The sequence below is a fragment of the Nycticebus coucang genome, chromosome 7 (genome assembly GCF_027406575.1).
Source record: "Nycticebus coucang isolate mNycCou1 chromosome 7, mNycCou1.pri, whole genome shotgun sequence".
NCBI classification, from domain to species: Eukaryota; Metazoa; Chordata; class Mammalia; order Primates; family Lorisidae; genus Nycticebus; species Nycticebus coucang.
Genome location: NC_069786.1, coordinates 127,296,549 through 127,363,538, shown reverse-complemented (window position 1 = coordinate 127,363,538; position 66,990 = coordinate 127,296,549). Strand labels below are relative to the sequence as shown.

Sequence of the window (66,990 nt, the reverse complement as noted above, 5' to 3'; positions counted from 1 at the left end):
AGGGGACCTTAACACTCCTCTTACAGAGCTGGACAGATCCTCTAAACAGAAATTAAACAAGGATATAAGAGATTTAAATGAGACCCTAGAACAACTGTGCTTGATAGACGCATATAGAACACTCCATCCCAAAGATAAAGAATATACATTCTTCTCATCACCCCATGAAACATTCTCCAAAATTGATCATATCCTGGGACACAAAACAAATATCAACAGAATTAAAAGAATTGAAATTTTACCTTGTATCTTCTCAGACCATAAGGCACTAAAGGTGGAACTCAACTCTAACAAAAATGCTCGACCCCACCCAAAGGCATGGAAATTAAACAATCTTCTGTTGAATAACAGATGGGTGCAGGAAGAAATAAAACAGGAAATCATTAACTTCCTTGAGCATAACAACAATTAAGACACAAGCTACCAAAACCTGTGGGATACTGCAAAAGCAGTTTTGAGAGGAAAATTCATCGCTTTAGATGCCTACATTCGAAAAACAGAAAGAGAGCACATCAACAATCTCACAAGAGATCTTATGGAATTGGAAAAAGAAGAACAATCTAAGCCTAAACTCAGTAGAAGAAAAGAAATATCCAAAATCAAATCAGAGATCAATGAAATTGAAAACAAAAGAATCATTCAGAAAATGAATGAAACAAGGAGTTGGTTTTTTGAAAAAATAAATAACATAGATAAACCATTGGCCAGACTAATGAGGAATAGAAAAGTAAAATCTCTAGTAACCTCAATCAGAAATGATAAAGGGGAAATAACAACTGATCCCACAGAGATACAAAAGATCATCTATGAATACTACCAGAAACTCTATGCCCAGAAATTTGATAATGTGAAAGAAATGGATCAATATTTGGAATCACACCCTCTCCCTAGACTCAGCCAGGAAGAAATAGACCTCCTGAACAGACCAATTTCAAGCGCTGAGATCAAAGAAACAATAAAAAAGCTTCCAACCAAAAAATGCCCTGGTCCAGATGGCTTCACTCCAGAATTCTATCAAACCTTCAAGGAAGAGCTTATTCCTGTACTGCAGAAATTATTCCAAAAAATTGAGGAAGAAGGAATCTTCCCTAACACATTCTATGAAGCAAACATCACCCTGATACCAAAACCAGGAAAAGACCCAAACAAAAAGGAGAATTTCAGATCAATCTCACTCATGAATATAGACGCAAAAATTCTCAACAAAATCCTAACCAATAGATTACAGCTTATCATCAAAAAAGTCATTCATCAGGATCAAGTAGGCTTCATCCCAGGGATGGAAGGCTGGTTTAACATACGCAAGTCTATAAACGTTATCCACCATATTAACAGAGGCAAAAATAAAGATCACATGATCCTCTCAATAGATGCAGAAAAAGCATTTGATAAAATCCAGCATCCTTTTCTAATTAGAACACTGAAGAGTATAGGCATAGGTGGCACATTTCTAAAACTGCTTGAAGCTATCTATGACAAACCCACAGCCAATACTTTACTGAATGGAGTAAAACTAAAAGCTTTTCCTCTCAGAACTGGAACCAGACAAGGTTGTCCTCTGTCACCTTTACTATTCAATGTAGTGCTGGAAGTTCTAGCCAATACAATTAGGCAAGACAAGGAAATAAAGGGAATCCAAATGGGAGCAGAGGAGGTCAAACTCTCCCTCTTTGCTGACAACATGATCTTATACTTAGAGAACCCCAAAGACTCAACCACAAGACTCCTAGAAGTTATCAAAAAATACAGTAATGTTTCAGGATATAAAATCAATGTCCACAAGTCAGTAGCCTTTGTGTACACCAATAACAGTCAAGATGAGAAGCTAATTAAGGACACAACTCCCTTCACCATAGTTTCAAAGAAAATGAAATACCTAGGAGTATACCTAACGAAGGAGGTGAAGGACCTCTATAAAGAAAACTATGAAATCCTCAGAAAGGAAATAGCAGAGGATATTAACAAATGGAAGAACATACCATGCTCATGGATGGGAAGAATCAACATTGTTAAAATGTCTATACTTCCCAAAGCAATCTACCTATTCAATGCCATTCCTATCAAAATACCAACATCGTACTTTCAAGATTTGGAAAAAATGATTCTGCATTTTGTATGGAACCGGAAAAAAACCCTGTATAGCTAAGGCAGTTCTCTGTAACAAAAATAAAGCTGGGGGCATCAGCATACCAGATTTTAGTCTGTACTACAAAGCCATAGTGCTCAAGACAGCATGGTACTGGCACAAAAACAGAGACATAGACACTTGGAATCGAATTGAAAACCAAGATATGAAACTAACATTTTACAACCACCTAATCTTTGATAAACCAAACAAGAACATACCTTGGGGGAAAGACCCCCTATTCAATAAATGGTGTTGGGAGAACTGGATGTCTACATGTAAAAGACTGAAACTCAACCCACACCTTTCCCCTCTCACAAAAATTGATTCAAGATGGATAAAGGACTTAAATTTAAGGCATGAAACAATAAAAATCCTCCAAGAAAGCATAGGAAAAACACTGGAAGATATTGGCCTGGGGAAAGACTTCATGAAGAAGACTGCCATGGCAATTGCAACAACAACAAAAATAAACAAATGGGACTTCATTAAACTGAAAAGCTTCTGTACAGCTAAGGAGACAATAACCAAAGCAAAGAGACAACCTACACAATGGGAAAGGATATTTGCATATTTTCAATCAGACAAAAGCTTGATAACTAGGATCTATAGAGAACTCAAATTAATCCACATGAAAAAAGCCAACAATCCCTTATATCAATGGGCAAGAGACATGAATAGAACTTTCTCTAAAGATGACAGACGAATGGCTAACAAACACATGAAAAAATGTTCATCATCTCTATATATTAGAGAAATGCAAATCAAAACAACCCTGAGATATCAGCTAACCCCAGTGAGAATGGCCCACATCACAAAATCTCAAAACTGCAGATACTGGCGTGGATGTGGAGAGAAGGGAACACTTTTACACTGCTGGTGGGACTGCAAACTAGTACAACCTTTCTGGAAGGAAGTATGGAGAAACCTCAAAGCACTCAAGCTAGACCTCCCATTTGATCCTGCAATCCCATTACTGGGCATCTACCCAGAAGGAAAGAAATCCTTTTATCATAAGGACGCTTGTAGTAGACTGTTTATTGCAGCTCAATTCACAATCGCCAAAAGGTGGAAACAGCCTAAATGCCCACCAACCCAGGAATGGATTAACAAGCTGTGGTATATGTATACCATGGAATACTATTCAGCCATTAAAAAAAATGGAGACTTTACATCCTTCGTATTAACCTGGATGGACGTGGAAGACATTATTCTTAGTAAAGCATCACAAGAATGGAGAAGCATGAATCCTATGTACTCAATTTTGATATGAGGACAATTAATGACAATTATGATTATGGGGGGGGAACAGAAAGAGGGAAAGAGGGAGGTGGGTGAGGGCTTGGTGTGTGTCACACTTTATGGGGTCAAGACATGATTGCAGAAGGGACTTTGCCTGACAATTGCAATCAGTGTAACCTGGCTTATTGTACCCTCAATGAATGCCCAACAATAAAAACAAACAAACAAACAAAAAAAAAAACAAACCTGTATTTCATCCCAAGAACAGTCATCAAAGGAGTGGGAAAATGTTTTCTGCTGTTTGTTCTTTATTATTGAATACAGGATTTTCCAGACAAGGACAAGGAACAAAAGATCAAGTGACTGAGGATAAGGTCACCATGGCCCAAGACCCAAGAATGAAAACACCAAAGATAGTAAAGCAACAGTAGCCTAAGCCAGGACATATGACATTGGTCAAGACCCACTGCTGAAAACCTCCTTGTAACAAGCCCTGCATTTCTGCTTAAAGGGAGGGTGGTGGCTCTGGAATGCTAGTCCCCTACCCTCCTCATTTGTCAACAAGTTAATAAACTTCTTTCCTTTTTCTTCAAGCCACTTGTCCTCACTCTTCATTCTCATTGATTGGACCTAAGGGAAAAGTAACAATCTTTCAGTTGCATTTGGAAAGCTACATTTTTTTTTTCAATTTCAGATGAATATATAGCTATGGTTTTGAGAAGAGAAGCATTTTCAGTTTCTATTTCCCCAAACAGCCCAGCTCTATGCATACTGTAGACTTTCAGTTGCATTTGGAAAGCTACAATTTTTTTTTCATTTCATATGAATATATAGCTATGGTCTTTTTTTATTATTAAATCATAGCTGTGTACATTAATGTGATCAAGGGGCACCATACACTAGTTTCATAGACCGTTTGACAGATTTCCATCACACCGGTTAACTTGAGAAAAGAAGCATTTTCGGTTTCTATTTCCCCAAACAGCCCAGCTCTACACAGACTGTAATAATGCTTAAGGTTACTAGAGGGGAGTGTGGACCTGGCCAGAGCAAGTTTGAGAGGAAAGTGGGTGGTGGACCTGGGTGATGGAGACACTGGGCAGCTAAAATGAGAGATGACATCACAGGTCCCTTTCTTGCCCTGTGTGCACGCAGTGTGTCTGTGGATGGCCTCACTGGCTCGTCTGGTCATGGCGAAGGTGAATGAGCTGGTTATCAGTGGGCCAAGGGAGTCCGTGCCGGGTGCAAGGCATATCTGCCCTTGTCCAGATGTGCATACAATAGGGGCTTAAGCTGCAGGACTCCGGTGAAGATGCAGATGGGAGGTGGGGACTGGATTCTAGCCCAGGCAGCCTCCTTCCTCCTCATGATGCGCAAGGATCATGGGTTTCCTCAGGGGTGTTTCTCATGGATGGTCCCTGGACTTTCAGGAGGTGCCCAGATGGACATCCTGTGCTCCCCTTCCCTTCGCCACTCCCCACAAACCCTCACCCTTTAACCTCATCCTCCACTGCCATGATACCTCTTCCTATTCATCTCCTTTTCGAAGAATTCACTCCCTTCCAACAGAAATAATCACATCTCCACCCCCAATAATCCCTCTGACATCCTCCAAACTTGCAGTCTCGAGTGTCCAAATACTCTATCAACTTGGCTCTGCAGGCAGGGAGTTCAGGCTTCAGTTCAGTCTCGCCGAAGGCCCTAAAGGCTGAACTATTGCCGCCAAGGCCACTGAACCCAGGGGACAACTGCATCACAATTATGCAATTGCAAGGGGCTGTATGACCCCAGCCTCTATCTACCTGTGCTACACGAGTGAGAGAATCTGAAGTACATGTATGGCCATCTGCTTGAACCCTTTAGGGTTTGAGAGGCCCCCCAGATTTCATCCCTTTTTCCTACTGAGTTGCAAACCACCTGAGAGGCAGGCAAAAAGGAGAGAGAGGAGATCAAAATATTAGCTTTATTCTGTTAAAAGCTGGAGTCGGAGTGTGGCTTAGATGTGTGAACAGTAAAGGGATCTCTAAAACTGAACCCTAGAATTGGGCTTACGCACATGGCCTCGGACTGCTCTAACCACTAGCCCCTCACCCCAACCCTTGCAGACCCCTCTCCCTGTGCACCTCGGCTTGGAGGAGCCGGTAGGTGTCTCTGCAGATGGGACGACTCCAGGCAGACCCAGCAAGGAGCAGAAACTTCCATCCCCCAATCCCCTCAGTGAGAGAAGTCTCCCCCTTGAGAGGAGGGGGCAGGAGGGACCTGGCCTGTGGCCCCGATTGGTGGGCAGCTCCTCGGAGGAGATGCTGCAGCAGGACTGAGGGCTCCCCTGCAGGCCTCGGGCTCCTGCTCTCCACTCCCCACTTCTACCCCCTAGGAGGGCAGCCAGGAGGTCCATCCTCACACCTCAGTGGGCACCATTCTAGTACCTGAAGCTGCCTCCTGCCCTTGACCTCTCTAGTGCCAGATGCCAGAGACCTTAGTCATCTCAGGGCCTCAGCTCTGGTCCCCACAGTTCCCTCCCAGCTTGGAGAATCACCCCACTTGTCAAGTCTGACTGAAGCTGCTCCTGGTGAAGCTCATGAAGCCTGTCACCTTGCTGTGTCCCCTTCCTGTGGTCCTTCCTTCCTCAGTGACTGCCTCTCCTGTTCCTGAGTTCTCCAGGCTCCAGGAACTTGAGATATTTCCTTGACAGCAGAAATGTTCCCTGTTGCTACTGCTCCTTATGGCCGTGGAAAATACTCCAGGCCTTGCATTATTTCCTTTCAATTAGTCTAGCATTATTTTTAGAAGTTCACCAGGCTGCTTAATTTGATCCTGTCCTTTTTCCAATCTCAGTGGGCCTTTGTTGTCTAGATCAAAGAAACTTTTCTTTCCCCACAAAGACCTATAGATTCTTCATAAACTGCCATTGCTTTTGCAGAGCATGGTGCATGCTCGGCTTTCTCAAACCCCATCTGAGATGAGTGTCCCCTTCCAGCTGCCAGGAGCAGCACCAGCATGGGAGTGTCCACCTGGGAAGGCCAACTTGTGTAGACTTCCCCACCTAGGCTGCAGCCCATTGGCCCGGAATTCCAGGTGCTGATCTTAGCAGACCCTAAGCCCACCAAGGATAAAACCGGCACATTTACGTCAGTGCTGGTTCAGCTGTGCTCTGGGTCTGCCAGGTGCCTAGGGGCAGAGAGAAGAGAGAGGGCGGATGCCGCAGCAGGCTGGTCTAGTTGATGCCAGGCCTTGCTGGGGCTGCCACGCCAGGTGGAGGCTGGGAGCAGAGGACAGCTGTGCCCAGCAGAGGTTCAGCTTACCAGCTCCTCTGCTCCACAAAGATAGGAGATGGGGAGCAGGGAGAGAGAGACACATACACACCCCTAAGGGTGTTTAGCATCTGATAGGACAAATGCCCCTGCTCATTAGAAAAGATGTCCCCATCAATGTCTTAGAGTCTGTTCCAACCAGACTGGCTGCCACTTTCTCCTTTGGGAAAAGAATCAGAATCTATGAAAAGGATCTGGGCACAGACATAACTCCAAGGCCAAAGTCACCCCCAGCCAGTCACCCTGTCCTTTCATCTGGATCATCTGGATTCTAGTCTCCAGCTTCTTCCAGTCAGCTTTCGTCCTCTCAAGCTTCCAGTGACTTCTTTGAAGCTCAGGTGTCCCTTCTTCACCCCTGGCTGTTCAAAAGAAGTCCCATATCAAGATACTTTAAATCCTTTTATGGATGTTAACCATAATGTTAACCATTGTCATTAACTGGACTCTAGCCTCCTGCTCCAGAGCGTTTTTCTCCCCAGTGTATAACAGTGAGCATTCTGGACCTCTCCAGTCCTATGTCCCATGGTTCCAAGAGAAGATTTGAAGTTTCTGGCTTTCCCCCCAACCTCTACCCCACCCTCTCTACACCCCCACCCCCTGGCTACCTCAGCAAGGGGAAGAGGCAAACATGGAGTTTACCTCTCACTCCCAGTAAACTGTGCTGCTGTTTCAGTGGCAGAAGCAGCTAAGGATGGTTTCAAGTGGATTTTTTTCACTGTCCCTTGCACAAACTCTTGAGCTCCTGGGAGCTGGCCCTGCTCATCCTGGACTCATCCTTTCTGGTCGTTTAGGTCTTGCTCAGGGCCTTTTCCCATCCCTCAGCCACATTTCAGGAAAGCTGAGAACCCCCTGGAGTGAAGGAGGAGGGACACAGTGTCCACAGCATGTCATGAATTCAGATAAGCACTTTCACTTCCCTTTTCCCTATTGGGGCGGAGCCCTCTCTGGATAAGCTGGTCTGCTTCGAACCCAGCAGTGACAGTGGACTCAGCCCAGGCCGACTGGAGGGGTCAGGACCCAGGTTTTGAGGATGGCAGGTGGGGACCATGACCTGAGCACCAGGTGAGTCTTTATCTCCCTCCTCGTGTCTGGCAATATTGCTGCCTTCATGCCTCTAGTCCAGTTCATGTCTGAAGCTGTACTTGAGTTTAGTCCTGCTTTGCAAGGACACAGGTATGTGCTACAAAGAAAACAAAGAGTAGGTAAGGAGGCAGTTGGGTTTTTTTAAACTGCGGCAGGATGGCTGTCAGTGTGAGTCCAGCTTCCCATAATGTATGTGACTTCCTGATTACGCAGCTGCCAATCTGCTGGCCAGGGCTCTCTGAACACAGGAGTCCTTTGAGGAAGGCAGGGATTTATTGCTTCCCCATCGCCTCTGATGTCTCTCTCTGCTTTCTTCTCCCTTCACCTAGGCCATGTCATAGGAGGTAGTTTAGAACATTGACGTGCCGGGTAAACACCTGGCTTACTTTAAACACTGGATGCTGTCCTGGCATGTGGTCCTTGGGTTGTTCTCCTGACTGGCTTGGGGTCTGAGTTCATCCTCCATTGACTTTGATCAAAAGAGGAAAAAGGTTGAGAAAGGCCTACCATTGCAAAAGACTAGTGCAGGCTGAATAGCTTTATTTTTACTTTAATTTCCTGTTTCAGGACGAGGGATATCTCTTAAAAGTAAAGGGATGGAAATCCTATCTTTTTGTAGAAATGGATTAAGAAATAACACTACTTAATTTTTTTTTGAGACAAAGTCTCACTATGTCACCCCTGGTAGAGTGCTGTGGTGTCACAGCTCACAGCAACCTGAAACTCTTGGGCTTAAGTGATTCTCTTGCATTAGCTTCTCAAGTAGCTGGGACTACAGGCACCTGCCACAAAGTCCAGCTATTTTTTTTTTGTTGTAGTTGTCACTGTTGTTTGGCAGCCCTGAGGTTCAAACCCGCCAGTCCTGGTGTATGTGGCTGGCGCCCTAGCTGCTGAGCTATTTAACACAAATGAAATACATTATAGGTGCTGTTCATGAAGCTTCAAACAATGTAGCAGTATAAAGAGGAAAAGATTCTCTTCAGCACTCACCCCTGCCCAGTAGCTTCCTTTCCTGGCTGGTGGAGAATCAGAGTTTAGCCTGCCACATCTTTTTCTATGCATTGCTTATATGTGAATTTGCATAAATATAAACTTTTCTGCTCTCATCTTGTAGTAAATGGGATTGTATCGCACATGCTGTTCTGTGTATTCACTTATCTTAGTAGTGGAAATCTTAGAGATCTTTTCCTCTTAAGCTTACAGACCTACCTCATTCTTTTAAATAGCCACAAGCTATCGTATACAATTGATATACCATAATTTTGTAACCCTTTCCCAGTTGAGGGATATTTAGGTTTTTTTCAGTTATTCACTTTTACCAACAAGCTGTAATAACAATGATTATATATTTCTTTTTGTTTTTTTTTTTCACATATACAAGTATTAGACTTGTGTCATAACCTAAAAATGTGAAATTATTGAGAAAGAGAGTGCTAATGTTTACTTGTTCATATGTCCTGCCAAGCTGCCTTTCTAACTGGCTGAGTCAATGCATTTTTCTACCAATCTCAAAACAAGACAGATGAAACATTTCCTCACATCCAGCCAAACTTTGAAAGCTGATGAATAAAGAATTGCATCTTGTTCTGACTTGTATTTTCCTGATTATGTAGGAAGTTGAAGAGTTTTTCGTGTTTGTTGGCCATTTAAATTACCTTTTTAATAAATCACTTGTTCATTTTCGCCAATGTTATTTAGTTGAAGTGTTTATCCTTTCTTTTATGAGTGAGTTTGCTAAATATTCCAGTAAGTATAAACATACTTTTCTTTTACCTTTGTGTGTGATGACTTTTATCTTGTTAAGGCTTAATATTTTATGTATAGACCTATCATGATGTTGATTTTATAAGATAGATGCACCCTCATTGTTATAAATAAAGTGATGGGGAAAGCTGACAAATTCCATGAGCACTGCCAGTTTTTAAGGTAGCTCTTGTGTCTCTCAAGGTGACAAATTTGTTCTACTTTTATTTCAGGAGATGTTTCTGTTCTAATATCTCTGAAAACTTTTTCTTTTTCAATTTTTAGGCCGAATTGTTTTTGTATTGGTGTAGCTTTAGCCTTCACAGCCCTTCTCTGCTGCCTGGCACTTTCTTTTTCTTCGTTTTACACTTTGTGTTTGTAATGGTTGTCTTGAACTTTTACCTCATGACAATTATTTAAGTTTTAGTAGCTTTTGGGTCTTGTAATTTCTGGTTCATGAAAAATTTGATGGTGTTTCTTTTTAAGGAGGACCTTAATTTGCTTTACATCTTTGCAATCTCCAGTGTAACCCATATTTTGCTAATTTATCATCCCATTTTCACACTCTTTCACTTTTATTTAGGTTTTTGTTTGGTGTTGAGCACAGTGGGGACATTCTCCTTGTCTTCTTCAGATTATACCCTTTGTTCCTTTGTTTTTTCCGGTGCCCGCCCTTCACAGCGCCTCTCACTCTGCTTCACCCCCAACTTCCCACTTGCTTAGGCAGAATCTGAGTGAAATTTGATTTTTCACATTTCCTGCTTTATCTCAGATCAGGCCATTTCCCATCGGAGCTACAGCTTAAAGGGTCTGTTTTGATTCCTTGCAGTTTTTCTGAGGACACAACTAATTGGTTAAACCAGTGGTTCTCAACCTTCCTAATGCCACAACCTTTAATACAGCTCCTCATGTTGTGGTTACCCCCAACCATAAAACTATTTTCATTGCGTAGCAATGCAGCATTAGGAAGGTTGAGAACCACTGGATTAAACCATCCTTTTCCCCGTTGATTTTCCGTGCTACCTTTTTTATTAACCAAGTGATCACATTCTTTCTGTGTTTTCTCTTGTCTGCCATTGGCCTGTGGTCAGTTTTGCTTAGGCCAGCACAGCACTGTCATAGGTGGGCAGTTTCCCAATGACTTCTGATATATGGGAGAGTAAATCTTCTCCTCTTCCTCCAAAGTGTCTTGGGCCTTTGCATTCCCAAATCAGCTTGTCAAAATCTTATTGGGATTTTGCATGTGAGTGCACTGAGTCTATGGGTCAATTTGAAGATAATGGACATCTTTATAACATTATGTCTTCCATCTCGTGTTTATGGTATATGGATATTACTAATTTAAAAAATTTTTAAATAAACTTTCTATTTTTCTCTTTGAAGGTTTTGTTCTCCTGATTTCTTCATAGACAGTATTGGTATCTTTATGTTGTTATAAACTACAGTGGTTCTCCCTGATTCATGATTTTTTTTATGGTTTCAATTACCAGTGGTAAAGCAAGATCCAAAAATATTCAATGGAGGATTCCATAAATAAAGAATTTATAAGTTATAAATTGCATGCCATTCTGAGTAGTATGATGAAATCTCACTCAGTTCCACTTAGTCCTTCCTAGAATGTGATCTCTACCTTTGTCCAGCACCTGTATGCTCTAGATGCCAACTGCCCACCTGTTAGGCTCTTAGAACCTGTCTCAGTTATCAGATCAACTACTGTGGTATTGCAGTACTTGTGTTTAGAGAACCCTTATTTTCATTTTACTTAACAATGGCCTCAATTAGGAGTATGGTGATGTTGAAAGCTCGAACACGCCATAGAGAAGCTATAAATTGTTTCCTTTAAGTGAAAATGATGATTAGGAAAGGAAAGAAAATTGTATGCTGAGGTTACCTAACTTCTACAGATCAGTAAGGGAGAGAGAGAGACAGACAGAGAGAAACTGACATAGGAATGCTGGTAGCCATCTGAAGTCCAAATGGGTCCTTGCTTAGCACAAGAAAGAATTCAGGAGCTATGGATAGTATAAAGTGAAAGCGAAATTTATTCAGAAACTATACAAAGTCTACTTCACAGAGTAAAGGCTAGTTCTACCTTTAGAATAGAAGTGTCCCCCTGGTTCCTGTTGCCTTTCTGTTTAAGCAAGGTCTTAATTATGAGCAAACAAGGGGAAGACTAATCTTGGAAGGGACAGTGTTTCACCATCTTGGTTCTAACTGGTTGAAACTTTCCACGCCTTCACCCTATTTTGCTCAGGATAATTTGTAACTGTTTTGAGACTTCCTGACTCAGTTGGGCAATGTTGCAGCAGTGCAAAAAACAATGCCTACCAGTTCCTTCTCTCAAGACCACATTCATGTGGTAGGGACTATTACATTACATCCTCTCATGTGTGAATTTGTGTGACTCCTGTTCTGACCCATGGTTCTATTTTTTATTTGTTTCAATACTGAAAAGTTTTAGCTACTAGAATTTTACAGGTAATGTTCTATAGCCTATCTTGCTGGGATTCAATTGAGAGACACTTAATGAAAAGATAAATTTAGGGACAATTTATATTTTAAACGATTCTGAATGATCACAGCTACAAACATGTATATCTCTTCATTTATTCAAGTATTCAAGTATTTGAAGTTCTATAGTAATGTTTAATGGATCTTGTGGTATTCTCATTGGATCGACTTAGTGCTAGGCATTTTAAAATTTAAGTGGGAACTTACTTTTACATTTTCTAATCATTTATTGCTGCCATAAGGGAGATCTATTAGTTTTTGTTTATTGACCTTGTATGTAGGAATTTTCCTAAGTGATCTTCTTCCTCCTGCTACTACCTTGCATTTTTCTGGAGAAATAACTAGATATTCAAATACAGTAGGAGTTTCTCTTCTTTTTCAGAATTTATACTTTTGTAGTTTTCTTTTTCTTACATACATTTTCTCAGCCCCCCCCCTGCCGTATTAGTCCATTAGCTGTGAATAGCAACAGTATAAACAACAGTTTTGATTTCATTCTTGATTTTAGAGGAATGTTTACAATGTTCAGCTTGAAGCTTTCTGATAGATGGTTTTTATCAAATTAAGGACATTTTCTGCTGCTTTTGCTTTACTATAAGTTATTTTATAGAATAGGGACCGGGTGTAGGATATTTATTAAAGTACCTTTTAAAGAATCTTTGAGATGGTTGTATAATTTTTCTTTTTTTGATATGTTTAACTCAGAGTAAATAACACCAAAATATATTTTTATTAACATAGCTATTATTTTTACCAGAGAAAAACATCTATAGTTTAAAATATCAAATAGTCAATAAGGCATCAAAGAAACCCAGTAGTTATTATGGGAAAGGAATTCTCATAAACCGGACAGGAAGTGCAGCCTTTTTAGAAAATCAGGTCAGAAACCAAAAATCTCCTCCCCAGATTCCTGCAGTGTCTCAAGGCCAGAGTTCCTATAGGTAAGGCAGAAGGGCGGCCAACAAGGATCTCACTTCATATGTGTCATCAAAAGAGATTAGAAATAGATGAGCAGAAGGCTACCGCTACCTCAGTGAAAAGCCTAGATCTCTTCCCCAGTTTCCAAACCTGAGCCAGGTATCAGTGTGACCCAGAACCCCCTGATGGAAATGACGACAGTTCCTCACAAGGAAGGACCTTGCAAATGTGCGCAGCAATGACTCCCTTGTTTTTTCATCAAAGGGAGCTATGGACATTTATTTAAATAACCACATGTCAGGTATACAGGCACATGCAACCATAGCCAGCTAATTTTTGAATTTTTAGTAGGGACAATGGTCTTGTTATGTTGTCCAGGCTGGTCTGGAACTCCTGGGCTCAAGTAATCTCAGCGTGCTGAGATGATGGGCATGAACCACCATGCATGGCCTTACTGTTACTTCTTTTGTGGATTAATGCATATTCATTTTTGAGGCTTCTCCATGTTTGAAAGACAATCTACCATAATGATTAAGAGTGTGGTAACTAATGTCAGATGGGAGGGAGGGTAGCCAGCAGGAGGCATGGGGCTAGGAGGGCTGAGAGGAGTGGTCTGAATTCCAGCACTACCACTGCACAGACATGGAGATGGAATAAGCCTTGTTTGCTGCCTGGAGGTGACAATAATGCTCCCCATTTCACAGGGGGGTAGGAGGATCAGAGTTAGATCACATATCAAGCACTTAGATGGGTGAGTGCCTCATACAGAATGAGTGCTCAGAAATGTCACACATTTTTAGATGTGATACAACAAATTTATAAGCTCTGCTTTACATAATATTTAATCTAGTGTGTTTATTATTTTATTCAAAACTTTTATTTAAATTTGGTTTACTACATTTGCCAGCTTCTGAGAGAGGTGAACTAACAGTTTATACTATAGTTGTGAGTTTTTCAGTTTTCCTGTACTTTTGTCAGACTTTCCCTTTAATATTTTAAAGCAATTTTCATACAGTTCTTCACTTCTGCTATGAAGTCTGCTGCCTTTTCTCAGTATGAAATAACCTCGGTACTGCTTGTAATACTTTTCAACCCAAATTTTATTTGTTTCTGATGTTAGTTTTGCTACAGTGCTTTCTTTTTCACTTTGCAGTTGTCTGGTATGTCTTTTCTAATCCTTTCATTTTAATCTTCTTGAGTTGTTTTATTTTTGATATGTTCCTTATAAATCAGGTGTACCTATATTTTCTGAATCAATTTATTTTACTAGTGTTCATTTTGATCACTACTCTTTATTTTTGCTGTCTTATGATTTACTTTAAAGACAAGATTTTCCATTATTTTCCCTCTCTTTTTTTCTTACCTGTTTTGGATTGGTTGTATTTCCTTTGATCCATAGCTTTTCCTCTAATACATCTTTGTTTAGTTAAGATTTAAGTTTTAATAATCTATTAAAAGATTATTATTCTCTAAATATCTGAAATTATGTGGTATTATTTTCCTAAGCTAAATACTGTAATTTGATGTTATTTCTCCTCATAGTCTAAAAATATATTTATTTTACTTTCATAATTGAATGAGTATTTGAGCATGTTTAAAATGATTTTTCACTTAATAATTTAGATGTCCATTTTCATCATCTTGCTGCATTCAGTGTCCCCTGTGAAAATTTCATCTTTAATCAGGTTTTCATTTCTTTGTGCATAAGTTGCTTTTGCTTTCTAAAATCTTTATGACTTGGTTTTTGTCCTTCATATTATAGATTTTCATGGTGATATATCAAGTTGTGAGCTTTTTTTTATTGTTAGGGATTCATTGAGGATACAAAGAACAGGTTACATTGAGTGCAATTGTTAGGTAAAGTCCCTCTTATAGTTGTGTCCCACCCCCAAAAGGTGTATCCACACACTGTGACTCCCCCCACTGCCCTCCCTTCTTCCCTCTCTCTGCTCTCCCCTTCCTTCACCCCCCACCATATACTAGGCCATCAACTGACTTCATGTGAGAACTGAGTATATAAAATTCATGCTTTTCCATTCTTGTGATGCTTTACTGCGAAGAATGTCTTCCACTTCCATCCAGGTTAATACAAAGGATGTAAAGTCTCCCTCTTTTTTTTTTTTTTTTTTTATTGTTGGGGATTCATTGAGGGTACAATAAGCCAGGTTACTCTGATTGCAATTGTTAGGTAAAGTCCCATCTTTTTTAATAGCTGAATAGTATTTCATGGTATACATATACCACAGCTTGTTAATCCATTTCTGGGGTGGTGGGCATTTAGGCTGTTTCCACATTTTGGTGATTGTAAATTGAGCTGCAATAAACGGTCTAGTGCAAGTGTCTTTATGGTAGAAGAATTCTTTTTCCCTTCTGGGTAGATACCCAGTAATGGGATTGCAGGATCAAATGAGAGGTCTAGTTTGAGTTCTTGAGGGTTCTCCATACTTCCTCCCAAAAAGTTGTATTAATTTGCAGTCCCACCAGCAGTGTAAAAGTATTCCCTTCTCTCCACGTCCACACCAGCATCTGCAGTTTTGAGATTTTGTGATGTGGGCCATTCTTGCTGGGGTTAGATGATATCTCAGGTTGGTTTTGATTTGCATTTCTCTCATAATTATGGATGATGAGCATTTTGTCGTATGTTTGTTAGCCATTTTTCGGTCTTCTTTAGAGAAGGTTCTATTCATCTCTCTTGTCCATCAATATATGAGATCATTGGCTTTTTCATGTGGATTAATTTGAGTTTTCTATAGATGCTAGTTATAAAGCTTTGGTCTGATTCAAAATATGCAAATATCCTTTCTCATTGGGAAGGTTGTCTATTTGCTTTGGTTGCTGTCTCCTTGGCTGTACAGAAGCTTTTCCGTTTAATTAAGTCCCATTTGTTTGTTTTTGTTGTCATTGCAATTGCCATGGAAGTCTTCTTCATAAAGTCTTTCCCCAGGTCAATATCTTCAAGTGTTTTTCCTACCCTTTCTTTGAGGATTTTTATCATTTCACGGCTTGTATTTAGGTCTTTTATCCATTTTGAATCAATTTTTGTGAGTGGACAAAGGTGCAGGTCCAGTTTCAGTCTTTTACAGATGGATATCCAGTTCTCCCAGCACCATTTACTGAATATACTCTTCAGTGTTCTAAGCAGAAAAGGATGCTGGATTTTATCAAATGCTTTTTTCTTCATCTACCAAGAGGATCATATGGTCTTTGTTTTTACTTCTGTTGATATGGTGAATAATGTTTATGGACTTGCATATGTTAAACCAGCCTTGCATCCCTGGGATGAAACCTACTTGATCATGATGTATGACTTTTTTGATGATAAGCTGTAGTCTATTGGCTAGGATTTTGTTGAGAATTTTTGCATCTATAGTAAGTATTGAAATTGGTCTGAAGTTCTCCTTTTTAGTTGGGTCTTTTCCTGGTTTTGGTATCAAGGTGATGTTTGCTTTGTAGAATGTGTTGGGGGAAGATTCCTTCCTCCATTTTGTTACAATAATTTCTGCAGTACGGGAATAAGCTCTTCTTTGAAGGTTTGAAAGAATTCTGGTGTGAAGCCTTCCAGACCAGGACATTTTTTTGTTGGGAGATTTTATACTGTTTCTTTGATCTCAGTGCTTTGAAATTGATCTGTTCAGGAGATCTATTTCTTCCTGGCTTAGTCTAGGGAGACAGTGTGTTTCCATATATTGATCCATTTTCTTCACATTGTCAATTATATGGGCATAGAGTTTCTTGTAGTATTCAGAGATAATCTCTTGTATCTCTGTGGCATCTGTTGTTATTTCCCCTTTGTCTGTTCTCATTGAGGTTACTAGAGATTTTACTTTTCTATTTCTAGTTAGTCTGGCCAAAGGTTTATCTATTTTATTTATTTTTTTCAAAAAAATCAACTTTTTGTTTCCTTAATTTTCTGAATGAATTTTTTTGTTTTCAATTTTATTAATCTCTGATTCAATTTTGGGTATTTCTTTTCTTCTGCTGGGTTTAGGATTGGATTGTTCTTCTTTTTCCAATTCCATAAGATGGCTTGTGAGTTTGTTGATGTGTTCTTTTTCTGTTTTTTTTTTTTTTTTGATGTAGGCATATAAAGCAATAAATTTTCCTCTTAGGACTGCTTTTGCTGTATCCCACAGGTTTTGGTAGCATGTGTCTTCATTGTTATTATGCTCAAGTAAGTTAATGATTTCTTATTTTATTTCTTCCTGCACCCAACTGTCATTCAGCATAAGGTTGTTGAATTTTCATGCCTTTATGTGGGGTTGAACATTTTTATTGGAGTTGAGTCACACCTTTAATGCTTTGTGGTCTGAGAAGATACAAGGTAAAATTCCAATTCTTTGACTCTGGTGAGGTTTTTTTTGTGTCCTAGGATATGATCAATTTTGGAGAAATTTCCATGGGGTGATGAGAAGAATGTATATGGTTTAGATTTGGGATGGAGTCTTCTATATACATCTATCAAGCACAGTTATTCTAGGGTCTCATTTAAGACCCTTATACCTTTGTTTAATTTCTCTTTAGAGGATCTGTCCAGCTCTGTGAAAGGAGTGTTAAAGTCCCCTGTTATTGTGGTGTTATAGGATATCATATTGCTCAGACTAATTAAGGTCTGTTTCAAGAATCTGGGAGCATTTAAGTTGGGTGCATAAATATTTAGAATTGAAACGTCTTCTTGTTGTATTTTTCCCTTGACCAATATAAAGTTACTCATCTTTGTCTTTTTTGACTTTAGTTGCTTTAAATCTACACGTATCTGAAAATAAGATTGCAACTCCTCTTTTCTTTTGAATTCCATTTGCCTGAAAAATTGTCTTCCAACCCTTAACTCTGAGTTTTAATTTGTCTTCTGAGGTGTGACAGAAAATGGATGGCTTGTGGTTTTTAATGCAATTAGCCAGTCTATGACTCTTTAGTGGGGAACGCAAGCCATTAACTTTAGTTAGATGATTGATAAGTGTGGTAGTGCTCTATTCATCTTATTTTGTGAAAGTCCATTGCTTAGTTTTATGTTTTACATCATTGTGGAAGCTAGGGTCTGTCCTTTAATTTCTGGGTGCTTACTTTGCTGGCAGTTCATTGTGACGGTCAGTGTGTAGAACAGGTTGATGTATCTCTTGTAGAGCTGGTTTTGTTGTGGCAAATTTCATCAGTGCTTGCATATCAGTAAAAGATTTGATTTTTATGTCAATTTTAAAGCTTAGTTTTGCAGGATATAGAATTCTGGGCTGAAAATTGTTTTGTTTAAGTAGATTAAAGGTATATGACCATTGTGGTCTGGCTTGAAAAGTTTCATTAGAGAAGTCTGCAGTCACCCTGACAGATTTGCCCCTGTAGGTCAATTGGTGCTTACTCCTGGCAGCTTGCAGAATCTTTTCTTTTGTCTTGACTTTGGACAGGTTCATCACAATGTGTCTTGGAGAAGCTCTATTTGAGTTGAGGTGACCTGGGGTCCGATATTCCTCTGAAAGGAGTGTGTCAGCATCTTTGGTGATATTTGGAAAATTTTTCATTTCTAATATTCTCTAGTATGGCTTCCATTCTCCTGGGACATTCTTCTTCCCCTTCTGGGATACCTATAACTTATATTTTTGAATGCTTCATGAAGTCCCATAATTGTCAGGGAACATTCTGCTTTCTCTGTCTCCTTTTCTTCCTCTTTAGCCATCTGAGTTATCTCAAGTCTTTGTCCTCTTCCTCTGAGATTCCTTATTGATACTTTCTTCTGCATCTTTCAGTTCCCTAATGGACTGGTTCAATTCCTTAAGCTCTGCTGGATTTTTTCTATATTCTTCATATCATTCATTTCTTATTTGATTCTGTTTTTGAATTTCCTTTTGGTTATTTTCCACTTTCTCAGCAATTTCCTACATTGTTTTTGTCATCCATATTTTAAATTCCCCTTCTGTCATTTCTAACATTTCTTTATAGATGGAATCCTCTGCAGTAACTACCTCATTGTCCCTTGGAGGGGTTGCTCTGGACCAGTTTTTCATGTTGCCAGGATTTTTCGGTTGTTTCTTCCTCATGAGTGTTCTCTTTTATCTGTTTCCTTGCCCTAATTTTTCTTTCACTTCCTCTTGATCTTTAAATTATTGTGCCTCTTACCTAAGGTTTTGATGAGTCCTTTTGGTACAGGACTGAAAGGATGAGAAGATTGAAGAACAAGAAGGGAAAAAAGATCAAAAGAAAGAAAAAAGATAAAGGAGACAGGATGAGTAAAAGGTAATATTGATAAACAGAAGAGAGGCACAGAAAGAGGGAGACAGGAGTAATAAAGGTATACAGTAAGGTATTTTGACTCACACCTTAAAAACCCCCAACCTCTGGGGGTGCTGGGTTGAGTGGTTCCCTTGAGGTTAGCAGGTCTTTGCCAGCCTGAGAAGACATGATACCTCACCTCTGCCAAATAGAGAGGTAAAACAAAAATACTATAAATCAAACCAAAATGAACAAATAGAAAACCTTATGGGATAAAATTGGGGAAAAACCAAATAGCTGGGGTAGAAACATCAGCAAAAATGAAGTTCTTATTATAAAAGAAGGCAACAATGGAAAATTATATTTACACAAGAAAAATGAAGAAAGAAAAATCTAGGAGTAAAAAGTTGAAATTAAAAAAAAAAGAAGAAGGGAAAAAATAATCCCCAAACAAAGCAGTATATATATCTTGCTGAATATTGTCTGGGCAACAGGTGATCTTCCAGGGTAGGAGATGTTAATCACAATGCTGATATAGCTGTATGAGATGGAGACTGGAGGTCTCTGCATACTTCCTTGCCCTCAAACCCCACAGGATTGAGATCTTGAATCTCTTCTCAGCCCACTTAAAAGACATTTTAAACCATTGACTATGCAGAGGCTTTCCCAGGAAAGTATGTGTCACTGGGATCTCTCCTGAAGTGGCTGCCAAAACTGGCCTCACTCTATGCCTCTGAGGGCTGAGGGTGTAAGGCATCTATCCTACTGCCAAACACTGAAAGCTCTGCTCTTCCCCTCTGTCTCAGTCCTGGCCTTTGGCGCTGTTCACAGTCACTAGATCACTCACCCAAGGTCTTCCAGAAAAATTACAATGTGATTCACCAAATTAAAGAATAAAAATGAAAAATCCCATGACTCTCTAAGTAGATCCACTTGATGAAATTCAACATATACTCTTGATAAAATTCTCAGCAAAATAAGAATAAATAGGAGCTACTTTAATCATTTTAAAAATATATATTTATGGGCGGTGCCTGTGACACAGTCGGTAGGGCGCCGGCCCCATATACTGAGGGTGGCGGGTTCAAGCCCGGCCCCCGCCAAACTGCAACCAAAAAATAGCCGGGCGTTGTGGCGGGCGCCTGTAGTCCCAGCTGCTCGGGAGGCTGAGGCAGGAGAATCGCTTGAGCCCAGGAGTTGGAGGTTGCTGTGAGCTGTGTGAGGCCACGGCACTCTACCAAGGGCCATAAAGTGAGACTCTGTCTCTACAAAAAAAAAAAAAAAAAAATATATATATATATATTTATGCATGTTTACATGTATATAGATACATCAAACTTCATACTTACTGGTAATACTGATACCTTTTCCCTAAAATTGGAAACAAGACAAGAAAGTCCACTCTCATCATCACTTAAACATTATTTGTAAACTCCTAACCAATGCAATAAGATAAGAAAAAAGAAATAATTATCAGAAAAGAAATGGTAAAGTTAATTATAATGTGTCTAGGAGATGTTTTATTTGGATTGAGTTGTGCTGGGGTTCTTAAAATGTCTGCTATCTGAATTTCAGAATCTCTTGCCATGTTTGGGAAGTTCTCATTGATTATTTGTTGCAGTAGAGCATCAATAATTGCCTTTGGAAGCAACCTGGTTGCCTTCAGGAATTCCCATAAGGCGAATATTACTTTTGTTCGAATTATCCCAGAGCTCTCTGAGAGAATGATCCATTTTTGCTCTCCACTTCTCTCTGTGGGCAAGAGACATGAACAGAAGCTTCTCTGAAGAAGACAGATGCACAGTTTACAGACACATGAAAAAATTCTCATCATCTTTAATCATCAGAGAAATGCAAACCAAAACCACTTTGAGATATCATTTAACTCTAGTAAGAGTAGCCCACATCACAAAATCCCAAAACTACAGATGTTGGCATGGATGCAGAGAAAAGGGAACACTTCTGCACTGCTAGTGGGAATGCAAACTAGTACATTCCTTTTGGAAAGAAGTTTGGAGAACACTCAGGGATCTAAATGTAGACCTGCCATTTGATTCAGCAATTCCTCTACTAGGTGTATATCCAAAGACCAAAAATAATTGGCAACAAAGATATATGCACCATATTGTTCATTGCAGCTCAATTCATAATTGCCAAGTCTTGGAAGAAGCCCAGTGCCGATCTACCCATGAATAGATAAATAAATTGTGATATATGTATACCATGGAATACTATGCAGCATTAAAAAAAAGATGGAGACTTTACCTCATTTATGTTTACATGGATGAAGCTGGAAAATAGTCTTCTTAGTAGAGTATCTCAGGAATGGAAAAAAATATCCAATGTACTCAGTACTACTGTGAAACCAATTTATAATCACTCACACTTGCATATGAAAAATTAAACACAACTATAGCCTAGGATGAAGAAGGGATGGGAGGGGGATAGGTCAATAGAGGGAGAGTTAGTAGGGGGACCACACCTATGGAGCATATTGCAAGTTCAAGTTGGATCTATCAGGTGTAGAACACAAATGTCTTAATGCTGTAATTGGGTAAATGAGGTGAAGGCTATGTTGATTAGTAGGATGTAAGCACTCCAATTTGTACAAATAATCAACACATTGAATCCCATAATGACATAAATGTATTTATGATCTATGTACAAATGGCTTAATAAAAAAGAAGAAAAAAGATGGAGACTTTACCTATTTTATGTTTACATGGATGAAACTGGAAAATATTCTTCTTAGTAAAGTATCTCAGGAATGGAAAAAAAAATATCCAATGTACTCAGTACTACTATAAAACCAATTTATAATCACTCACACTTTCATATGAGAGATGAATCACAATGATAGCCCAGAATGCAGGAGGGAAGGGGAGGGAGATAGGAAAGGAGGGGGGTGGTTCATTAGAGGGAGGGTTAATGGTGGGACCTCACCTATGAAGCATATTGCAAGCATACAAGTCAAATCTATCAAGTATTGAATACAAATGTCTTAACACTGTGATTAAGTAAATGAGGTGAAAGCTATGTTAATTAGTAGGATGTAAGCACTCCAATATGTACAAATAATCAACACATTGAATCCCACAAAGCATAAATATATTTATGATCTATGTATATATGACTTAATTTAAAAAAAAAGAAAAGAAATGGTAAAATACTTTTTATTTGCTGATGAAATGATTATTTCCTTTTTTTAAACTTTCAAAATGTTAAAGGAGCACAAATGTTTTAGGTTATATAGATCATTTTTGTAACCCTTAAGTCCTAGTGATAAGTGTGCCCATTACCCAGATAGTGTTCATAGCATCCGTTAGGTTTATTAATTGCCCTACTTTTCTCTCCTTCTTCCCTGCTTGATTTCCACAGAGTTTTACTTTCCCCTGTGTCCATGTGTCCTAATCAGTTAGTTCCAGTTTTATGGTGAGTACATATAGTGCTTGTTTTTTCCATCCTTGAGATACTCCACTTAGGAGAATGGTCTGCATTCCCACTCAGATTGTTGCAAAAGGTATTAATTCATCATTTGTATGGTAAAATAGTACTCCATGGTGTACAAATACCACATTTAATTAATCAATTCATGAAATTGATGGGCATGTGGGTTGATTCTATGTTTTTGCAATTGTGAATTGTGCTGCAATAAACATTTGAGTGCAGGTGTCTTTTTGATTAAAAGTTTCTTTTCCTTTGAGTAAATACACAATAGTGGTATTGTTGGATGGAATGGTAGGTATACTTTTAGGTCTTTGAAGAGTATGCATACTGTTTTCCATAGAGATTATACTAATTTGCAGTCCCATCAAATGAGTTCAAGTGTTCCTTTCTCTCTACATTCATGCCAGCGTCTATTGGTTTTCTACTTTTTATTTAAAGCCATTGTGATCAGAGCAAGGTGGTATCTCAGTGTGGTTGTAATTTGCATTTATCTGATGATTAGTGATGTTGAGCATTTTTTCATATGTTTATTGGCCATTTGTATATCTTCTTCTCAAAACCTCCTGTTCATGTCTTTTGCCTACTTTTTATATGGTTGTTTGTTTTTATTCTTACTTATTTGCTTGAGGTATTTGTACGTTTTCATTATGAGTTCTGAATCAGACATCTGTGATTGTGAATAGCTTGTGAATATTTTCTTTCATTCTATGGGTTGTATATTTGCTCTTTTGATCATTTCCTTAGCTATGCAGAAACTTTTTGATTCAATCAAATCCCATTTATTAATTTTTGATGTTGCCATAATTGCCATTAGATTCTTAGTCATAAATACTTTGCCTAGGCCCACATCTAGAAGAGGTTTCCCAATATTGTCCTATAAAATTCTTATAGTTTTATGACTTAGATGTAAGTCTTTCATCTATCTTAAGTTTTTGAGGGGTGAGAGGTAGGGAGTCCTGTTTTATTCTTATGCATGTGGTTATACAATTTTCCCAGTAGCACTTAAAAGAAAGCCACAGACTAATATCCTTTCTGAATACAGATGTAAAATCCTCAATAAAATAATAGCAAACTGAATTCATGAGCACATAAAGAATGTAATCCACCAAGATCAAGTGGGCTTCATCTTAGGGATGCAGGGATGGTTCACCATATATAAATCAATAAATGTGATTTACAGCATAAACAAAAGCAAAAACAAAGACCATATGATTATCTCAATGGATGCAGAAAAAGCATCTGACAAAATCCAGCACCCTTTAATGATACAAAAGCATACATTATGTATTATTCCATTTATGTGAAATCCAATTACAAGTAGTATTAACATATGGCAAAAGAAATGACAGCCACGTTTGCCCTTGAGAGGCTGCCTGGCTGCATTTAGTCATCATGGGGGTTGTTCTGTTCTTTATTTTTCAAATAACTCATAACTTTTTAGCCCTCTATCTTCCTCTCAATCTCCACTGCTGCTTCAGAGTTCTTCAGGGCACACTAATTGCTCTCCTGATGTCTGGAAGCATCCTCCCCCTACAATAGGAAGTTTTTCATCTGGTTGAAAATTTCGTCTACTCATTGTTCTTTACCGTTCCCTTTGTCATTGTGAATCTAACTCCTGTGTTATAACTTCAGTGGGGTCTTTAATAAAAAAGAAGGTATGCTTTAGCCAGGAACTTTAACCAGAAACTTTTAAAAATAGGAATTAATAAACAATAATAATGGTATTTTTATTCCCTGCTGGCTTTTGGGTACTGGGACTTGTTGATAATTTTGTTCTTGTTAGACAAAGAAAGTTTATGAGTTTTCATAGCATTGAGGAATATAGAGATGTTGATTAATACATTATCATAACAATGATATAATTGACTAAGAGCCAGAAATGCAGTCTCAGATTAAAAAATTACTTTCACAGGAAGCAGCAGCAATTTCTGAAATTCAGAACTCTAAAAAGATTCACTATATATATCAATAGCACAAACAAATTTATATTAACACAAAGCAGAATCAGGTGTCCCAGGAGATATTATTGATACTTTCATAATAGTCTCAATTTATAATTTATCATGTCATTATCATTATTAAACCACATAATATTAATTATAAATTAATTTTATAATATAAGCTATTTCTCCCTTAACAGCTTATTCTTATCTTTCTGAGATTGTTTTTAATTTTCTGAAATTTATCTTCTCTTATTTGTTAATTAAGATGAATTCTCTTAAACAGGTTTAAGGTTGGATTGTATTTTTATATGATTGTTTTTCATTTCCTTATGGATGACCTGTTTACACCATCTTTATTTTATAGGAATTTAGATTTTTAAAAATTAAATAATATTCCAGTTATGTTTAGGAGATATTTTTACAATGGCTTTAGTCGAGACAGTCAGGAATTTTTCAGTTACTTATATTAGCCTTTCAACCTTTATGCTTCCTTCTATGACATGTTTGTTTGTTGCTTAAGTTCCATTTACTCTGGTCTCTATTCAGGACCTCCTATTTTATACATGTTGTTTCTTCATAGCCTATCCTTCATATGTAAAGTCTTATATCCTCCACAATCATCTCAGCATCTTAATGACTATTTTTACATGGTATCCTTTTTCCTTAGGATGTCCACAGAAGACCAGAACATAGTGGACAGGCTTATCTGGGACCGTATATTTGATCACTTCAAACAACATAAGGTGGACATTTCATATGCAATAAAAAAAACATTTCCATTCCTTGAGCGCCTTCATGACCGTAAATTAATCACAGATAAACTGTTTAAAGTAAGTAAAGTTCACTATGTCATAATCTTGTAAGCCAGTCCTGAATAACTTGACCTGTAATATTCTAGACCCAAACCTTGGAGTGCAAGTAGATGACCGAGGGGTCTTCTATGAGTATGAGAATATGAGAAGTATTCTATGAATACTTCTTTTCAAGTATTCTGGAAGTGCTCTGTAAGGAAGAAGGGGAGAAGAAGCAGAAATCCTGCATTTTACTCGAGGAATAATGTTCCATGGCACCCTCTGGCATCAGAGTGAATGGCACTGATCCAAATAAGCTGGATCAGAAATAGATATACTCCATAAATGTGCAATGTCTTATAGGAATTCACAAAATATAACATTAACTGTAAATTAAAAATAAATTTACATCAATTATAAAAACTGATGAATAATTATGACTGATTTACAGAAATACTAATTTGCATGGCATTTTATTTTAGTTAACATTAATTTAAATATCTAGATCTAAGAACAGTAAAACCCACAGAAAATCAGTGTCTGTTTAGGACAAATTTGGAAGTAGATGTTTGCTATTCTTACTTCAACATTTGGCAGATTTCTTTTTTCTTCTCTTTTTAAATGTTTAAAATCTGGTTAATCTTACCAATAGTTTCTGTTGGAGATATGGAACAGCAAATCTTCTTTTTGCCTGTGAATATGCCTCCTCTGTGGCCAAGTTCATGGCAAAAAGAGAATAGCCATTGGATTTTCCTGAGCCTTTCTGGCAAAGTTAGTTCTGAGGAAAGGGCAGAGGTTGTCAACAGAACAGCCGCTCATCATCTGCTAAGTCTATTCTTAAAAGATCTTGCTCAAGCTTCTTGCCCAAGGTTACACATCATTTCATGTAAACATGATTTTATTTTTCAAAATTGCTCCTTTTTACATATAATGTCAATGAGAATAAATAGATCGGACTCATCAATGGATATTTTTAAGGAGGAAGGCTTTACTTCTTTCATTTAGTAGCTGTATGAATACATAAACATTATAAAACTTTACGTGGGAAGATACGTATGTAGGCAATTGGAGCACATTAAGCATATAATTACTTTCCAGGGCTCTTTGAAATCCATATTTATATTTTTGCCCTTCAATATTTTTTAAGGATTCTCAAGACTCTTGTGAAAACCTGGTCCCTGTACAAAGAGTGGTGTACAATGTTCTCAGTGAGCTGGAGAAGACATTTAACACAGAAGTCTTCAGTGAATTGTTCAGCGACTTACACATGAAAGAATACCCTGATTTAATTCCCATTTGTGAAAGCTTCAGAAATGGTAATTAGGTTTATTCCCTACCTTCTGAGGTCCAGGGCCAATTTTTTTCAGCAAGCATATACTGAGCTTCTACCACATGCCACACACTGTGCTCAGCAGTGGGGATGGAGCAGTTAACAAAACAGGTGAATCGTGAGCCTTCTTAAAGCTTATGGGTAATAGCTATGGTATGACAACTACTTTGAAGTCTGCTAACCTGGACATTTAGACTCACAAGACAACCAGAGCCACACTGACATCAAGTTTACTTAGAAGAACAGAATCCCAACAGGGCAACATCAGTTGCCTCTCTTCAGTGGGAACTCTTGCAGCGGCCTATACAGCAGCTTCCCAGTTGACTACCACCGGCCTTGAGTGACAGCTTATCTGTGGTTGCAGGATCCACCTTGGCCTGGCACTACGTGCCCTTAACAGTCAATGTATCTTATAAGTCCTCCATACTCACAACTTTCAGGGACCCTACAAGGAATAAGCTGAATTATGGGAGCTACCAAAGTCATGGCTTTCCACCAGATATCTGTAGTTCATGCTTAGTCTCTCCCAGTCTGCCAGTCATGGCTCTTTTTAAGCTCTACAGTTGCCTACTAATAGCAAAAAGGCCATAATTTCCAGAGTGGCAAAAAAGAAAGTAAACGCTGGGTGAAATTTGCCTTTGACAATGGAGAAATTGTTTATTTGTTTATTTATTTACCCTTTACCCACAAAGGGTGAAACAAATTTTATATAAATAATCACAAAACTGATTGCTCTTCCAGGGACTACTTTTGGAGCTATACAAAACTAACAGCTTGATTCTAGACCTTTTTCTTAATAAGCCAAGATTTCCTCTTTTACTGAGATATGGTAACGAGGATGCCCTCGTATTTTTTTTCACTTGCCTAGAAAACTTTTCATTTCAACACAGTTTGATCTCAACACAGTCCTCCCAAATAAAATCTAGAGACAGCACAAGAAAAGAGCCCATATGCCCCCAGGAGAGCAGATGGTATGAGAACAGGAATAAAGGGTGAGTGCACATCTGCAAACAGAATGAATTGGATTTGGCCACATCAAGAGTGCAGAGCAGTGAAGGAACCGATTCAAGACAGACAAGTTGGAGAAAGATTGTGAAGGGTCTGGCATTTAAAGTGAAGGAATTCGAAGTTTATTTAAGAGGCAGTCAAGAAGTATAATAGGTTTATAAGCAAGGGAAAAAATTTAAACAGGTTGTTGATTTCTGTCAATAGTAACCCTTATCTAATTAAAAATGAAATAATATCTATAGGAAATCATTTACATCAGAAGATGAAATTAAAGAAAATAAAATAGTGGTGCAGAAATTTCAAGGCAACATTGTATTTATGATGAGGATGTCCCCAGGTTGGGCACTCCAAGGGACCAGTATTACCTTTACTGCTCACTTCTCAGGGGCTCTGATCGTCTCCATGGACTACAGAGACCCTCCACCCCAGCCCCCAAGTGGCTCCCTCTGCTTGGGTTATGAGCAGCAAGACTGAGAGCTGCCCAAGGTGCTGCCCACCCCCTCACCCAGTGCTGTTGCCTCCCTGCCCCTGGGTAGATGCTGCCCCCTCCTGTACCAAAGTCCATGCCAGCTGCCCCCATGTCCTCTTATGTTTCTTTGGTAGTCACTCACCCTCCCTGATCCAATTAAGCCAAAACATTCCTCTTTTCTAGCCCCATTACTAAATCTCTTTTATAATCCACTCTGTCCAGGATGTGAGATCTCCGGAAGAAATCCCCATTTCTTTCCTAGTTTAAACAGTTCAGAAAACACACTTCACTTCTATTATTTGTCCTGATATATGCTTTCCTTGCCACCTGAAAATTCTTTTAGGCAAGTGAAATAGCTCACAACGTTTTTACTTTTTTTTTTTTTTGCCTTAAATCTGAGCGTCTCTTTTCTGTGTGGGGAGCAAAGTCTTCCATGATGACATCTTCTCTGTTCTGTCCCAGGGATGATGGGAGAACTTTTAAGTCATGTCAGATCCACTGAGCTCTGAGTGACCCAAGGGCTTGGAATTCCTAAATATAAAATTTCTAGTTATTGTCCATGGTCTCTGCTGGAGATATCTAATTATCTTTTCTCTCCTTTTGACTCTCTCTCTCACTGGCTCTTCAGCGGTCCTAGAAGACTCATATTTGCAAGAAACTGATGAAGAAAAGAGAGTGAAGGGACCCAGTGGCCAACTAAGCCTTGAACAAGGTAATAACAACAAGAGGGAATTTGCTCTTCTGTTAAGAGGAAAAGGGGCCTGAGGTACTGAATACAGATGGTGAGTCAGGGAGGAGTGAGGATGAGGAAGGCTAAGAAGGAAGTTTGTCTGAGCTGCTACCCAGGTGTGGGGTCCTTGAGGAGCTGCCAGAACAAGACACTGTTGGCCCAATAACCAAGATGGAGGGACTGGAATGCAGGTGTTACTAGTGCCAGATTTAAAGACACTGACTAGCTGGAAGAAATTGTGATTAGAAAGATCCCTCCAGGAGAAAATCTGTCTAGTGTTGTCAAAGGCTGAGTGAGAACGATGCCCCATGGTCAGTATTAAAGAGAAGACTCTTAGTGAAAGAAAATACTTGTCTTAGTTACCTGTGCCTCACAGGACATTTCTGATGGTGCACGTGTGGAGGTTTTCCCACCAACTAGCTCTCCAATTCTCTGCAGATACCAAGTGTTCTATGATTGAATTCAGTTCTACCAGAGTTATCTCAGACTCTGCTTGTTAATGGCTCAGTTGCAGAAGTCTCTCACTTTAGAAGCCACGTGCGGGTCTCATGTGGTGGCCTGTGTTCCTTTCCATCTGGATAGAAATTGGAGGTTCCCATGAAGTCCTAGTTGGGTTTGATACTTGTCTAGTATGGCTCACAGAACTCAGGGAACTTGTTCTTGCTAATTTATTATTAAATATATAACTCAAAAACAGCCAAATGAAAGAGATGCCCAGGGCAAAGCATGGGAAAGGGGAACCAGCTTCCAAACCCTCTCTGGACATACCACCCTCCCAGCACTTCCATTTGTTACCAACCCAGAAGCATTCTGAACCTAGGGGTTGTTATAGAAACTCAATTATATAGTCATGATAGGTCAAATAATTGACTGAAGATGATGAAGTCAATCTCTGTTCCCCCTCCCCTTCCTGGAGGTCTTAGTCCTCAATCATGTGATGGATTCTCTCCCCCTTACCAGCCTTCCATCCTTAGGGGTTTTTCAAAAGTCACTTCTTTAACATAACCTCAGGTATGGGTGAAAGAGGGATGTTAAGAATGACAAAACATGCTTTTTTCACCCTTAACCTTTAGGATATTACAAGGGTTTTAGGGACTCTGGCCAGGAGCAGGGGAGACCAAGCATACATTTCTTATGGTATCACAATATCATCCTAGGTGATGGAAGACAGATGATTTAAATGTGGGGGATGTTGCTTAAGAGCAGGAATAATGGGTGGCACCTGTGGCTCAGTGGGTAGGGCACCGGCCCCATATACTGAGGGTGGCGGGTTCAAACCTGGCCCCGGCCAAACTGCAACAACAACAAAAAAATAGCCGGGCATTGTGGTGGGCGCCTGTAGTCCCAGCTACTCGGGAGGCTGAGGCAAGAGAATTGCCTAAGCCCAAGAGTTGAAGGTTGCTGTGGGCTGTGTGACGCCACGGCAGTCTACTGAGGGCGACAAAGTGAGACTCTGTCTCTACAAAAAAATAAATAAATAAATAAAAAGCAGGAATATTCAGAGAAAGGAGGTCACCTAGAGAGACACAGATGAAGAAGTGTAGATGTGGAGAAGAGGACGGGGGTATGGGGGGGAGAGGAGGGGAAGGAAAGACAGAGAGCCGTATTTAACAGTAGCAGCTCACTCTTGAGTGAACACCTCCTCTGTGGGAGATGTGGTTCAGAGCTCACGGCTGCCACTGGATATAAGTGTCACTGATGTGCCCGTCCTGCAGGGTGGCCATGTGTGGGTTTTGCCTCGGGTCAGATGAACAAGGCTGAACCCAAGTGTTCTGACCCCAAAGCCTGTGCACTCAGCACTGTGCTGCTACGCTAGTAATCTAATGGAAAGGGCAGAAACACGAAACAAAATTGGGAATGAAGGCAGAGGGGAAAATACAGAGAAAAGATTAGCAGGAGCTAGAGGAAGTGGAGGAGAATCAGATGCTGAATTCTCATGGGAAGGCCGACAGGAAAGAGTGAACAGATGTGTGGGGGTGTAAGATGTGGTGGGGCCTAGGCAGCCAAGACTTCCCAGGCACTGAGGGAAGGCCCGGGGTATGGCAGCTCTGGGACAGACTCAGCTCTGCTTTGGTGGAGGATGTCAAGTCATGTCCAGTCACCAGAGTCTGCAGTGGCCTGGCTGAGGCCTCTCAGCAGGATGCACCAGACTCCCACAGGCTCTGCATTGCGACTTACAGGGGGTCTTTCATGCCTGCACTCTAAAGACTGAAGAGGGATTAGGGGAAAATGGCAAAACCCATACTTCCATTTCTGAAATAAACTTGTAATTTCTTCCTTCAGGAACTGGTGAAAACTCTATTCCAAGCCTGCCTCAGCCACCCTCAGATGCCTCCGTTTCCACTGGTTTGTTCCTATTGGCTGCTCTGTGGACCTTTGTTGCCTCATCTTATTCTGGAATGTGCTGTGGGAGCTGTCTCTGTGTGTTACTGATTGCCCGGCATTTTCACTCTCTGTATCTGCACGTTTTCACCTGAAGGATTTAAATAACAGGTCGTTATCCTCTGGGTTTCTTGGGAGGGTTTCTTCTTCCCGTTCCCTTAGACACACTTGCCGCCAGTTTTTATGGCCCTGGGCCTGGATCTTTTACTCATGTGTCTGCTTCAGTTTTCTGCCTGTGCCTGCTTGAATGTGGCTACCGCCTCAGTGCTTTGACCTCCATCCAGTGGTGGCCCAGGCTGTGGTAGTTGGAAGAGACGGGGAGTGATGAGCAGCAGAGGGCAAATAAAATATCTATGAATCAAAACATGGTTTAGGTACAACCCCACCTGAAAATGGACTCTCAGAGCAATTCTGGGAAACAGAGCAGGTAAAAAGGAGAAGAAAAGATGAAACCAGAGACAAAAATGATGCATTAGGATGCCAAGAAGCAAATCAGCAACGCGCCCAAGAGCCTGAGCCAGCAGGTAAGTCTGACTGACGGGGTTTGCATCAGTGTGGAGGGGCCAGGAGTCCCCGGCTGAGGACAGAGGAATGGACTAATGCATGATGCAGGAAAATATTTATCAAAGATGGGACGAGAAATAGAAACAAGGGACGAGAAATAGAAACAAAAAGCATAAGGAGTGGTTAGAGAGAGTGACCGTGGGCTCCAGGAGGCAGAGACACCGTCACAGGGCGGAGGCAGCAGCATGTGCAGCAGGCCAGTAAGCAGAAACTTGAGAAGGGAAGAGGCGGGGGAGGCATAACAAAGCGGACGCAGGACAGAGCGAGGCGCCGCTGCTGGCTCTCAGCTGTGTTCGCCGTTATCCTCAGAGTCCTGGGAGCCACTAGTGAATAATGGAGATGCAGAAAAGGAGACACCCAGACCAGTGCTCTGTGATGAACAAAGTCATTAGTACTTACCTACATATTTTCTGTTTTTTTCCAATGCTCTGTATCTTTTTGGGTAACTGTTTACTTTTTACCATCCTAACCATTTCTTTAAATTGACACATACAAAATTGTATGCATTCATCATGCATCGCACTGTTTTCAAATATGTATACATTATGAAATGGTCAAATTGAGCTAATTAACATATATGTTTCCTCCCATATTTATCATTTTTGTGGTGAGAACACTTAATGTCTCCTGTCTTAGTAACTTTCAAGAATACAATACATTATTAACTCTTCTCACCATGTGGTAGAATAGGTCTCTTGCACTTATTCTGACTGCCTAGCCAAAACTTTGTATCGTTAGATCAACATCTGCTCCCCCAAGCCCTACTTCGCCCAACCCCTGCCCCCTTACCACATACTGTCAACTTCTATAAGTTCACCCTTTTGTACCCCTGTGTGTAAGTGAGATATGCTATTTTGTCTCTCTCTGGTTGGCTTATTTCACTCAACACAATGTCCCCCAGATTCACTCATGTTGTCACAAATGACAGGATTTCCTTCTTTTTTAAAGCGGAATAGAATTCCATTGTGTTTTTGGTATTTGAGCATTTGGCCCAGGCCAAAGTATGATGCTCACTCTCTTCTTCATTCCCTCAGCATATGATATTTATCTCCATACTGTGCTGCTTGGGACTGGGGGAGTGTTGGCAAAGATAATGTAAAACTGTTCCTCCTTTCCATTCCAATGTGTTGTTTCTTATTTCTGTGCTACACCACCTAGTTACTGTGACCTCTCATCTGGTGTCCTCAGCTCTCATGAAGGTATTTTCATTAATTTCATGAATCGATAGTTGTTCACAGTGATGTTTCTGCAGGGGGACAAGTGCTGGAGAGTCCTATTCTGCCATCATACTCTCCTTTTTCTCAATTTTCTAATTATATCTTTGTCTTTCTATGACAGCAAAGACTTGCTTTTGTATTCCCACACAAACTGCCGAACATAGCCTCTGTGCACATCCTCAGACTACTATTAGAGGGAAAGAGAGCTACTTTCTTTACCGGAGGGGATATCCCTGGGTAGGGAATGGATGAAAATAAAATAAAATAAATTGTCAAGTAGGGAACACCAAACAACAAAGTACAGTTGACCCTTGAACTGTGTGGGGGCTAGGGAAGCCAATTCCCTGTGTAGTCCAAAATTTTCATGTAAGTTTTAGCTACCCCAAATCTTAATTATTCACAGCATACTTTGAGTAGAATTTTGGTAATAATATGGTCATTTGACATATATTTTGTATATTGTATGTATTATGCACTGCAACTGACAATAAAATAAGCTCTCTAAAAGAAAAACGTTGTTAGGAAAATCAGAGGGAAGAGAAAATATATCCATTAGGTAAAAGTAGATCATACAGGTCTTCATCCTCATTGTCTTTATGTTGAGTAGGCTAAGGAGGAGGAGAAAGAGGAGGGTTTGGTCTTGCTTCTCAGGGCTGGAAGAGATGGAAGTAAATCTGTACGTAAGTGGACCTGTGCAGCTCAAACCCGTATCATGCAGCTCTAACCAGCATCACGCAGCTCAAACCAGCATCACGCAGCTCAAACCCGTGTCATACAGCTCAAATCTGTACTGTACTGCTCAAACCCATGTCGTGCAGCTCAAACCTGTATTGTACTGCTCAAACCTGTGTCGTGTAGCTCAAACCTGTTAATTAAGAAACAGAATGGTTTTGGCCTGAAATCCTAGAATTCTGGGAGTCAGAGGCAGCAGGATTGCTGGAGCCCAGGAGTTTGAGGCTGCAGTGAGCTATAATGATGCCACTGCACTCTAGCCTGGATGACAGTGTAAGACCCTGTTAAAAGAAATTAAAAAGCAAAACAGACTAGCAGCAGGTAGGATACCTAACAGAGGCGGATCCACTGAAATTAGCCGGGGAACAGCAGGGCAGGCGCCAGATGAGGCAGGAGGGCTCCCAGGGCGCAGCATAGAGGAAGGATCTCACTCTCAGCACCTGGGGCTGAGCCGGTCCTCACGTATTAAGGCTTCCCAAGGCTCCTCCTTTGCCTCACTTTAGTTGTGACCCTAAGAAGTGGTAATAAAAATAATGTAGGGAAAAAGAGTATGAGTGGAGAAAGAGATAGGGGGAAATAGGTACCAAGAAATAAGAAAAAACGAGGGAGGTTCAAAGAGAACTCTACAGAGAATGAGCTGAAGGAATATGAATGAAAAAATGGTAGAGAGCAAGCCAGGTAAGGAGGGAGAGAAGAGAGAGGAGTCAAATCAAGACGTGGTCTGATTTGTGGAGACAGTGCCTTAAGGAAGGTGCAGGGTTGCTCCTTGTTACCCCTTGGGAAGGGTAAGGTGTTTCCTTATCAAAATAGCCCTGGGGCCTCTTGGATTGTAACAGGCCTTTCCTCAGGCATCTCATCCTTTCTGTGGCTCAGTCACTTTGCGTAGATTTCCAAACACACATGTCCAGCTTAGACCTGTCCAGTAGGCTCATTTCTCTAAGGGCCTGGCAACTTTTGTGTAAAGATCAGGACATTTCTCTTTGGAGGCTGTGTCAGTTACCTCTTGCTGTGTCATGTAACAAAACATCCCAAAACATAGTGATTTAAAATAACATTTTATATGCCATCTCTGTTAATTACAACTTTAAAATATCTCCTGTCCATTTGTCTCCATCTCCAGCATAATCACCCTAATCCAGATCCTTATCAATCTCACTCAAACTAGAGGAACAGCCACCTGTTTTGGGCTTGACCTGCAGTTTTGGTTCCCTCAAGTCTGTTTTCTGCACTTGAGCTGAATGGATCTTTCAAACATAGAAAGGAGATCATACGGTTTTCCTGTTCTACTCAGCGCCTTCTTGTGGCCCTCGGGGTTATTCCTGGTGTGCATGTTGAGGATGCCCACCAGGCAGCAGAACATTCCCCCTCACTTCCCTCTCACCTCCACAGGCCACCTTCCCACCACCACAGACTTCTGTTAATTACTTGAATTTGCCAAGTTCTCCCTCTTATATCTCTGCCGTTACATATGCTTTTGGAGAACAGTTTGCTGTTATCTTCCACAGTTGAAAATATACATGCCCTAGAATTCAACAGTTCAACTCAGGAGAAACCAACAGAAATGTGTTTTACATTAATCTAAATTCATAGAAAAGCATGTCCATAGTAGCATTATTCACAAAAGCCAAACACTTGAAACAGCAAAAATGGATACTGTGATGGCATACTGTACAATGATGAACATAATTATAGATGCCTTTCATGAGCATATTAAATAATATACATACAAATTTCAGGGGATTTGGTTTCTTTTGGGGAAATATAAACATATAGATTATATATAGACACACAGAGAGAAATAGAGACAGAGATGGGAAAAGAGAGAGAGAGAAGAGAGCATGGTATCATTTACATAAATTATATAACAGCCAAAATTAATCTAGATATCAGAAGCCAAGATGGTAATTGACCTTAAGAAAGAATATAAGGATAGTTACTGGGAGGTGTTACTAGGCGGCTTCTTTTTTTTTTTGTAGAGACAGAGTCTCACTGTACCGCCCTCGGTAGAGTGCCGTGGCGTCACACGGCTCACAGCAACCTCTAACTCTTGGGCTTACGCCATTCTCTTGCCTCAGCCTCCCAAGCAGCTGGGACTACAGGCGCCCGCCACAACGCCCGGCTATTTTTTTGTTGCAGTTTGGCTGGGGCTGGGTTTGAACCCGCCACCCTCGGCATATGGGGCCGGCGCCCTACTCACTGAGCCACAGGCGCCGCCCTACTAGGAGGCTTCTAAGGTGTTAGGGTAATCTTATTTCTTGACTAAAGTTATACACTTACTTCGTGATCATTCAAAACCCACTTTATCCATGTATGTTATTCTGCAATTATAATTTTTACTCTATTTACTTATTTATTTATTTAGAGATATAGTTTTGCTCTATTTCCCAGGCTGGAGTGCAGAGGCACAATCATACCTCCTGCAGCATTGAATTCCTGACCTCAAGGGAACCTACCACCTCGGTCTCCCAAGTAGCTGGGCCTACAGGCATGAGCCACCACACCTCACTGATTCTTATTTTTTCTTTTTAGAGATGGGGTCTTGCTATGTTCCTCAGGAAGATCTCAAATTCCTGGCCTCAAATAATCCAAAAATTTCTATATTTAAAAAGGGCAAAAAAAAAAATTATTCATCAAAGTATGCAAAGAATAGGTATATGTAGGGGTTAAAAAACTTCAGAGTCAGTAAGAGGCGCAAAGGGAAGGTTAAGGCAAGGCAACAGAGAAAGAAGAAATGTTGGGAGGTGAAGCTTTCTGGATAGCAGTGAATTTGAAGGAGGGAATTATCAGTGGAAGGACTCAATGGGGAGACAAATGAAAATGCTTTATTTCCTACAATTTGGCCCAGAGGCAGAGCTATTCCAGCCAAAGAATTCACAGTAATTCCTGTTTTGTGCATCTGGTAGATATAAAGAAAGAAGAGCCATTTGTTATGTCAGAAGAGGAGCAGCAAGCCCAAGCAAGAACTAACTATAACCAGGCATCTGAAATAATAGGTAAGTGTGACTGGATGAATTAGTAGTTGTGAATCGCAGGTCACCAGGTGAAGTATCTGGTACTTCATCAGGGCCCAGAGGCTGTTCAGGTAGCCTGGGAGGGAGGCAGAAAGGGGAGGGGGCTGGCACTTCAGTAAGTGAGCCCTCAGCTTAACGGAAGGCAGTCCTTAGGAATCGGGAGGATAGCAAAGATAGGAATGGAGGTGATATGTATTGATGTCCAAGAGGCTATTTCTGAAGGAAGAGAGGAAGGCATAGGGGCAGAGTTAAAGAAAAAAGAAAACGCTGGGATGACAAGATGTTTACAAGAGGAGATAAAGAAGGAAACACATCAAGACAAGAAGAGGTATATAAAGATACTAAACCCAGGAACAGAGGGACAAGCAGGGGAGATGGGCGGAACCAAGAGGAAAGTTAAGAAATGAAAAGAGTAACAACAACAACAACAAAAAATAGAGTAAGGGTGGGAGTGAAAACAGCACCAACAGATGGGCAAAGCTGCCCTCCGCATGTAATGTTACCAGCTTGTAGCTTAAGCCCTGAAGTTCATTCCAGAAACAGACCAGGCCTGTGAGACAACAAAGCTTCCCAGGTTTTCCTAATTCTTCTACTTGGGCAGGATGATGGGGCTGGGGAGTGTTTTTGTTTTTGCTTTACCTGGGTCTGGCTCTATTACACAGGCTGGATCAAAACATTATTTGAGGTTACAGTGATAGCTCTCCCTGTGTTGCCCAGGCTGGTCTCAAACTCCCGGCCTCAAGGGTTCCTCCTGCCTGGGCCTCCCAAACTGCTGGGATTATAGGCAAGGGACACTGTGTCCACCCCCTAGTGCTCTTATTATGGGATTTCCTGCCATGAGGACTCCTTGGTCACATCCTGAGACTTTTAATGGGTTTTGCTCTTTGACACAGTCATCCATGATGAGGACTCTGAAGAATTCAATGTTGGAGGCGAGGCCCTGGGAACCTTCACCTCAGCCCTGAAAAATGAGTCTGGTAAGGAAGGTTGGGACAGCAAGGCTTGAGTGCAGGTGTAGGAACTAGGAGTTACTATTTTCTGATGCATTTTATCCTGAGCTTTTTCTGTACGATGGATCCAGTTTATCCTGGAATCTCATTTTCTGCAGTTATATAACTTGACCCTTTTGGGAAATGCAAGAAGAGAAGGAATTGTTATTAATTTTTTTTTTGAGGATTAGGCTTATTAATTTATGGATTCTATTGGTTAATATATGATCCCATACATCGATTTTTGTAATCGATATCGGCTAGCAAGTCCATGAGTTTGTTTTCAAAACTAACTAGTTACTGAGCCTATGAAGTGTTAGATTTATACAATGATTTCTATAGAGAAGAGAAAGCTAAATATTCCTTTATAGGAAGATCATGTTGTCATCTGATCACAAACTGTGAATAGTTTCAAAAGACAATTCATCCAACTGTCCAGTGTTAGCAGGAATAAAACTTGAAGTATTCTGAAACCCGAAGTATGATTTTTGACAGAGTTACTATTCAGCAGGTCATGGCATACATAGTGATCTTTCAAAAGTCCTTTATAAATAGTATTATTTTCTTTACAATAACCTTAAAGGGTAAGCAGGATAGACAGTCATCCTTGTTGCCCAGGTAAGAAAATGCAATCATAGAAATGTTTCAAAGTCATCTACAAAAACTCATGGGAAATTATAGGAAAGACTAATACCCTGGATTCTGAGTTTTTCTTTTGTTAAATGAGAGAGAAAAACAATTATCAAAATGTTGTATTATCTAAATTCTCTTTATAGCATGAGTTGTCATACAACTTGTAACTCTTTAGAATACAAATTGGTAGGGTGGCGCCTGTGGCTCAGTGAGTAGGGCGCCGACCCCATATACCGAGGGTGGCGGGTTCAAACCCAGCCCCGGCTGAACTGCAACCAAAAAATAGCTGGGCGTTGTGGCAGGCGCCTGTAGTCCCAGCTACTCGGGAGGCTGAGGCAGGAGAATTGCGAAAGCCCAAGAGCTGGAGGTTGCTGAGTCCTGTGACATCATGGCACTCTACCAAGGGTGTTAAAGTAGACTCTGTCTCTACAAAAAAAAAAAAAAAAAAAAAAGAATACAAATTGGTAATTGGTTTTCCCTTTTTACTTTCTAGACTTGGAGAATAATTAGAAACATGCCCCTTTCCAGAAAACAAACCAGGAAAAGACCTCAGAACAAATACAAATGTTGCCTCATGTTAAAGTTACTAAACAATAATGCTTCAAATAATACATTCATTCTAATTGCTCACTGTGTCTTTCAAAGTAAAATGTAAATTTTCTTCATGTTTTTAAACAGTGCACTCTCTTTTATCTTAATGTAAGCAAACTGCTCTAAAAAATAGTCCTCAAATGCACCTGTGGCTCAGACATGAAAGATGATTTGTCAGCCTTGTAAACAGTTCAAGGAGGCAGCAGGGTGGTGGGGTACAGCTGGCTCACCACTTTCCACACAAGATCGTCAAGGTCTCTCTGTATGGAAAGCAGGCAGAGCTGAAGGAAATGTGGAGTGAAAGGGAGAAGGTGCAAGAAAACAGAGAGCAGTGCAGGAGAGGAAAGTCAGGAGAGCAGAGTTGCCCCTTGCCAGGGAATTGACTCTGCCTGTGGGGACAAGAACGGAGCATCACTAACCTACAAGGGGGTGACTCAGCAGGGAACCAGCTTGGCCTGGGTGCGGGCCAGGACTTGCAAGGATTTTAAAGAGTTTTCCAAGTTTTCTTATTAGGGAATTTCCTTGATCATACACTGAGACCCCTAAAGAATCCTATTCTTTTGTGCAGTGAACAATACCAATGATCTTTTCAAAACAAACAAGGGAAAGGAGGCCCTGAAAGCCACTTGCTCACCACCCCAGATTGTACCAGGTAAGTCTAGTAGAGTTGCAAACCCTGGAGTACAGAATATCCAGAGTCCAAATGCAAAGCTCTGTTTTCCTGATGAATTTTATTCTGGCCATTCTCTGTACGGCTTGATTTATAACTTCTAGGATGTCATTTTCTGCCTTTCACTTCACTGCTCTTATTGGGAAATGTAGTGTGTCAGGAAGGCAGTAGAAACTGTTGTCTAATTGGATTGGTCCAATCAAATCAGACCTTGAAAATGTAGCAAAAATATGTTAGTAAAACGATAGTCATTTTTACTACACATGATTATACTTGTTAATGCTAAAATGTTGTAATAATGTACTTAATCTCTACCACCACACTTGTGTATAAGCACCTGTCTCCATGTATTACAACAGAATAAGAATTATTTCCTTATGAAAATTCCCACTTTATCATTTTGTCAAATAAGATTCTTCTTATTACATACTTTGTAGTACAAAATATTCATTCTCCTCTCACAGCTATGGGTTAAGGGGACTTCCCTTTCATCTTTTTATATAATTTCTTTTGTTAGTTATGAATATTTATGTTTCAAAAGTCTGGTCTGTGGAATTCATTAGCCAGCCTTATAGGAAATATAAGCCTGTACAGTTCAATGTTACTGGCAGAAAGTAACATTGAACTGTAATGTTACTTTGGAATAGATGTCACCTGGAATAGATGTCACCTAACAGTGTGGTGGGATACGAATAGGTCCCCCATTCTCCATTCTGAGCAGGTTGAGATCCTTTATCTTTTTTTTTTTTTTTGTATTGGGCCTGGCCTTATTTTATTTATTTTTTTCTTTTTTTTTTTTTTATTCTTGGGGATTCATTGAGGGTACAATAAGCCAGGTTACACTGATTGCAATTGTTAGGTAAAGTCCCTCTTGCAATCATGTCTTGCCCCCAAGAAGTGTGACACACACCAACACCCCACCCCCCTCCCTCCTTTCCTCTTTCTGCTTCCCCCCCATAACCATAATTGTCATTAATTGTCCTCATATCAAAATTGAGTACATGGGATTCATGCTTCTCCATTCTTGTGATGCTTTACTAAGAATAATGTCTTCCACGTCCATCCAGGTTAATACGAAGGATGTAAAGTCTCCATTTTTTTTTAATGGCTGAATAGTATTCCATGGTATACATATACCACAGCTTGTTAATCCATTCCTGGGTTGGTGGGCATTTAGGCTGTTTCCACATTTTGGCGATTGTAAATTGAGCTGCAATAAACAGTTTAGTACAAGTGTCCTTATGATAAAAGGATTTTTTTCCTTCTGGGTAGATGCCCAGTAATGGGATTGCAGGATCAAATGGGAGGTCTAGCTTGAGTGCTTTGAGGTTTCTCCATAGTTCCTTCCAGAAAGGTTGTACTAGTTTGCAGTCCCACCAGCAGTGTAAAAGTTTTCCCTTCTCTCCACATCCACACCAGCATCTGCAGTTTTGAGATTTTGTGATGTGGGCCATTCTCACTGGGGTTAGATGTTATCTCAGGGTTGTTTTGATTTGCATTTCTCTAATATATAGAGATGATGAACATTTTTTCATGTGTTTGTTAGCCATTCGTCTGTCATCTTTAGAGAAAGTTCTATTCATGTCTCTTGCCCATTGATATATGGGATTGTTGGCTTTTTTCATGTGGATTAATTTGAGTTCTCTATAGATCCTAGTTATCAAGCTTTTGTCTGATTGAAAATATGCAAATATCCTTTCCCATTGTGTAGGTTGTCTCTTTGCTTTGGTTATTGTCTCCTTAGCTGTACAGAAGCTTTTCAGTTTAATGAAGTCCCATTTGTTTATTTTTGTTGTTGTTGCAATTGCCATGGCAGTCTTCTTCATGAAGTCTTTCCCCAGGCCAATATCTTCCAGTGTTTTGCCTATGCTTTCTTGGAGGATTTTTATTGTTTCATGCCTTAAATTTAAGTCCTTTATCCATCTTGAATCAATTTTTGTGAGAGGGGAAAGGTGTGGGTTGAGTTTCAGTCTTTTACATGTAGACATCCAGTTCTCCCAACACCATTTATTGAATAGGGAGTCTTTCCCCCAAGGTATGTTCTTGTTTGGTTTATCAAAGATTAGGTGGTTGTAAAATGTTAGTTTCATATCTTGGTTTTCAATTCGATTCCAAGTGTCTATGTCTCTGTTTTTGTGCCAGTACCATGCTGTCTTGAGCACTATGGCTTTGTAGTACAGACTAAAATCTGGTATGCTGATGCCCCCAGCTTTATTTTTGTTACAGAGAACTGCCTTAGCTATACGGGTTTTTTTCCGGTTCCATACAAAACGCAGAATCATTTTTTCCAAATCTTGAAAGTACGATGTTGGTATTTTAATAGGAATGGCATTGAATAGGTAGATTGCTTTGGGAAGTATAGACATTTTAACAATGTTGATTCTTCCCATCCATGAGCATGGTATGTTCTTCCATTTGTTAATATCCTCTGCTATTTCCTTTCTGAGGATTTCATAGTTTTCTTTATAGAGGTCCTTCACCTCCTTCGTTAGGTATATTCCTAGGTATTTCATTTTCTTTGAAACTATGGTGAAGGGAGTTGTGTCCTTAATTAGCTTCTCATCTTGACTGTTATTGGTGTATACAAAGGCTACTGACTTGTGGACATTGATTTTATATCCTGAAACATTACTGTATTTTTTGATGACTTCTAGGAGTCTTGTGGTTGAGTCTTTGGGGTTCTCTAAGTATAAGATCATGTCGTCAGCAAAGAGGGAGAGTTTGACCTCCTCTGCTCCCATTTAGATTCCCTTTATTTCCTTGTCTTGCCTAATTGTATTGGCTAGAACTTCCAGCACTACGTTGAATAGTAAAGGTGACAGAGGACAACCTTGTCTGGTTCCAGTTCTAAGAGGAAAAGCTTTGAGTTTTACTCCATTCAGTAAAATATTGGCTGTGGGTTTGTCATAGATAGCTTCAATCAGTTTTAGAAATGTGCCACCTATGCCTATACTCTTCAGTGTTCTAATTAGAAAAGGATGCTGGATTTTATCAAATGCTTTTTCTGCATCTATTGAGAGGATCATGTGATCTTTATTTTTGCCTCTGTTAATATGGTGGATAACGTTTATAGACTTGCGTATGTTAAACCAGCCTTGCATCCCTGGAGATCCTTTATCTTTTTATCTTTAGATTTCATTTTGTGCCTTCACCTAAATACAAAATGAGAACAATGGGTTCAGTATTTAGGTGAAGATGCTTATAATATCTTTATTTAACACTACATCTTATGTAATGCTGTGTAAGCCTTACCACTACTTACAGTCTCATTATTGTTCCCAGCATCAATAAAATACTTGCTACATATTTTCTTTTCTTCCTAAATATTGATGACCTTTCTTTATACACTTTGCCTTTACCAGATACATCCTCATGGGCTTCAGCACACTTGTGTTTCTATTGCTCTGCTTACTCATCCCACACTCCCCACTCTCTCACAAGGTTTCTTTTATTTTTTTATTTATTTTTATTTTTAATTTTTTTATTAAGTCAAATACACATAGATCATGAATACATTTATGCATATGTGGGGTACAATGTGTTGATTTTTTTTTATACAGTCTGATGTAGTTACATCAAACCAATCAACACAGCTTTTGCCTCATTTACTTGATTATTGTGTTAAGACATTTATGTTCTGCACTTGACAGATTTGACTTGTCATATACTTATATCCTTGCCATATACTCCATAGGTGTGGTCCCGCCTTTTACCCTCCATCAAACCTCCCCCCTCCCTTCCCACACCATTTCTTTCCTTCATCCTGAGCTATAGTTGTGTTCTACCTTTCTTAAGAAAGTGTGAGTAAATATAAGTAGGTTTCATAGAAATACTTTATCTCTTTTATGTTTACATGGAGGGATCTGGAAAATATCCTTCTGAGTAAAATATCTCAAGAATGGAGAAAAAATTTGATCTCTTCTGACCCTATGTGGATACCCTTGATCACCTTTTCTTCCCTAGTTGCAATGGCTAAAACTTCCATTACAATGTTAAAGAGCAATAGAGGCAATGGGCAACCTTGCCTGGTTCCTGATCTAAGTGGAAATGATTTCAATTTAACTCCATTCAATACGATATTGGCTGTGGGTTTGCTGTAGATGGCCTCTATTAGTTTAAGAAATGTCCCTTCTATACCAATTTTCTTAAGAGTTCTGATCATGAAGGGATGCTGGATATTATCAAAAGCTTTTTCTGCATCAATTGAGAGAATCATATGATCTTTATTTTTTAGTTTGTTTATGTGCTGAATTACATTTATAGATTTACTCATGTTGAACCAGCCTTAAGACCCTGGGATATATCCCACTTGGTCAAAGTGTATAATTTTTTTGATGTGTTGTTGGATTCTGTTTGTTAGGATCTTATTGAGTATTTTTGCATCAATATTCATTAGTGATATTGGTCTATAATTTTCTTTTCTTGTTGGGTCTTTCCCTGGTTTAGGGATCAAGGTGATGTTAGCTTTGTAGAATGTGTTGGGTAGTATTCCTTCTTTTTCTTTGCTAACTGTAGTGATTTGATTTTTCCAAATTGCAACAAAGGGGGAGGTGGAGCAAGATCGCAAAGTAAAGAGATCTCCTTAGCAGCCACTCATGGTGAGATTGGGAAAAGAGGATTCCAGCCACCCCTGGCTGGGGTATTCTGCCCAGGAACATCACTCCAGTGGCACAGTAAAACAGCGGGGGACTCCAGGAGCCAACAAGCAGGTCAGGAGCAGCAGAATACTGGCACAAAAGGTGAGTGCATGGGTGTGGTTAGAGGCCGGTTGGCCCTTTGGCAGAGGGCTAGAGATAGGGAACGCCTGCATTTTTTTTTTTTTTTCAGTTCAGTGATTGTGTGGACTACTTTGGGAGGGATTAAGCAATCAAACTGACTTGAATGGTGCCTAGCAGCCAGGATTGAACTACTGGGCAGGGTGGAGCTCTAATCAGTTTGGCTGCTAGCAGGGCCTTGCCATTATGGGAGGGCTGCTCAGAAGGAACAGGCTGCAGGGTCCCAGCAGCTGGCTGGCTCTGGGGTGCCTGCTGAGCATGGGCAGCCACTCCTGGGGTTAGTTGGGCAGCTCACCCATCCCTGTGAAAACCACTTTGCGGCCAAGTGGCAGTGTTTAGAAGGTCAGGGTGTTTCTCCTAAGAAGTCTGTCAAGAGCCTCAGGCTCCCAATCCTGTGGGGATTGAATGCTAGTGAAGTGACCAAGCCCTGTTTGAGGGCAAATAAATCAGGAAGATGTGTCCTCAGCAACTAGATAATGGCTTCCACTCCCCATCTTATACAGTAGAATCTGTGTATGTTTTACTTCTCCTAACCCCAGTGTACCACGGAGTATCCAGGGAATACATTGCATTATATAGATATTTTTCCCTTTTTTCCTATCTTCTTGGAGCACCAACTGGTGTCCATGTAATATATTGCTATATGTATATAGCATGTGTGTATATATGTATATATATATTTAATTATTTTCTTAGTTTTTTTTTTTTTGTATTTTATTTTTCCCTTTTTTACTTTCTTCAATATCAAGGGCTCCATTTTTGTTACAGTTTTTCTGTCCCTTTTTTCTTTATTTATTTTCTATTTTCTCTCCTTTTTCTTTTTGGAGAGATTTTTCTACTTTTCTCATCTTTCATAGATTTCTTAAACAACAATTAAGATTTTTTTTACATCTCATATAATTTTATTTTAAATGTTTATCTTTTTATTATCTTTTTTATTCTATTTAATTATGTATTCAATTTAATGGGACAGAGACTCACTCTTGAGTCCTGGGCTGAGTGCCCAATGATGCCAGCCATGGACACAAATATGGGCACAGACCTTTGGGAAGAAAGAGCATTCACTTTGTGTCTTGACATCAACATTCAAATACAGTTGAATGATGCAGACCTAAACATGCATCTGGAATAACTCACTCTTATTTAGGACACACCCAATCAACATATAAATCAGATACTACATTATTCTGAGGGTTTTTTTAAGTTGATCCTTTGTGTCATCTTTAACTCTACTCTTAAGCTTTGGAACTTATTTTCTATAAATTCCCCTTGCATAGCATTCATTGAGTTAGTCCAAGACCTTGCTCATCTGTCCCACCATTTTCAGTACAAAAATCTTCTTTCAAGCTTGGTTTGTGGTAGCTATATGAGCAATAGAGTCAATCATGATATATGTCTTGGGACCTTATATTGCTGCATTTTATTTCTGACTCTTTCCCAGGGGAAGTCTTTGATTCCTTTATTTAATTTGTATTTTTAAGGGGCTTGTTTATATAACCAACTTGTATTTTTTTCTCAGAGCATCACTTTCCTCATCTTTATGAGAATTAGTACCTATTTGATAGATTTCTTTCTAAAGATGAAGGAACTTAATAGAGGCAAATTGATAGTTCCTGGCACACAATAAACGCTCAATACATGTCTAACTTCATTCTTGTTATTACTCTATTGCTTGGGAAGAACATAAAACAGTGTTTCAAATTTATTTGGAATGGTTTAGAGATGTTAATGGAAACTACAGAATACATATCATCTAAGCATCATCTTTGTAACAAAGTCTAGGCCAGGAGTCAGCATATTATGGTTTGCAAGGCAAATCCAAATACACTGACCAGTTGTAAATAAAGTTTTATTAGAACACAACCACATCTTTTCATTTACATATCTCCATGGATGCTTGCATGATACAACTACAGAGCTGAGTAGCCACAATAGGAATTATGGACTACAAAACCTTAAATATTTAATGTTTGGCCCTCTACATAAAAATTTCCTGATTTCTAATCTAGCCATTTGACTTTTTTTTTTTTTGAGAACTAGACAAGCTCCCCCAGCATTAACAATTGAGCAGTGTTTTTGTAAAACACTTTGATTTGGGATGCAGTGTTATAAACAAGAGATGTTTATGTTGTTTTTCAAAATTTTCAGGGATAAACACAGCCAACCCTGGATGTTTGCAAAGAAAAAGGAGAAAAAGAAGAGGTAAAAAGAAGTGATCAATACACTTTTAATAGTTAACCATGAAGATTTTTATTTTATATTCTGTGCTCTGAGCAATGAATCAGTTTTCGTAATTGGCTTATGAAGCTACAGTGCTGGAGTCTCAACCTTGGTGTAAGGTAGCAGTCGACTTGATCAAGTTCCTAAGCTGGATGCAGAGTAATAGCTTATATGGTGCCTGAGTGAAGATGGGTTGAGACTCAATAGGCATCACCCTGAAGAGTAAGACTGCTTATCTTTGAAAGGTTTTAGGGGGAGAGTGTTACTTTGGTGTACTAGTGATTGTTGCTAAGTGTGGTTCCAGCTGCTTTCTGCTGAAACTATTCTGTTCATTTATAGGTTAGCCTCCCTGGAGCCCTTGTGTTCACTAGTTCCTTATTCCTTCTGGGTGGGTCCCAGAAGTGGGTGGCTTCAGCGGAGGTCACTGAACAGCCAAGATTGGCGTGCCTTATGCTCAAAATGGAATGGCCTATGCTTGCTCTGTTTTTAGAGTTCCTCTGACCAACCTATTAATGGTCAGAATTTCATTTTATAACCTTCCAACCCTGCTTCAGCAGAAACAGATCCCTAGTACCCCACTCATGTGATGTGTGGGGCTCCCTGAGCAATGTGAACTTTCTTTTTTATTGATTCATTGAGTGATATATAATAGATGCACATATTTTATGGTACACATAATTATTTGATACTTTCATACAGTCATATCAGGGTAATTGGGATATCCATCACTTTAAATACTTCACTTTTCTTTACCCTAGGATGTTCAAATTATTCTCCTCTAGCTATTTGGGAATGTATAATTGATTCCTACTGATCTATCGAATACCAGGTCTTATTTCTTCTATCTGTGTATTTGTATCCATTTATCAACCTCTCTTCTTTCCCCCATCCCACAATGTGGAGTTTCGTCTAGAATCCCCGACCCTGTCCTTCCCTTTCTGCCACAGAGAAAGCTCAGGTGAAGGAAAAGTGAAGCAAAGCAGATGGCAGAGAGAGAGACAGACCCTGCCCTATCACTTTCCCTGTTCGAGTCCTGCTCTCATACTATTTTCTATTCACCCAGTCATACCTCAAAGAGAAAGGAAAGACTAAAATTTGTGGGGGTGGGGGGTGGGGATCCTCCATGCTCATAACATCAAAGTAATAATATGACTAGAAATGTCCCATCAAATCATCGGCAGGAAAGTCACTGTGGGTCAGTAGAGGAGGCCAACAAGCTTGAGAGCTCAGATCCTGCTGTCCCAAGCTGACGGGTGGAATTTTAGAGGGTAACATTGTCCATAAAAGAAAGATCGTGAAGTGTAACTAATTCATGGGGTAAAATCCCTTCAATCATTTTAAATTATGGAAAAAAAAAAAAGATCTGAAGATGGGTGGAGAGATGGTGCACAGTTGTAGAGGAAGATGGAATGAAAAAAAAAATGATTTCTTTCAGTTGGAAGATTTCCCAGAGATAAAAATACTAATTTTCAACTTTCTGAACTTCCTGTGACCTGTGGTAACCTAAAGGGGACTCTACATAAGGAGAAATTGAAACAAGGTGAGTTTCTTGGTCTTCTAGGATTTTCAACTGGGAAATACTCATGCAAATAGCATATTGTTGAGGAGTAGGTATCTGCACTGGGGCCCTTCAAGACCAATCCCATGTCTGATTTGCTAGGAGTTCTCCTAGATCTTGATCACAGTCATAGCTCAGGTTTATGAGAGTGAAAGGAAGCAAAGCAAAGTTAGCAAAGGGGAAAGGTTGGGAAGGGGACAAAGTTCAGAGGGAACTGGGGCAAGCTGCCAGAGTCTTCTCTATAAGTCACACAGGACTTCCTGCATGAAAGCCAGAGAAATATACACACATAGCAGGGAGTCTGCTTCTTCCTTGGCCTTTGAGGCTGATTGTGGGGCCCCTGAGGTCTGAGAGCGGAGTTCAGACCTTTCTGTTACTGATCCTGAACCCAAAGTGGGTGGCTCCAGATCCAGTGTGGTAGGAGGCCAAGTTTAGATGTTTTCATAGTGAGGGAACTCAGCTTATCGTGGTCTTCCAGGAAGCTCGGTGAAGTGTATAAAAAGAGATACTGGAAGATGGTTCACCCCCCAAAGATTTGCGATTAAAGGAGGCTACAGACGATCTGGGAACTGGAAGCAAAATATACGCTGCAGTGGATACCCCCTGAAATACCTGATACAGGTATACTAGTGACACACAGCTTAAATCAAAGATGCGGCTATCAAGACTCACCAACACCAAGATTTAGCAGAATTTCTCAGTGTCCAGAAAACCATTATGACTCCCCTTGCCCAGGTTCCAATGCATATGGTATTGTGAACATTCCCCCAAGAATGACCATAGCTACCTTACATTACAGCTTAATCTTCTAAGCTCATTAATGCTTACCTTTTTGAAGGAAGGGCAGTGAATTGTTAGTGAATATCAAAAAATTTTGTTTGAATATGAAAAAAATTGATATTTTTTATAAAATGAAAAGTAAATTACAAATGAAAAGTGAAAAAAGAAGATATCCCAGCCTTATATATAATGTCTAAAAGCAGCAACTGCAAAAGCACCATATCATATTATACAAACTTCATCATGATTGGCTACAAAGATAGCTTTTTGATATTGCACAGTTTATTAGTGAAAGAGTCAGGCCATGATATTGGCAGTGGCCTTGACTCTTCCACTAATAAACTGTGCAAGTTGGTTGAATGAAAGTAATATAAATTGGAGGGGGAGAGTTCTTAAACTTCGGGGGCCACTGTTAGAAGTAACATAGAATTATATATCTGAAAATAATACATCAGGATGGGTAGTTAGTTCCTTGATTACAGAACACTCTGACAGTATGTGTTTTCCTATGCCACCTCAAATGCGTTCCTGAAAGAAAATATAAATAGGGTGGCGCCTGTGGCTCAAGGAGTAGGGCACTGGTCCCATATGCTGGAAGTGGCGGGTTCAAACCCAGCCCCTGCCAAAAACCACAAAAAAAAAGATAAATAAATTGTATTTTAAAATACAGTTTATAATAAATTGATAAGAGGAACAAAGGGTAAGAGTCCTTTGTTCCTCTTATCAATTTCCTGATGTGGAAAAAGCAGTGATAGGATCTTTGCAGCAGATGAAACTATGTCTTATGACTCTGGATACAGGGATCTTTCTGGTGCACACCTCAGACAGCCCTTCCCTGTGCCACTCTAGCAATAAAGAAAAGGTCTTTGTGTAGCATATATGCATTAAGCTACATTTAAAGCCAGGAGGGAGCACAAGTTGTGAGTCTCTACCCAGCAAGAAGGCTGTGCTTTAACAAACATAGGCCTGCACGGGGCAGATACTCTAAAGAGGATGCCATAGCAAGGGAAACAGTAGGAAGGAAGGTCATTTCTGACTTTGAGGTTGAGGACAGTTCCTTGTAACAGTTTGCAATGAGCTGGATTTTATTTATTTATTTTTGTTTGTTTGTTTGTTTTTTGGCTGGGGCTGGGTTTGAACCCACCACCTCTGGCATATGGGACCAGCGCCCTACTCCTTGAGCCACAGGCGCCGCCCAATGAGCTGGATTTTAAAAGTAGAACAGTTCTGATAACCAAAAATGTAGAACAGGGCATTCTGCATACATAAAAGAGGATGACATGAAAATATGCTCCACAAAGCATCAGTAAGTTGTAGATAAATAGGCTGATACAGTCACTGGACTCACTGTAGACATTGCAAAGCCAGAGAAAGGAGCTTACACACTTCTTTTAGTCACTGGGAAATCATGGAAAATTCCATGAAGATTTCTTGAATTTAAGTTGACAGTGAAATTTTCTGGTAGAAATACCTGGAAGACAGTAAGAAATTTCAAGCCCACAAAATAAAAACAAGACCCATCATATCATTAATCTCTTTTCTCTTTCAGAATGGATATCTACAGGTACCACCAAGAAAAGGGAAAATGGTGGCAGAGCCCTGTAATCCTAGCTCATCCCTGGTGGCTCATCCCTGTAATCCTAGCACTCTGGGAGTCTGAGGAGGGAGGATCCCTTGAGCTCAGGAGTTTGAGATCAGCCTGAGCAAGAGTAAGATCCTGTCTCTACTGAAAACCACCATCACCCCCACCACCACCAACAACAACAACAACTAGCTGGACCTCATTGCAGGCACTTTTAGTACCAGCTACTTGGGAGGCTGAGGCAAGAGGATCGCTTGAGCTCAGGAGTTTGAGGTTGCTGTGAGCTGTGATGCCACAGCACTCTATCCAGCATGACAGAGTGAGACTCAGTCCCCACAAAAAAAAAAAAAGAAAAAGTAAGAAGTAAAAGGGTGATTATCACATGACTTTCTGCTGATGTCTCGTCTGTCATACTGTTGAATTTCCATCTCTGTAGCTTTATAGACTTTAAATTGACCAATCATGATGAAGTTTGTATAATATGGTGCTTTTGCAGTTGCTACTTTTAGACATTATATACAAGGCTGGGATGTCTTTTTTTACTTTTCATTTTATAAAAACTAACAGAATATTAAGGGGATACAAATGTTTTTGTTACAAGGCTTGAGTCAGGGCTATAAATGTGTTCATACCTGAATAGTGTTCACTATACCAATTATACCAGTTAGGTAGGTTTTTGCCCCTCCTTCCTGCTGATTTCCAATGACTTTCACTTCCCTCTGTGCATTTGTGTGCCCATCAGTTAGTTCCAATTTATTAGAGAGCACATGGGTGTTGGTTTTCCACTCTTGAGATACATCATTTAGGGCAATGGTCTCCATTTCCTTCCAAGTTGCTACAAAGGGCATTAATTCATTCTTTTTTATGGCTGAGTAGTACTCTATGGTACACATATACCACATTTTATTAATCCAGTCCTGAATCATGGGCACTTGGGTTGATTCTACATCCTCGCAGTTGTGAATTACGCTGCAATAAACACTCAAGTGCATGTGTCTTTTTTATAAAATGATTTCTTTTCTTGGGTAGAGACCCAGTAGTGGGATCTCTGAATCCAATGATTCATCTACTTTTAGTTCCTTGAGAAATCTGCATACTGTTTTCCATAGGGCTGTACTACTTTGTGGTACCACCAACAGTGTACAAGTGTTCCTTTATCTCTATAGCTGAACCAGCATCTATTGTTTTTAAACTTTTTAATAAAAGCCATACTAATAGGAGTAAGGATTCTCATTGTGGTTGAAGTTGAATTTCTCAGATGATCACTGATGTTGAGCAGTTTTTCAGGCTTTTGGCCATTTATATACCTTCTTTTGAAAAATTTGTGTTCATGTGCTGTCCTTTGCCTACTTTTGATGGGGTTGTTTTGTTTGGAACCAGAAAAGAGCTGAAATAGCCAAAGCAGTCCTAAGCGAAAAGAGCAAATAAGGAGGTATCACATTACCAGATTTCAAAAGAAGTCTTCAAATGAAAGAAACGCCTGCTGTGTACATACATGTATATATACATATATACATATAGATTGTGAGGGTATGTAAATAAATTTACATGCTTGTATACATGTACATATGTAGTCATACTTATCTATGTTTTTTGTTTCTGGATTGATTCATTGTAAATTTTTCCTATGTTTATGTCATCATTTACCCATGTTTTCTTGTAGTCATTGGTATGATGTTGATTTTATATTGACATGCTGTTATGCAGTGTGAGTATGGATTCAATCCTATGTTTTCCCAGTTGTCTATGACAATATCACAAACACCATATATTAAAAAAAAATCCAAGTTGGGCCACTGATTCATGCCTGTAATCTCAAGTACTTCCCAGTGAGGCAAGAAGATCACTTGAGGCCAGGAGTCGGAGACTAGCCTGGGAAACATAGCAAGATCTCGACCCCATCTTTGAGCTGCAGCAGCTCCTTTCCCCGTCGTGATCCCACTGCCTTCTATAGGTCTCCCACTCCGTGTTGAGGTGAGTTTGGCTGGCTATCTGCTTAAGGTAGTGGGCCACAACTCCAATCACCTGATTACTCATTAATTTTTGATAATCACTGAATCACCAGCACCCTTGCTGGGAAGAGATTTCTTATGTAAGATTGGGACTGTTTTAACCTTCTTTCCAAAGGATTTCATTATGATAATGAAGGCAGAGAACCAAGGTGTAAATGACATGCCACCCGAGCTAGTCAATAGAGATCCTGAAATGTGGGCCTATGGGGCACCCACCAGAGCAAGAAATGGAAACCTGTAAAAATCCAAGTTAGGACTGGGATGGGGCACCCCAAGACGGTACCCTACTGGGGACTATGGAACTAGCTCTGATTATACAATAATTTTAAAAGATTGGGATGCTATTGGAATATTTTTCTCCTTATAACACCCCTATTCTGGCTGTACAAGAGTGAAATGGGAAATGGAAATTGGTCTAAGATCTAAGGGCGATAAATGAAACAGTGGTGCCTTTGTGTTCAGTGCTCCCCAACCCTTATACTCTAATATCTCAGATTCCTGCTGACACCCAATATTACTCAGTCCTAGATTTATTTTTTTTTGTACTGTACATTTTTTTATTAAATATAACTGTGTACATTAATTCATTTATGGGGTATAATGTACTGATTTTAAATACAATGTTCAATGCTTACATCTAACTGATTAACATAATCATCACCTCACTTACTTATTTGTTGTGGTAAAACATTTATCCTCTATTCTTAATAGACTTAAAGAATGCCTTCTTTGCTATCCCTTTACATCTAAAATCCCAACCACTTTTTCCTTTGAATGGATAGATCTCTATACTGGACATTCCACCTAGTTCATGTGGACTGTGCTTCCACAAGGGTTTTGAGATAGCCCTGGGATTTTTGGAAATACTCTGAGTAAGTTACTTGGGGAACTAAACTTAGCCCCTTCAAGTGCTCTTATCCAATCTGTGAATGATTTACTGGTTTGTAGCTCCTCACATGAATATTTTGTTGAGGACACTAAACAGGTGTTAAATTTCCTTCAGGAAGAATGATCTAAGATGTCAAAGGAAAAGGCTCAAGTGTGCAAACCTGAAGTTATTTGTTTGGACTTTGTTCTTTCTCCTTGTGAGAGGAGGCTCTCATACAAGAGTCAGTACAACTTGTTCCCTCACTAGCGACTCTACTAAAAAACAACTCAGAATGTTCCTGGGAATGACAGGGTACTGTCAGCTATGGATACCTCTGTATGGAGAGTTTGCTAAGCCCTTATTTGAGGTTTTAAAGGAGAACACGAGGAAAGACTAACATGGGGTGAGGAATGAGAAAAGGCTTTCCAAACCTTGAAACAGCCCCCCTTTTTTATTACATCATAGCTGTGTACATTAACGAAACAGGCCCCTTTGAATGCACCTGCCCTAGGAATATCTGATTTAGAGAAATCTTTCTTTGTATATGTGACTAATATATGCAAAGTGGTAGTGGGAATATTGGCTAAGTATCTGGGAAAAGAGCCACAACCAGTGGTGTATCTGCCAGATAACTTAGACCCAGGAGTGTCCAGCTGGTCATACAGTCTTAGGAAGGTAGCAGCTGCTCCTGTATGTATTCTTAGTAGAGGAAGCTCAGAAATTGATGAATACTCAAGCCTTGACAGTTCCGGCCTCCCACCTCTTAGCCCCACTTTTGATGAAACAAGGAGAACTTTGATTGTCAAATAGCCAAATTCTCAAATATCAGCTTATACTTTTAGAAAATCCTAATGTCAAGCTTGAGGTCTGTAAAGCTCCAAATCCTGTCACTTTATCGCCAGTGAGTCTGTGCTTAGCTGATGGAGAAAATTTGGGACATGATTGTGGAGAGGTGTTAAAGCTTACCTTCTCTGGACATCCTGATTTAAAGGATCATCCTATAGACAACCCAGATGATATTTGGTTTACAGATGGTAGTAGTTCAGTGGTAATGGGGAAAGGATGGCTGGATATGCACTAATGTCATTAACTGAGGTCACTGAGAGTAAACCCCTGGCAGTTGGAATTTCTGCACAAATGGTAGAGCTTATACCACTTTGACCAGAGTATTAGAATTAGCAGGGGGTAAGAGAAATGAAATCCACACTAATAGTAAGCATGCATTTTTGATTCTCCAGGTCCATGAACAGATATGGCAGGAGACAAGATTGTTAAAAGCAGTGCGGTTGCCTAAAGAGGTAGTGGTTTTACACTGCAAAGGACACCAAAAAACAGGGAAAATGGCAGAAAGAAATAACAAGGCAGACATAAAAGCAAAGAGGGTAACATTAAAGTCTCATGAAGAGTCCCTTTTGGCATTGGTATTGCAGCCTTTGGAAATAGGAACAAAGGAGAAAATGAATGGGCTGTAGAACAGGGCATGACTTTAGAACCTACTGGGTGGTGAGTAGAGGAAGGAAAGATGTATATTCCCTCCAAGATGATATAGAAATTCCTCATGAGCTTCCACCAAGCTTTTCACCTGGGTACAAATGCTCTAGCAGATCTGGTACGTGGGTAGCCATAACAAGATGCCTTCTTGTGAAACAGGTGTCTAAGGCATGTACCTTGTGTCAAGACAATAACTGGAAGGGATATACCAACCCACACCCTCCCTTTTGAGTCCCGTTCAGAGACAGGGTCAGTTTTCTGGAGAAGACTGGCAATTGGATTTTACCAATATGGCCTAATGTAAAGGTTACAAATTCCTATTAGTCACGGTAGACACCTTCTCCAGGTGGGTAGAAGGTTTTCCAAATTGTACAGAAAAGGCTGTTAAAGTAGCTAAAGTGTTGTTGAAGGAGTTCTACCAAGCTTTGGACCTGAAAGGAGTCTCCGGAGTGATAGCATTCAGCTCAGCACTCACTTCGAAGATCACTCAGGCCCTGTCAACCTCACTGTGAGTTTCTTCTTATTTATACATACTTCTTACCATCCCCAGTCTTCTAGGAAGGTAGAGAGAAAGAACCAAACCTTAAAGAAGCACCTGGAAAAATTATGCCAGCAAACCGAATCCAACTGGATAGACTTGCTTCCCATTGCTTTGATGAGAATTAGAACTATGTCTCAATCTAAGACCAGACTCAGTGCTTTTAAAATCACATATGGCTGGCCCTTTCAGATACAAGTATTAAGGGACTCAACTGAGGCCTTAGTAATGTTGCAGGATGTCAGTAATCTGGATAAGGTCTAGCAGGCCTTACTGGATTACTGACTCCAGGTTTTCCTACAGCCAAACACAGAAGAAACTCTCCTCACCACAACTTCTGTTGTAAAGGGGGTAGGAATAATTCTTGGATCCATCTCTCTGGGGTGAAACTGGTGGCTGAAGTCTATGATGCACCCTGAAGCAGAACCAGACTATGAGTGCCAGCCCATGGAAGCTCTAAAACCCCTCTTCAAAAAGAAAGTAACCTAGAGACTGATGTGGGAATTAGTGAGACTGGGTCTCACTGGTATACTCCTTCTTTTTTCCCTTATTGGGCCTCTGTAGGAAGGACATATAGGGAAGCCTGCTGGGCAGCCATCTATTCCATGGGAGGGTCAGTACAGAATGCCTAGAGCTCCAGCCATGAGTTTCTTCCTCTGTTACCTCAGATTCCGGATGACATGGCTGGGGATGGCTTTCTGGACACCTCTAATGGATAGCCTTTATTGCACAGAAGACACAATTCCCCAGGTTCCTGAGAGGTAGGTCATAAAGTGAGCAGGGGCAGATTCTGTGAATCAGCCACTATTCCTACAGTTGCTAAAGTTCTTTTTTTTTGCAGTTTTGGCTGGGGCCGGCTTAAACCCACCACCCTCGGTATATGGGACCGGTGCCCTACTCTTTGAGCTACAGGCACCACCCAGTTGCAAAGTTCTATTTGCAAAAATGACTTGTGGTTTCTTCCTTGTATCAGCCTTTCTCTTGGAGGCATCTGTACTACAGCCTCATTTGTGTTTGATAGTCAAAGGCACATCTTCCTCTCAAAACTGGTGGCAGGGATGACAGTCTGTTGGATAATGTGCCCCAGGGAGTGATAGACTGTCATTCGCCTCAAAACTTGGGCTTCACATCTGAGCCACTGCAAGCTTAACAGTGACCCCTGCTTGCCACAATCAAGTTTTGGAAATTAGTATTTTAAGCCCTGGAGGCCTTGGTGAGTCAATGAGACCACAGTAAAAATCAGAAGACCAACTCTTGCCTCTCAACTTTGCTAAGTATGCACAGAGCACAAGCTACAGGCACCCCCGCCTCTGGCACTGCCTTTCTATCCCTAGATTCTGTGCTGCAAAAACTTAACAAGCAAATCTACTGACAGGGTGTCAGATATCTGCCTTTATCCCAAGATGCTTTTCCCACCTTCTCTACTGGGGTTACTGTGCTGGGAGGCCCTTAACAATCAGGTGAACACAGTGGCTCATCCTAGTGGTGTTACCGTCTCCTTGGCCACCCAATGCTAGCTCAAGGAGACCTTGAAACATGCTGAGGGTTCAGAGATGGGGGCTACACATGAGCTGAACTAAAAAGCTGATTTATGCTCTGCCTCTGCAGATTGCTCAACTGGCCAAAAGCAGAGGTTTATGCTGATCCCGTCAGATAACACACTGGGAGCAGGGGGTTCACATTAGCCTCCGACCTTATGGAAGGACAATGCTGTGCTGTCAGAGGCACAGACACATTCCTGGTAGAGATCATCATCCTGGACACAGCAATTCCGCCCACAACACCACTCACAGGCCTTTTTGATCTCCATGGTATACCACACACGTCACCTCTACCAAACACACATTTCATAGCACAGGAAGTGCAGCAGTCACTGACACCCTCACATTCCCGTCATGCTCCCTGTGATCCAGAGTCAGCTGGATTGACAGATGCAGGGTTGGCCTTCTAAAGGCTCCTTTTATCACCAATTTTATCAAATTTATGATGTTCCCACAACAGGTTGTATGTGTGTAATAGGATTCACAAGAAATCATTTTTTGTGATTATGTTTGTGGTTCTCTTATGTTTCTAGTCTCTAGACCAGTAAGATTTGCTGTGCAGAACTTTCTGTTGCATTGATAAATTCCTGGAAATGGCAGAGTCTCCTTGCAATCACAAGATAACTACAAAGCCTTACACCTCCTGTTTGGAGAAAAACAAGACAAGCAATGCCCCACTGTAGGCTGGCCCTGTCATGATAGTGCTGTGCTAGAAGGGCAGAGGCAATCAGTGGCCAATGGCGGAGAAGAGAGAACACACAGAAGCACCTGCTTACGTGGCCACTGGGTTAATGAAAAGGTAGTAATGGGAAAAGGATGGTTTAATCAACTAATCGTATCCTCACAACAATTGTTAAGAATCAAAATGGAGCCTTTAAAGTATAGCTCAGATGGTAAGTAATTTGGTCTCAGAAAAGGCTGGAAATGTGCATAAAGTTTTCACTCAGATTATGTCTGAGCAAGTGGGAGGTTGGGGTGAAGCAAAGACACAGACCATGACCAGATCTTTCACACAGATTGTGATTCAGAATTCCACAGAGAATGAGAAGTCACCTAAACACTGTCCATATCAGTATAAAATCAGAGGTAAAGACAGGGAGGCAGCTGGGGCCCTAGGACCTCAGACGAGCAGAGGGCAGAAGCAGGCCAGGATTCAGGAGCCCAGAGGGGGACAGTGCTTCAGAGCCATGTTTCCACATGGATTTCACTGAGTCTGACTTCTTCTAGCTGAAAACGGGGATTGCTAAGTTACACTTGAAAAAATGGGAGAGGAGAGTTTCTACCCTGGCTTCCCGTCTGCTCTTCCTTTCCTCAAACGAGCAACTGACCATCAGTCTGGTTGGGACAGACTCCAGGACACTGATGAGGACATCTTTGACATCTTTTCCAGCGAGAAGGGGTACTGTGCCTACCAGGTACTACATACACTTAGGTGTCTCTCCCTCTCTCTTTCCCAATTCCCTACCTTTGTGGAGCAGAGGAGCTGGTGAGCTGAGCTTCTGGGCACAGCTGTCCTCTGCTCCCAGCCTCCACCTGGCGTGGCAGCCCCAGCAAGGCCTGGCATCAACTAGACCAGCCTGCTGCGGCATCTGCCCTCTCTCTTCTCTCTGCCCCTAGGCACCTGGCAGACCCAGAGCACAGCTGAACCAGCACTAACATAAATGTGCTGGTTTTATCCTGGGCAGGCTTAGGGTCTGCTAAGATCAGCACCTGGAATTCCAGGCCAATGGGCTGCAGCCTACGTGGAGAAGTCCACACAGGTTGGCCTTTCCAGGTGGACACTCCCATGCTGGTGCTGCTCCTGGCAGCTGGAAGGGGACACTCATGTCAGATGGGGTTTGAGAAAGCCGAGCGTGCGCCATGCTCTGCAAAAGCAATGGCAGTTTATGAAGAATCTACAGGTCTTTGTGGGGAAAGAAAAGTTTCTTTGATCTAGACAACAAAGGCCCACTGAGATTGGAAAAAGGACAAGATCAAATTAAGCAGCCTGGTGAACTTCTAAAAATACTGCTAGACTAATTGAAAGGAAATAATGCAAGGCCTGGAGTATTTTCCATGGCCATAAGGAGCAGTAGCAACAGGGAACATTTCTGCTGTCAAGGAAATATCTCAAGTTCCTGGAGCCTGGAGAACTCAGGAACAGGAGAGGCAGTCACTGAGGAAGGAAGGACCACAGGAAGGGGACACAGCAAGGTGACGGGCTTCATGAGCTTCACCAGGAGCAGCTTCAGTCAGACTTGAGAAGTGGGGGTGATTCTCCAAGCCAGGAGGGACCTGTGGGGACCAGAGCTGAGGCCCTGAGATGACTAAGGTCTCTGGCATCTGGCACTAGAGAGGTCAAGGGCAGGAGGCAGCTTCAGGTACTAGACCGGTGCCCACTGAGGTGTGAGGATGGACCTTCTGGCTGCCCTCCTGGGGGGTAGAAGTGGGGAGTGGAGAGCAGGAGCCCGAGGCCTGCAGGGGAGCCCTCAGTCCTGCTGCAGCATCTCCTCCGAGGAGCCCCGACCAATCGGGGCCACAGGCCAGGTCCCTCCTGCCCCCTCCTCTCAAGGGGGAGACTTCTCTCACTGAGGGGATTGGGGGATGGAAGTTTCTGCTCCTTGCTGGGTCTGCCTGGAGTCGTCCCATCTGCAGAGACACCTACCGGCTCCTCCAAGCCGAGGTGCACAGGGAGAGGGGTCTGCATGGGTTGGGGTGAGGGGCTAGTGGTTAGAGCAGCCCGAGGTCATGTGTGTAAGCCCAATTCTAGGGTTCAGTTTTAGAGATCCCTTTACTGTTCACACATCTAAGCCACACTCCGACTCCAGCTTTTAACAGAATAAAGCTAATATTTTGATCTCTCTCTCTCCTTTTTGCCTGCCTCTCAGGTGGTTTGCAACTCAGTAGGAAAAAGGGATGAAATCTGGGGGGCCTCTCAAACCCTAAAGGGTTCAAGCAGATGGCCATACATGTACTTCAGATTCTCTCACTCGTGTAGCACAGGTAGATAGAGGCTGGGGTCATACAGCCCCTTGCAATTGCATAACTGTGATGCAGTTGTCCCCTGGGTTCAGTGGCCTTGGCGGCAATAGTTCAGCCTTTAGGGCCTTAGGTGAGACTGAACCGAAGCCTGAACTCCCTGCCTGCAGAGCTAAGTTGATAGAGTATTTGGACACTCGAGACTGCAAGTTTGGAGGATGTCAGAGGGATTATTGGGGGTGGAAATATGATTATTTCCGTTGGAAGGGAGCGAATCCTCTGAAAAGGGGATGAATGGGAAGAGCCATCATGGCAGATGAAAAAGAGACTAAAGGGTGAGGGTTTGTGGGGAGTGGGGAAGGGAAGGGGAGCACAGGATGTCCATCTGGGCACCTCCTGAAGGTCCAGGGACCATCCATGAGAAACACCCCTGAGGAAACCCACGATCCTTGCGCAGCATGAGGAGGAAGGAGGCTGCCTGGGCTAGAATCCAGTCCCACCTCCCATCTGCATCTTCACCCCGAGTCCTGCAGCTTAAGCCCCTATTGTATGCACATCTGGACAAGGGCAGATATGCCCTGCACCCGGCACGGACTCCCTTGGCCCACTGATAACCAGCTCATTCACCTTTGCCATGACCAGACGAGCCAGTGAGGCCATCCACAGACACACTGCGTGCACACAGGGCAAGGAAGGGGCCTGTGATGTCATCTCTCATTTTAGCTGCCCAGTGTCTCCATCACCCAGGTCCACCACCCACTTTCCTCTCAAACTTGGTGTGGCCAGGTCCACACTCCCCTCTAGTGACCTTGAGCTTTATTACAGTCTGCGTAGAGCTGGGCTGTTTGGGGAAATAGAAACCGAAAATGCTTCTCTTCTCAAGTTAACCAGTGTGATGGAAATCTGTCAAACGGTCTATGAAACTAGTGTATGGTGCCCCATGATCACATTAATGTACACAGCTATGATTTAATAATAAAAAAAAAGACCATAGGTACATATTCGTATGAAATGCAAAAAAAATTGTAGCTTTTCCAAATTTCCAAATGCAACTGAAAGTCTACAGTCGGCATAGAGCTGGGCTGTTTGGGGAAATAGAAACTGAAAATGCTTCTCTTCTCAAAACCATAGCTATATATTCATCTGAAATTGAAAAAAAAAATGTAGCTTTCCAAATGCAACTGAAAGATTGTTACTTTTCCCGTAGGTCCAATCAATGAGAATGAAGAGTGAGGACAAGTGGCTTGAAGAAAAAGGAAAGAAGTTTATTAACTTGTTGACAAATGAGGAGGGTAGGGGACTAGCATTCCAGAGCCACCACCCTCCCTTTAAGCAGAAATGCAGGGCTTGTTACAAGGAGGTTTTCAGCAGTGGGTCTTGACCAATGTCATATGTCCTGGCTTAGGCTACTGTTGCTTTACTATCTTTGGTGTTTTCATTCTTGGGTCTTGGGCCATGGTGACCTTATCCTCAGTCACTTGATCTTTTGTTCCTTGTCCTTGTCTGGAAAATCCTGTATTCAATAATAAAGAACAAACAGCAGAAAACATTTTCCCACTCCTTTGATGACTGTTCTTGGGATGAAATACAGTTTTAATTAACAAAAAGGGTGGGTGTTACAGACAGCAACTCATGGAAGATTCCATTGCCTTTTCCCGCCTTTGCCTCTGTTGCACATTCCCCACTGTCAACTTTAACCTCCACATCTATGTGAGAAGGGGCGACGTAGTCATCAAGCTACTTCCTGCTGAATTGGGGCGACATTTCTGATGGAAGGTTTGCACTTGTTTGTGGCATTGCTCTTTTTGGTTTGCCAAAGCTCCAGAACTAGATTGATAGAAATAAACTATGCAACAGGTTACCAGGCAATGGAGGGTGTAAACAACAACTACGACTGTGAGGAAGGACAAGGGGAAATAGGGGAACCCTAATAAGAAGGATTTCATCCTGTTTGGGAACCAAGAAAGAAAATTAGAAAACCAATCACCTAACCCTGCCCCCAAATCTCCATTTTCTGCAGTTTGCTGTCACCAGGTAGCTTGCTGCCTAATATTCTCAAAATGTACTTCCATCTCTGCAGAGTAATCTATATAAGCACAGCATGAAAAATTAGCTAAACACAAACGCCTCCCTGCTCTGCAACAATATCATCCAAAGCAATGTGATTATCAAGAACTACTTGAGCTAAAATGTCTAAAGATGCTTTTTGAGCAGCTATCGCCATTGAAACTGGCAATAATAAAGTTCACAAAGGGTTGCAAAGCACATGGTGATGAATGAGCTGCCACCCCCACCAGGAGAGTGGACTATACCCCAAAAGTGCTCGTCTCCATCTGGGATTCCCCCAGGAGATACTGTTTTGGGGTTCTCCAGATGGAGTCCCTGTCTAAAATTTCCCTGGTAATTCATAAAAATAATTTACAGGACCTGGTCCAGTGAGCAGTCTCAGATTTGTTACAGGCCAGGAACAGAGTGGTGAGGGGCCCCAATAAACAAGTTTCCCCACTGTCCAGCTATATAAGTAATTCCTAAGCCCAAGGAGTTCCTACTTTACCGGTGCAGGCAAAAATGTATCCATGGGGCGCACAAATACTACCTAGTCCTATTCGGAGGTTACAGAACCATTCTTGGGTAGCATTAAAGTTAAATTCTTTTTTTTTTTTTTTTTTTTTTACTTTTGTGATTTAGATTTTATTTTATTTTTTTTTTTTTAAAGTTAAATTCTTAAACCAAGGGTCTGTGTAAGGAAGGTGATCTTGTCCATCCCAGGGCTGACTGCTAAATTTCCTAAGCCTCAGATATAAATTTTTTCATGGCATAGTATAGTACAAATGGGAACTCCTTGGTCCTTATCTAAGAACCTTAACTAACAAGGCAATCTAGAGAAGGTGGGGCTGAAAAGAGTTTAACAGGTGCATTCTTATCATAAGTGGTCAGACTGGGGAGAATGGCAGGCCAGTAGAAAGTGCACTTGCAGGACCGTGGGCCTTTAATGTTGCTTGTGCACAGTGTCTGATCCAGGGCTGGGTAAGAGAGAAACACGGGTCCCCTGAGTCTGGAGCTATTGGCTGCAACCTGTAGGTGATCTGGGAGACCAGCTTTAGCAAATTCAAATTTAGAAAAGTCTATCAGTGAAATTATATACAGGAAGAACTATGGGATCAGAGTGGTGTTGCTCCAACCAAAGACTAGCATCACTAGCAGTGAGACACATCATCCGAGGAGGAGATGGTTTGAGAAACCTTCACTCAGGAGTTTTCTCTCCATTGCACAGACAGAATGAATATCCAAAGAAACATTAGCAAAAATATCCATGTTTTCAATTTTGTTCTTCTGAAATAGATACTTTAGGTCACCTAAAGCCTGGCCCAGCCACTGGGGCTTGTGTCCTATTCTTCCACTGGGCACCTCTTTACTCTGGAATGATGGACCCAAAGTTTTGCTCCTGATGATTTTAACAAGGGTGGTTGTTAGAAGTACTCCCTAAGGTCCCTTCCATTTCTCTACCAATTGCTCAGGTTCTTGTTCTTTTGAGGCTTTAAGCAACACACAGTCTCCTGGATTAAAAGGGGCAGGGGTGCTCCCAACTGGCGTGGGGACCTGAAAGAGGCAAGTTCAGGTAGAGTGGTTAGCGTTTGATTTATTGTTTGACACATTGCTTTATGCTGTTTTCGTCACTTATGGTTACATGTGTATGACCACTCTTACCTCAGGGTGTCAGGAAATAGTTCCCATGAACTATTTCATAGGCATCTAAGCTGAGTCTGCTTCTAGGGGTACCCTTATGCAGAGCAGGGCAAGCAGCAACACCTTAACCCACTTCAGATGGGTTTCCTTGTCCAATTTTGCTGTAATTTTCTTTAAAGTCTGATTTCTTTTCTCTGTTTTTCCTGTAGACTGAGGTCCCAAGGATGTGTGCCTTTTCCATTCTATAAGCAGAGCCTTGCTTGCTTGTGATTTACCTCCAATATAAAGGAGGGTCCCTCATCCCTCTGTGTGGAGGGAGGGAGTCCATACCTTGGAATGAGTTCCTTCAGAAGGATTTGGGTAACTTCAGACACTCTCTGTTCAGGTATGATAAGCTTCTACCTGGCATAAAAAGGCATCTTCTACTTCAAACAAGGATTTGAAGTTTCCAGTCATTGTAGGCATCTGAGTAAAATCAATTTACCAGGCAATGAAAGAGTGGGTCCCCAGTGTTGGGGTCTCCGTGCAATAGGTTGCTTTTCCATTTTTGAATTGTTCGAAGCACACAAAAGGAAGCGCTGCATTATTTGTTGGACAGTTTGTGGCAAATGGGTTCCTCTTAGATAGGGTCCCACCGAATCCATTAAGGCATCACTCTTACAATGTGTGCACCCATAGAGGTGCCCTCAAGGCACTGAACCAAGGCTTTAGGTAGAAGACTGAGTCAGTGAGAATTCTGTGTCCACTTAGCAGTGCCTTCCCAGGTGTCAGAGCCCCAGCCTTTCTCTGTCTTTCCATCTTCCTCAGTGTGGTGGGGTTTATACTGATGTAAATCTAGCTGGGGCATCAAGTCCCCCTGCTCACCTTTAGTGGCCTGATTTCTTTTTGCAGTATAAGTGTGACCAGGAAAGTGTATGAGAGCTACCTGCTGGCAATCAACCACATCCTGTATCAAGGCCATTGTTTCTGTCACATATTTTATAATCCTGTTTCCTGCTGTGAGGGGCCCCTTTCCTCCCAGGTAGCAACATGTGCATGCACAACCATAAAAGCATATCTATCATCTGTAACTGTATAAATGTGCAACTTTTTCCCTCTGGATAACTGAAGAGCTCTGCTTAATACAATCAGCTCAGCTTTCTAGGCTGCTCTCCCAGGTGGCAGGACCAGTGCTTCCAGAATCTATCATTCCATGACCACCCCATACCCAGCCCTTTGTTATCTGTTGTCCATAAAGCTGCTCCTGTGAGTGAAAAGATCCCAATGCAGCTCTGGCATTGGCTGAGCTCATAGGTCCATCCTGCTAGAATAGAGAGCTTCCACAGTCTCTAGAGTCATGCTACAGAGGCTCATTCTCTTCAGGTGGTAACAGGGTGGGAGGATTGAGAGTGGGCCCTGTCTTTAATATTTGGATTATCTAAAAGGATGTCTTGATATTTTTTATTAGCCTTCCTGTGGTCAGCCAATAAGTCCCTTTGTTCTAATAAAGTCAAAGAGTGGGGTAGAACTTCCAGCACTATATTGAATACTAGTGGTGACAGAGGACAACCTTGTCTGGTTCCATATCTAAGTGGAAAAGCTTTCAGTTTTACTCTATTCAGTAAAATAGTAGTTGTGGGTCTCTCATAGATGGCTTCAATCAGTTTAAGAAATGTGCCATAGACGCGAAAATTCTCAACAAAATCCTAGCCAATAGATTACAGCTTATCATCAAAAAAGTCATTCATCATGATCAAGTAGGCTTCATCCCAGGGATGCAAGGCTGGTTTAACATACGCAAGTCTATAAACGTTATCCACCATATTAACAGAGGCAAAAATAAAGATCACATGATCCTCTCAATAGATGTAGAAAAAGCATTTGATAAAATCCAGCATCCTTTTCTAATTAGAACACTGAAGAGTACAGGCATAGGTGGCACATTTCTAAAACTGATTGAAGCTATCTATGACAAACCCACAGCCAATATTTTACTGAATGGAGTAAAACTCAAAGCTTTTCCTCTTAGAACTGGAACCAGACAAGGTTGTCCTCTGTCACCTCTACTATTCAACATAGTGTTGGAAGTTCTAGCCAATACAATTAGGCAAGACAAGGAAATAAAGGGAATCCAAATGGGAGCAGAGGAGGTCAAACTCTCCCTCTTTGCTGACGACATGATCTTATACTTAGAGAACCCCAAAGACTCAACCACAAGACTCCTAGAAGTCATCAAAAAATACAGTAATGTTTCAGGATATAAAATCAATGTCCACAAGTCAGTAGCCTTTGTGTACACCAATAACAGTCAAGATGAGAAGCTAATTAAGGACACAACTCCCTTCACCATAGTTTCAAAGAAAATGAAATACCTAGGAGTATACCTAACGAAGGAGGTGAAGGACCTCTATAAAGAAAACTATGAAATCCTCAGAAAGGAAATAGCAGAGGATATTAACAAATGGAAGAACATACCATGCTCATGGATGGGAAGAATCAACATTGTTAAAATGTCTATACTTCCCAAAGCAATCTACCTATTCAATGCCATTCCTATCAAATTACCAACATCGTACTTTCAAGATTTGGAAAAAATGATTCTGCGTTTTGTATGGAACCGGAAAAAACCCCGTATAGCTAAGGCAGTTCTCTGTAACAAAAATAAAGCTGGGGGCATCAGCATACCAGATTTTAGTCTGTACTACAAAGCCATAGTGCTCAAGACAGCATGGTATTGGCACAAAAACAGAGACATAGACACTTGGAATCGAATTGAAAACCAAGAAATGAAACTAACATTTTACAATGACCTAATCTTTGATAAACCAAACAAGAACATACCTTGGGGGAAAGACTCTCTATTCAATAAATGGTGTTGGGAGAACTGGATATCTACATGTAAAAGACTGAAACTGGACCCACACCTTTCCCCACTCACAAAAATTGATTCAAGATGGATAAAAGACTTAAACTTAAGGCATGAAACAATAAAAATCCTCCAAGAAAGCATAGGAAAAACACTGGAAGATATTGGCCTGGGGAAAGACTTCATGAAGAAGACTGCCATGGCAATTGCAACAACAACAAAAATAAACAAATGGGACTTCATTAAACTGAAAAGCTTCTGTACAGCTAAGGAGACAATAACCAAAGCAAAGAGACAACCTACACAATGGGAAAGGATATTTGCATATTTTCAATCAGACAAAAGCTTGATAACTAGGATCTATAGAGAACTCAAATTAATCTACATGAAAAAAGCCAACAATCCCTTATATCAATGGGCAAGAGACAGGAATAGAACTTTCTCTAAAGACGACAGACGAATGGCTAACAAACACATGAAAAAATGTTCATCATCTC

At 40.8% G+C, this 66,990-nt stretch overlaps 1 protein-coding gene across 3 annotated transcripts; it reads left to right on the top strand.

The window, feature by feature from the left end:
- The first annotated feature begins 7,608 nt into the window (after positions 1-7,608).
- Positions 7,609-51,106, top strand: LOC128590832 (nuclear autoantigen Sp-100-like). 3 transcript variants are annotated; one of them, XM_053598280.1, is made up of 14 exons: positions 7,609-7,740; positions 25,189-25,351; positions 26,460-26,628; positions 28,748-28,831; positions 31,133-31,195; positions 31,606-31,755; positions 36,648-36,737; positions 37,649-37,732; positions 39,537-39,620; positions 44,183-44,377; positions 46,562-46,615; positions 48,069-48,173; positions 48,670-48,812; positions 50,521-51,106. In XM_053598280.1, the coding sequence occupies exons 1-14, from the start codon at positions 7,709-7,711 to the stop codon at positions 50,629-50,631; spliced, it is 1,527 nt and encodes a 508-aa protein (XP_053454255.1). In that variant the 5' UTR covers positions 7,609-7,708; the 3' UTR covers positions 50,632-51,106. The 3 variants fall into 3 exon arrangements, with proteins under 3 accessions (XP_053454255.1, XP_053454256.1, XP_053454254.1); XM_053598281.1 differs by lacking the exon at positions 7,609-7,740 and adding an exon at positions 9,401-9,507; XM_053598279.1 differs by lacking the exon at positions 7,609-7,740 and adding an exon at positions 19,030-19,155.
- Positions 51,107-66,990: the final 15,884 nt, after the last annotated feature.

Bases quoted from the DNA above. Each gene is read 5' to 3' on its own strand.
- LOC128590832 (XM_053598279.1), top strand. From the start codon at position 19,079: ATGAGAAGATTGAAGAACAAGAAGGGAAAAAAGATCAAAAGAAAGAAA. The intron at 44,378-46,561 runs GTGAGTGCATGG...CAAAATTTTCAG, and splicing joins GCAGAATACTGGCACAAAAG to GGATAAACACAGCCAACCCT. The intron at 48,174-48,669 runs GTGAGTTTCTTG...GTGGTCTTCCAG, and splicing joins TAAGGAGAAATTGAAACAAG to GAAGCTCGGTGAAGTGTATA.